The sequence below is a fragment of the Vitis vinifera genome, chromosome 18 (assembly GCF_030704535.1).
Source record: "Vitis vinifera cultivar Pinot Noir 40024 chromosome 18, ASM3070453v1".
NCBI classification, from domain to species: Eukaryota; Viridiplantae; Streptophyta; class Magnoliopsida; order Vitales; family Vitaceae; genus Vitis; species Vitis vinifera.
In genome coordinates this window covers 34,615,452-34,687,540 of record NC_081822.1, presented here as the reverse complement: position 1 = coordinate 34,687,540, position 72,089 = coordinate 34,615,452, and the positions used below count along the sequence as shown (strand labels likewise).

At 32.6% G+C, this 72,089-nt stretch overlaps 4 protein-coding genes, 1 non-coding gene and 1 pseudogene across 5 annotated transcripts; 4 read left to right on the top strand and 2 right to left on the bottom strand.

Moving 5' to 3' along the window:
* Window positions 1-14,268: 14,268 nt before the first annotated feature.
* Window positions 14,269-16,560, top strand: GERA (valencene synthase-like). The gene is given in 7 exon segments (NM_001281099.1): window positions 14,269-14,391; window positions 14,464-14,737; window positions 14,817-15,189; window positions 15,270-15,488; window positions 15,572-15,710; window positions 15,813-16,061; window positions 16,270-16,560. Coding segments are annotated over 7 exon segments (1,668 nt in total).
* A 2,404-nt stretch (window positions 16,561-18,964) lies between these two features.
* LOC100255120 (uncharacterized) lies at window positions 18,965-21,155 on the top strand. Its single transcript, XR_009465045.1, has 2 exons — window positions 18,965-19,482; window positions 20,657-21,155. It is a non-coding gene; the product is annotated as an uncharacterized LOC100255120 (transcript).
* A 5,245-nt stretch (window positions 21,156-26,400) lies between these two features.
* On the bottom strand, window positions 26,401-27,732 carry LOC100854508 (valencene synthase-like). The gene is made up of 5 exons (XM_059734601.1): window positions 27,651-27,732; window positions 27,032-27,347; window positions 26,833-26,946; window positions 26,503-26,638; window positions 26,401-26,424 (listed from the first exon to the last, which is right to left on the bottom strand). The coding sequence occupies exons 1-5, from the start codon at window positions 27,730-27,732 to the stop codon at window positions 26,401-26,403; spliced, it is 672 nt and encodes a 223-aa protein (XP_059590584.1).
* A 10,247-nt stretch (window positions 27,733-37,979) lies between these two features.
* On the top strand, window positions 37,980-40,510 carry LOC100249970 (valencene synthase). The gene is made up of 7 exons (XM_019217887.2): window positions 37,980-38,159; window positions 38,232-38,505; window positions 38,586-38,958; window positions 39,038-39,256; window positions 39,312-39,450; window positions 39,534-39,829; window positions 40,217-40,510. Exons 1-6 carry the CDS (start codon window positions 38,037-38,039, stop codon window positions 39,825-39,827), a joined length of 1,422 nt encoding a protein of 473 aa, XP_019073432.1. The 5' UTR covers window positions 37,980-38,036; the 3' UTR covers window positions 39,828-39,829; window positions 40,217-40,510.
* A 4,636-nt stretch (window positions 40,511-45,146) lies between these two features.
* Window positions 45,147-47,832, top strand: LOC100244837 (valencene synthase-like; annotated as a pseudogene).
* A 14,009-nt stretch (window positions 47,833-61,841) lies between these two features.
* Window positions 61,842-64,153, bottom strand: LOC100241480 (valencene synthase). The gene is made up of 7 exons (XM_019217876.2): window positions 64,005-64,153; window positions 63,648-63,921; window positions 63,183-63,555; window positions 62,893-63,111; window positions 62,675-62,810; window positions 62,315-62,563; window positions 61,842-62,181 (listed from the first exon to the last, which is right to left on the bottom strand). Exons 1-7 carry the CDS (start codon window positions 64,140-64,142, stop codon window positions 61,885-61,887), a joined length of 1,686 nt encoding a protein of 561 aa, XP_019073421.1. The 5' UTR covers window positions 64,143-64,153; the 3' UTR covers window positions 61,842-61,884.
* Between the last annotated feature and the right edge of the window lie 7,936 nt (window positions 64,154-72,089).

Sequence of the window (72,089 nt, the reverse complement as noted above, 5' to 3'; positions counted from 1 at the left end):
TGTTTTGCAATTAGAAACATGATATAAATTTGAATGGATTTCTACATATGTCCATAGGTATAATTGATGAAATTGGATATTATTTTTTATTTCTTTGCAAACATGATATAAATGAATCGTTTTAAGGTTTCATGTTTACTGGCTGAGCATTGTAAGGGAAGACAATATACGAAGGGGAATTCACCCTTGGTGATTGAAAAAATAGTCTTTAAGTGTCCTAAGTGGCTGGTTATTAGACTGATAGTCATCTCATCGCACTCCCTTGAATGCTCCTTTATTCTTAAGATAGAGGAACATCTTAATTGTTGCCCTCCATATCAAGTTTAGTGGTTATAAACTAAGATATGTTCTGTGTGATGTCTCAAATCAGAAATAAACACTTTATTTGCATGAAATCATTTTAACCTTGTAAACAAATTTTAAAGTTATGAGAGCCTTTGCGATCCAGAATGGATAATATTTACACGTTAGAGAGTGAGTTGTTGCCTTTTGTCTCTAATGCAGCCTCTTTAATCCCTAACCCAATCTTCGAGTACCATAGAAAGCTTAAAGATTATTAGTTATTTTATAAAGGATATTGATGACAAAAAAGAAAATTATTAACCTGTTCGTAAGGGATATTTAGAAAATAAAATCACTAATTATGTTATTTAGAGAATATTCGATCTATTGAATCAAATAATATCTTTCATAACAATAGCTTAACCCTTTTCATTCTTGTAAATTCACATATTCTCACATTTTCTTAATAACATTTTTTTTTCAATGTAAAGAAATTGCAAAAAGTTTTTTCACTTGGAACTACTAGACATATTGCATTCTCATGGTAACAATTTAGGGTTATTTAAACGTCATTTTCATTTATTAATTAAACAGAATAAAGAGTTTCTTTAGAATAATCTACAAAATTAATTGGTATTGATAGATGGGGTTTTAACTTTTAAGAATTAGACAAAATTTTGTAGAAAAGTTTTCCAAATTTTAAAAGATTTGTATGTGGAAGAACGACTTGATATGTCTCTTCCTACACGTGAATAGCATTGGCAAGGAAGCCGAGAAGTTTAATCACGCCAGCGTTTTTTCTCTGTTAAATAACCAAGGATTGATATTGATGACTTCCATTATCATTTCAAAGCCCATTTTCTCATCTTGGCACTTTTTTTTTTCTTTTCTATTTTTCTATTTCTTAGTATCAATTCAATACTAAAAAAATTCAAAACAAATTCATTAAATTGATTTCTCTTTTGTCAATATGACGTGCATAGTGGAAAATGAAGCCTTCTAGCTAGATATTGATTAATGACGACGTGAAAAACTTCTCTGCAGGCCAAACTGATAGTCACCATGTGCCCCAAACTGATCCAAATTGCTTTTCAACAATACACAACCACTGAATGACTTTTTGCATGGTAAAATAATTTTTTAAAATTTGTTCTATCAAGAATAATTCTACCATAAATTAGGATTTCATGTCCAACTTTTTCTTTTTTTTGAAAAAATAAGAATTTTAAATGAATTCATTTTGAGAAGACGATTACAAAAAATAAATTTGTTTTATTAAAAAATAAGTTTAATATAAAAAATAAATTGGTCTTTGGAATAGACGATTTAATTTAAAAATAAGATAACAGACATAAATATGGTATTATTATATTTATTTTGCAAATAACTATTTTTTAATAATATTTTTTGAAAATAATAAAGAAAAATCCTCCAATGACACTGAAAGTTCCGCCCTATAAATACTATGGAGCTTGCCAAGCTATTTCGCTCGTACTTGCCAATTCATCATTCAGGGTGCTCTTTCATTGTCCTAAGGAAGTAGCTACTCAAGTCTCAGCATGTCCTCTCGTCCAAATTCCTAAACCCGAAAATCGCCCTAGGGCAAAGTTTCACCCTAGCATTTGGGGTGACCAATTCATTACCTACACTCCCGAAGATGAGGTAATTCAATGAAAATATGTGTCAAGGTTAATGGTTTATCAATGTGTTAATTGGTAAAATTTGTTGGCACAGGTTACACGTGCTTGCAAAGAGAAGCAACTTGAAGATCTGAAAGAGGAAGTCAGAAGGGACTTAATGGCTGCTGCTGGTAACCCTTCGCAAGTCTTGAACTTCATTGATGCAGTGCAACGGCTTGGGGTGGCATACCACTTTGAAAGAGAGAGAAGAATCATTACAACATATTTATGATAGATTTCATGATGCCGATGATACAGATGATGATCTCTATAATATTGCTCTTCGATTTCGACTACTGAGACAACAATATTTCATGTGGTAAGAGACCAAGGAATCAATTATCATTGCATAAGGAATCAATATTTTGTTCTAATGTCTTATAGAACAAAAGTTTATTGGATAACTTAGAATATTATCAATCTATTTTTCATATTTTTAAATATTTCTTAAAAAACTTTTATTTGTAGTGTTTTATTTTCAATTATTTTTCATATTCATATAATTATTTTTAAAAACTTTGGACAAAAAAGAAGAAGTGAAAACAACTTAAATAAGTAAAATATATTTGGAAAAATTGAAGATTCAGCGTGGGTCAAGTTTATTCAAACCCATGCCCAAGCCACGTCAGGGGCAAGTCCAAACCTGAGGCAAGCCAATGGATTAAATTTTAGGCATCAACAAGTCAAGGTCTAAGTCCATACCCTAGCCTCGAGTAAGCCAAAATGTCATAGCTAAAGACAAACCAAGATCCAAGCCCAACCCAAGACAGGGCAAGGTCCTAGCTCAACTCAAGATATGTCGAGGTCTAAACTTGACCCAAGACAACACTAGGATCCAAGCCCGACCTGAAACGTGCTAATGTCCAAGTTTAGGTGATCAAGATATGCCAAGGTCCAAAAGGTCCAAACCTAGTTTAAGAAACGCAGAGGTTCCAGTTCCAGTTTAAGACACATCAAGGTCCAAACCAGGTTTAAGGCCTAAGAAAAGTTAAAGAATCAAAGAAGACACTACACTCACAAGCTTACCAGTTCATAAAAGTCAATTTGTTTCATAATTTTTCAAAGAAGTTACACTAATCTCATTTAAAACAAAGAGTCTTCCCCAAGTGGATGCAGAAAGACCTATTTTATAGCTGCAAAGAAGACCTTTTATTGTTTTCCAAATGTTTCCCTAAACTTCAAGATACATAAAAGCATCACGAAAGGCATCCAAGGAATACCCATTAGTAGAAGAGAATAAGACAAAAAACATGAGCCCAAGAGCTTTTCCACATTGCTGGGCATCATGGTGGTAGGGGAAAAATGGTTCAAAGAAGATAAAAATCATGCTTGAAAACATCTTTGGAATGCCTTTTTTCTGTTGTCATTTTTTTAATCAAACTACTATAATCTTGTTTAATACACATATAGGCATACATGTACTACAGGGATATGAAATTTGTGTCACTGTACAAAAGTATTTATTAACTGTATAAGGGAAATATACTAAGTGTACAAGCAGTGTATAAGATTACCATTTATAAAATATTTCGATATATTTTGAACCACTCCTTTATTTTCCTTGTCACCCACAAATTGCATACTCATGTCATGCACTTTATTTAACTCTCACATGGAAATTCCGATACTTTCCCATGTTTGGGGAAAAAAAATTAACCCTAATTCATCCATCATTTTCTCAGTTAAACCATTAGAAATATGATCAACACACCTACGTGGACACATTATTTAGGAAAGATATATTGCACTATTGTACAATGGTATTACACTAATTGTACAAGGGAAATGTACTAAGTGTACAAGGCTAACTTCCACATGGAAATTCCGATATTTTCCTTAGTAATAATGTTTGGGGAAAAAAAATTTAATCCTAATTCATCCACTATTTTGTCAGCCAAATCATTATAAATAAGATTAATATACCTATGTGGACATACAACTTAAGAGGGATATATTGCACCATTGTACAATGATGTTACACTAATTGTACAAGGGAAATGTACTAAGTGTACAAGGGTGTACAAGGCTACCATTTGTGAAAGATTTTAGTCGATTTTGAATCATTTCTTTATTTTCTTTATCACCTACAAATTGTATATGAAATTTGCACTATTGTATGAAGATGTTACACTAACTATAAAAGGGTATCACACTCATAGTACAAGGCAAATGTATTAACTGTATGAGGCAAATGAACTAATTATACAATTGTGTATAAGGCTACCCTTTATGCAAGATTTCAATCAATTCTGAACTTTTTTTTTTCTTGTCACCTAAGGATTGAACACTTTTCCCCCACACATTCCTTCACCTAAAAATTGTTTTAATTTTAAATTTTAAATTTCATCATCCAAAATTTGTAATTGCATATTTCATTTAAGTAGTTTTAACAATATTTTTTATTACTACATTTACATCCTATATAAAGGAAAATTAACCATAATATTTAGGTATTACATTTTTTTGTGAAATCAAATTAATATAAATGGATAACACATTAGTATCATTGTTTCAAATGACTTAAGACAATATAAATAACATATAATAATTGTTGAGGAAAAATTATGAATATTTTTTACCAAACTATGTCATTTAGATCTTCCCTACCAAAATTAAAACATAGGAAATAAAATTAAAATTAATTACATTTAAAGTGTTTATTACAAGTAAACCGAATGAAATATATATTTTTACTATTTTACCTTTATAAACATAATGCCAACAGAGATTAAAAAAATCATATTTAAATAGAATTAAAAAGGATAAAAAATTATCTTTGTAACATTTGTAATTTTTTTATAAAAATCATTAATTTAAATTATCAAGTTAATTTAAAATATATATTTTTGTTGTAATTATAGTTTTGAAGATTCTACGATTTTTATATTATTACTTTTAATTTATTTTCTTTGATTTTTTATTTTAAATTTCATCTAAGCTTGTTTTTTCTTGCATTTACATGTTTTCTATTATATCCCTATTTAAGGTGATTTTTATCTAATTTGTGTTCTATTATATTCTCTTTTCGATTTTAATGTGTTGTTATACCTCTTTACATAACAAAAGATTTTGTTGTTTTTCATCTACAAAACTTTATACAAAAGATATCATGTACGAGGAAAAAAAAAGAGAAAATTATGATATAATTACATACACATCTCTTAATATGATACATTTGCTTGACTTAATGACATCGTGCTTTAATAATTTAAACCATGTCAAGTCCACATCTATTTTAGATTTAAAAGGGTATTTGAATATTTTTCAAATTATTAAGTTATAATACATTATTCAATTAAAAATTAATTATTACCATTAGTTAAAAGATGATCATGTTAGAAAATAATATATTAAGACAATATCAATGTATTGTCCATAAAATAGAGAAAATATTCAAATAATTGTCTATAGCCTTAAAGATATTTATATATATATTGGATAAAAAAGAACAATAATATTTTTTAAGGTGTTTAAAAAATATTTATTATATATTTTGTAAGTTTTTTTTTTAAAATATTTTATGAGATGTTTAAAAAATATTTACTTTAAAAATGTAGTAACAATCATTTTTAACCATTGATTTCCAATATTCAATTTATTAGACATGGTTTTTGGGAGAAAAATAATTGATGGAAATAGTAACACCTCCCTAGTAAGGAATTAATTTACATGTCCTACAATTAATATGTGAGAGAGAAACATAAGGTGAATGATGAGAGAGAGGGAAAAAGAGAATGAGAGAGAGTGGGAAGTTAGTTGTTTTCTTTTTCTTTTTGATAGCCACGGGCATTTCAAAAAATTTTGAAAAGTAATGTCCTTCAACTCAATTTTCACTCATTCACTAGGTTTTGGGCTTAAATACAAGGGATATGAGGATCTTTGACCAATTTTCAAGCCCAAGTGGGTGTAAAACTCAATTCTCCCTTCTTATTTCATGCCCCGAATCCAACCTTCCAAAACCGGTGTGGTCCCTTTCCATGAGTGTCTTCTGCACCTTCCCGTTGACTCCACCTGCATGGGAAAAACCACTCACTAGCCCGGAGACAGCCAGCAAGCATCCGCGTGGTGCTAAGTCACCTTCCCAAGAATATTCTCCATCCTTAAGGACGTCTTCCAACTCCACTTTCCCTAGGTTTTCTCATGCCAAATAAAAAATAAAAATCAAAAAATCAAAAAAGAAAGTAAAAATCCATTAAGTCGAAACCATTCCCGTCATTCAAAGTCAACATTCCTTTCACTAAAATTTCAAGAAGTCATTAAATCCCAAATAAGAAAATATCAATACATAGATGAAAGGTATAATACATAAATAAATAAATAAATATTAGACATATTTAATATAAAAAAAAAAATAAACTAATGCAACATATAATAATAATTGAAGTGTCAAACTCAAACCACCTAAAAAAAAAAATTCATTTCATGCAATCATAAAATAAAATAAATAAACAAAATACAAATAATAATAATAATGAAATAATATAAAATAAATTAAAACTCACTTAATCATAAAATCAATCAATAAAATAAATAAATAAAGAAAAACAAGAAAACAAATTTAAGTGTATCTAAATGGGCCTAAGGTGCCTATGCGGGCCTAAGGTGCCTATGCGAGCCTATGGTCCCTAAGTGGGTCTAAGTCTAAATTAGGGCTGCTAAGAGTCGCAATTAATGGGATCACATGAATTCCTCAACCAAAGTCTTCAAGGTGGGTTAGAAAAAATAAGCTATATGAACAGTAATGGGCCACTAGGGAATTGTTGTAAAGTACCAAGCGAACACGTAATAGGACAAAATGGAGGGTCTACAATTTTATTGAGTTTAAACTATTTTTTATTTTCTTTTCTTATATTTTTCCTCTCTATTTTCTTTCCCTCACATTTTCTCTCAAATTTCCCGAGAAGCAAACATAGCCTAAAGGTTCCGACAATTTATAAAATTCAAGTAAATCCTAGTCATTAAATGATAGTATTTAAATAATATTATGAGTGATTGTGTAATATATCCTTCATATAGAGATGTGTTTGTTAAAATGAGATGGTAGTTAAATAGTGGAGTTAGAATGTAAATGAAAAAGAAATCATTTATTTTATGAAAAATATGAGTAGAAAAGGGGAAAAGGTGTAGTGAAGAAAGCTTTATACATCCTTAAGTTTCCTCTTCTTTTTTTTTTTTTTCCAACTTGATTTGCAACTACCCATGGCTAACTATTTTTAGGCTTTATGACTGGCATTTAACCATGGGTGATTTAAAACTACCTAGAACAAAACTAAATAGAACCCCAAAGCCTAGTTGGATACGTTTATTAAATTTGTTCTTAAAAAACAATTTTTAAAAATAGTTTTCTAATGTTTTATTGAATAAAAGTCTATTAATTTGAGAACTTAAAATGTTATTAACTTATTTTGTATATTTAAAAAAAAATTATTTGTAGTGTTTTATTTTCAATTGTTTTTCATATTTATACAATTATTTCTTAAAACAACTTTGGGAAAAAAAAAAGTGAAAACGACATAAACAATTAAAATATGTTTGGAAACTTGAAGATTCAAGGGTCAAGTTTATCCAAGCCCATGCCCAAGACAAGTCAAGATCCAAAGTTCAAACTCAAACCATGCCAATTGATCAAATTTTAGGCATCAACGAGTCAAGACCTAAGTCCACACCCCGGCTTCAACCAAGCCAAAATCTAAGTCTATGTAATAGCTAAGACACACCAAGATCCAAGCCCAACCCAAGATATGGCAAGATCCAAGCTCAACTCAAGATATGTCAAGATCCAAGCCCAACCCAAAACATGTTAATCTCCAAGTTCAGGTGATCAAGGAATGACAAGGTCCAAGCCTAGCTTAAGAAATGCAGAGGTTTAAGCTCTACCTTAAGACACATCAAGGTCCAAACCGAGGTAATGGCTTATGGAAAGTTAAAAAATTAGAGAAGAGACTACACTCACAAGCTTAGAAGTTCATAAAAGTCAATTTCTTCCATAATTTTTTTGTTTTTTCTGTTTCTTTAAAAGTTACACTAATCTTACTTAAAACATGAAGAAAATGCAGAGAAGGCCTTCTATTGTTTTCCAAATGTTTCCAAACTTCAAGATGCATGAATGCATCACGGAAGGCATCCTAGGATCCAACAGTAGAAAAGAATAAGACAAAAACATGAGCCCAAGAGCTTTTCCACATTGCTGGGTGTGAGTGTTTAGCTAGGTTGGCAATTCCAGACAAAATTCCTAAGTGTCCCTAAACTTGGTTTACCAATCCCTCTTCAGGCTACATGATTTTGAAGACTAAGACTTTGCTAAGAGGCCGAGGTATGTAGTTGAGTGTGTGATGATTAAATGTGAATCAACCCTGTTTTTAATCTTTAAATGTGTTAGAAAGCTAGGAGAAATGATTTTTGGTGCCAAGGCTTTCATTCCCCTGTTTCTAGATCGATCCAGGTGTAGGGGCAAATCGATCCAACTAACTTGGTTTTTAGATCAAATCTCAACCATTAGATTAAGGGCTTCTTTTTACACTTTAAAAAACAATCTTCTCTCATTTTCTAGGTAGAGACGGCAGAAAACGTGGAGAGAATTGTAGCCACTCTATGTGTTCTTCATTTTCTCATATATTTTCCTAATTTGGGGGTTTTTATTGCAAAGAAAATCAACTTCTCTTAATGTTTTCCAAACTAGTTTTTAATGGATTTTCTTGAGCAATAAATGGGTTGATTCATTCCTTCATTCATATCTCAATCTCTCATTCTATTTGGGTTTGTGCAAAAACCCATTTTCTTATTGTGTGGATTCAAGAAGAGGCCAAGATTGAGCTTGGTGCGGACTCTAAGTGTGCTCCGAAAGATGAAGGTGAGAAACTGAAAGTGAAGGTACTAGTTAAGTGGTCCAGGAAGGATTGGTTGGCTTGAGCTAAGTAAAACCTTGTACTCAGTTTTTATTCTTCATAGTGGAGTTTTTCAATCAATAGTAGGCCTATGGTTTTTGATCACTTTGAAGGTTTCCCACGTTAAAATCTAGTGTTAATTGTCTCTTTCTCTCACTCTACACTTCAATTTAATTTCTGTTTTTGATATCGTTGATTACTTGGGCATACATGTTGAATGGAAGAAATATGAGGTGATATAAGTGTGATGATCCATGGAATATCCTTAGTAATTTTTCTGCTCATTTTGGTTAATCATATCATGAAGTAAATTGATATGAGTTGAGGAGATAATTATTTTTTTGATTTATTTTTGGGGATTGTTGAAGAATTTGCATGTGTATTGCTTTATAAATTATTGAGAGAGTGTTGGTGCATACATTCTTGCGTGTGGATGTTGTGCTTTGTTGAAAAGTTGTTGAAAGAAAAGTTTCTTGACATGGAGAAAGTCTAAGGTTAGGTAATCTTTGTTGGGAGAATTTTTAAATTGTTCTACAACACCTATTCACCCTCCTCTAGGTGTAGTCCATTATTGAGATTCACATTTTCACTGGGCATCATGGTGGTAGGGGAAAAATGGTTCAAAGAAGATTGAAATCATGCTTGAAAACATCTTTGGAATACCTTTTTTCTGTTTTCATTTTTGGGAAACCATGTTAAGAAAATAGAAAAAGTGAAAAATACCCAATGAGTATCTTCAATTGTTTCATGATTTTTCAAAGAAGTTACACTAGTCTTATTTAAAACATGAAGAAAATGAATGCAAAGAGTCTTCCCCAAGTGGATGGAGAAGACCTATTTTATAGCTGCAAAGAAGACCTTTTATTGTTTTCCAAATGTTTCCCTAAACTTCAAGATACATGCAAAGAGTATCTTCAATTGTTTTTTTAAATTTTGAAAATATATAATATTGGAACAAAAATCACATGAAAGGCTTAGTGCAACCCGTAATCTAATGGGAAGATGAATATCACAAATATAAAAATATGAATATAAAAAAATATAATATCAAATCTATGTGAAATAAAATATTATCTTAAAATAAATTTATAAATATTTTTTATTTATTAAACTAGGAATTATCATGAATGGATATATTTTTGTATAAAACTTAAGAGTTTGTTTTGTAGTGTGATTTTAAAAAATGTTTTTACTTTTCAAAATAGAAAAAACCATTTTTAAAAATTATATACCATTATTCGGTTGTTCTTTATTTTCAATTTTTAAAAATAAAGTGAAATAAATAACTATTTTATAAAAAAATAAGTAGAAAGTGCTTTCACCATTTTTTAAGAAGAAAAGGAAAACATGGATAAATTAAAAAAAAACACAATATCTATTTTCTTCTCTTTCCACAATCTACTATTGATATTAATAAAAAAAAAATCTTTAAATATGATCGTTTTTGAATTACACATGTTTTTTTCTAAATTTCCCTTATCATCCCAAAAAACAATTTAATTATCATTAGAAAGTCATGAAACCAAATAAAGTTATGAAGTCATAGACCAAAATTCATTTTAAGTGACTTGACTAGTTATTTTCTTTGCATATAATCATATTTTTGCAATTTTATCAATAGGCAAATAAATCGTAAATCAAACAAGACTTAATGTATTTGCAATTTTGTCAATAGACAAATAAATCATAAATCAAACAAGATTTAATGCATTGAATTTATTAATGAATCTAGTAATTTTTAAAAATGACTTGAAACTTAAATAGTGATATCCCAAAAATTTATAAACCAAAATTGGTTTAAAATGATTGTATTGATTCTCTTCTATATAGAACCATATATATATATATATATATATATATATATATATATATATAATTTTTTTTTCACTACACAAATAAATTGTAAACTAAGTAAGACTTAATGCTTTGGATTCAATTATAAGTTTAGTAATTTTTAAAAATAATTTGAAATTTAATTATGATCCAATTAATACCAGAAATTTATAGATAAAATTTTAGTCCACAATAAATTTATTATTTCTTTTCATTAATTATATAAATTTTCTCACTAGAGAAATAAACTTCAAATCATGTCACATTTTGTATTAAATTAATTAATGAGTTTAATATGTTTTAGAAATAATTTCGAACTTACAAAATTGATCTAATATATTATATATTAAATCAAAGTATTTCATAATTGAGTACTAAATATATGAATGTAATGAAAAACTTGACTCATTTACTTGTTAAAAAAAGTTAAATCTTATTTATTTTTAAATAAAACATATAATAATTATAAATTATAAATTATTATTATTCATTTTTAACAAACTCTAAGGATATGTTAAATTTCACTCAAAGAATTACTATGATCATAGTTTTCCTGATTATATGTCCTTAGGATCTCTTGAGAAACTACTAGCCAAATTGAAGCAATAAGGCCATGTTTGGTATGAAGCCAAAGCAATTAGGCAATGTTTGGCATGAAGCCAAATCACGGCCAACTTAAAGCAATTAGGCTGCACAAGTTTAAATATTACTTCACATAGCATTTAATGGCTGAGGCAACATGCCCTCTCTTTTCTTCAGCATTCCTAGCATAGCTTTCTTTCCTTCCCAAGGCCGCACATGTTTTTTTTTTTTTTTTTTTTCTCACTTAAACTTGGAGAACCTTCCTTTCTTCTCACATACGTAGTGCACTTTATTTATTTTTTTCTTTAATTGGTGCACTTCTATTTAATTCTCAAGGTGGCTTACCTTTCTTTACTTAATGATATACTTACTAAAACTTGACTGCTTCCTATCTTCTTTTCTTCTTGTTAAACTTGGTGCACCCTTGGATTGTGGGACCATGATAAAATAAAGACTTCGTGATTTTTTTTATGACATTGTTGTGTCAGGATAGAGAAAGTTGTGATAAAATAAAATCTCATTTTATTTATTTATTTATTATTATTATTATTGTTATTATCTTTGTTATTAATTCAATATTGTATAAAAAACCTAAAAATAAATTCATAAAGTTTATTAATTTTAGTTAAAATGATGGCCATTGTGCAAAAATGAATCCCACTAGCTAGACAATGATCCCATCACAAACTCACCATCTAGGTAAACACCTCAAAATTCAAAAAATAATAAATAAATAATAAAATCAAGCACTTCATATATTATTCGTTAAAAAGTAACTACTGAGTGTAGGAAAGGGTGTTTTGCAATTAGAAACATGATATAAATTTGAATGGATTTTTACATATGTCAATAGGTATAATTGATGAAATTGGATATTGTTTTTGTTTTTTCTTTTTTTGCAAATATAGATTGATATTATTATGATTTTTTTTTTTCAAAACTGAGAAATTATTACTTTATATTTATAATTTATATACTAAAATTGTTAGGAGTTGAATTTTCAACTACTAGGAGAATGATTTGATTCAAGGCATGCATACCTAATAATAATGACTTGTTTGGATTTTTTGAGGGAATTTAACCAAAGAGACTATCCAAGACCAGTATTTTTCTAGTCATCAATCTCTTCTAACCACAACTGTTTCATACGATGGGACCCACATTAAACCAAGGTTCACATGCTTAATTTTCAACAACATACAACCACTGACCCACTGAATGACAGTGCCGCCCATGAATGACATCACCATGTATGTCCCACGACCTTCAATTCTTAGCGACCATTTCCACAAACTCAAATGCTTTCTCAGATTCTTGGTCCATAAAGATTGCCCTGAAATGTACTTAAATTGTAAGCAGCCTCATAATCAGTCTCTATGTTTCAAAGCTATGATGGGGACACTTAACCAATAAGTCCTTAAAACTGTCCCACCATGTCTTTCTCCTTATGGGAGAAATTAGATACTCGTCTTTTCATGAAAGTAATTTCTCGCAAGAGTTAATGCTGCTTGTCCTCAAGCTATATACCCATTCTCCAAGTTAACATTAGGCTCTCGGAAAGTGGAGAAAACCTCCTCAAGTTCAATCAAATGGTCATAAACCAAATAAATTATGACAACAAAATGAATCGTTTTAAGACCTCATGTTTACTGGCTGGGCATTGTAAGGGAAGACAATATACGAAGGGGAATTCACCCTTGGTGATTGAAAAAATAGTCTCTAAGTGTCATCTCATCGCACTCCCTTGAATGCTCCTCTATTTTTAAGATAGAGGAACATCTTAATTGTTGCCCTCCATATCAAGTTTTGTGGTTATAAGCTAAGACATGTTTTGTGTGATGTCTCAAATAAAAAAGAAACACTATATTTACGTGAAATCATTTTAACTTTGTAAATAAATTTTAAAGTTATGAAAATCTTTGAGATCTAGAATGGATAATATTTACCACTTAAAGATTATTAGTTATTTTAAAAAATAAAATCACTAATCATGTTATTTAGAGAATATTCGATCTATGGAATCAAATAATATATTTGATTCAATTTTCATTCTTGTAAGTTCACATATTCTCACATTTTCTTAATAACATTTTTTTTCAATGTAAAGAAATTGCAGAAAGTTTTTTCGCTTGGAACTACTACACATATTGCTCTCATGGTAACAATTTAGGGTTATTTAAACGTCATTTTCATTTATTAAACAGAATCAAGAGTTTCTTTAGAATAATCTACAAAATTAATTGGAATTGATAAATGGGGTTTTAACTTTTAAGAATTAGACAAAATTTTGTAGAAAAGTTATCCAAATTTTAAAAGATTTGTATGTGGAAAAGTTTGACTTGATATGTCTCTTCCTACACGTGAATTACATTGGCAAGGAAGATGAGAAGTTCAATCACGCCAGTGTTTTCTCTGTTAAATACCCATTTTCTCATATCGGCACTTTTTTCTTTTGTCAATATGACGTTCATAGTGCTAGATATTGATTAATGACCATGACTGTTACTCACCATGTGGCCCAAACTGATCCAAATTGCTTTTCAACAATATACAACCACCGCATGACTTTTTGCATGGTAGAGAAACTTTTTAAAATTTGTTTTATCAAGGATAATTCTACCATAAATTAGGATTTCATGTCCAACTCATTTACTTTCTTTCTTTTTTTTTTTTTTTTTGAAAAGATAAAAATTTTCAATGAATTCATTTTGAGAAGACAATTACAAAAAATAAATTTGTTTTATTAAAAAATAAGTTTAATATAAAAACTAAATTGGTCTTTCGAATAGACGATTTAATTTAAAAATAATATAATAGACATAAATATGGTATTATTATATTTATTTTTCAAATAACTATTTTTTAATAATATTTTTTGAAAATAATAAAGAAAATTCCTCTAATGACACTGAAAGTTCCGCCCAATAAATACTATGGAGCTTGCCAAGCTATTCCGCTCATACTTGCCAATTCATCATTTAGGGTGTTCTATCATTGTTCCAAGTAGCATGTCTATTCAAGTCTCAACGTGTCCTCTCGTCCAAATTCCTAAACCCGAACACCGCCCAATGGCAGAGTTTCACCCTAGCATTTGGGGTGACCAATTCATTGCCTACACTCCCGAAGATGAGGTAATTCAATGAAAATATGTGTCAAGATTAATGGTTTATCAATGTGTTAATTGGTAAAATTTGTTGGTACAGGATACACGTGCTTGCAAAGAGAAGCAAGTTGAAGATCTGAAAGCGGAAGTCAGAAGGGAGTTAATGGCTGCTGCCGGTAACCCTGCCCAATTGTTGAACTTCATTGATGCAGTGCAACGGCTTGGGGTGGCATACCACTTTGAAAGAGAGATAGAAGAATCATTACAACATATTTATGATAGGTTTCATGATGCCGATGATACAGAAGATGATCTCTATAATATTGCTCTTCAATTTCGACTACTGAGACAACAAGGGTACAATATTTCATGTGGTAAGAGACCCAGGAATAAATTATCATTGCATAAGTGAAAAATGCAACCATCTTATCGTACAAAGGGTGGTATTCACAGGTATATTCAACAAGTTCAAGGATGAAAAAGGTAGCTTCAAGGAGGATTTGATCAGCAACGTACAAGGCATGCTGGGCTTGTATGAAGCTGCACATCTCAGGGTTCATGGAGAGGACACACTTGAAGAAGCACTTGCTTTCACCACCACTCACCTCAAGGCCACGGTAGAAAGTTTAGGATATCCTCTTGCAGAACAAGTTGCTCATGCCCTGAAGCATCCCATTAGGAAAGGTTTGGAGAGGCTAGAGGCAAGATGGTATATATCTCTCTATCAAGATGAAGCTTCCCATGATAAAACTTTACTAAAGCTGGCAAAGTTAGATTTCAATCTAGTGCAGTCCCTGCACAAAGAAGAGCTAAGCAATCTTGCACGGTTGGTTTTTAAATCACCCTTCATGCACTTGGTCATTCTTACAGTTGAGTGTGCTAATTATATATATTGATGTATTTTAGGTGGTGGAAAGAATTAGACTTTGCTACAAAGCTACCTTTCGCACGGGATAGATTTGTGGAAGGCTATTTTTGGACACTTGGGGTGTACTTTGAGCCCCAATATTCATGCGCTAGAAGAATTTTAACCAAATTATTTGCCATGGCTTCCATTATAGATGATATCTATGATGCATATGGCACACTTGAAGAACTCCAGCCCTTTACAGAAGCCATTGAGAGGTTTGATACACGGAGATTACCCAACTTGATTGAGTATTATATGTAAATATACTTCTAATCGGGGCTAGGTATTTTATGTTCAGGTGGGATATTAAAAGCATAGATCACCTTCCAGAATACATGAAACTCTTCTATGTGACACTCTTAGATCTGTACAAAGAAATCGACCAAGAGTTGGAGAAATATGGAAACCAATATCGGGTTTACTATGCAAAAGAAGTAGTAAGACACCTTTACTCAAGATCCCCACATTTTGCATTATGATATTTTAATGAGTCTCATACACATATAGATATAACTAAAACTTGGATGAATGTTCTTCAGTTGAAGAGTCAAGTTCGAGCTTACTTTGCTGAGGCGAAATGGTCCCATGAAGGATACATACCTACAATAGAAGAGTATATGCTTGTTGCACTCGTGACCTCAGGTTCCTGCATACTTGCAACCTGGTCTTTCATTGGAATGGGAGAAATCATGACAAAGGAGGCCTTTGATTGGGTGATCAGTGATCCTAAGATTATCACAGCTTCAACTGTAATTTTCAGACTCATGGATGACATCACAACGCATAAGGTATGGTGAATGTACATGAATTGCTTCCAAAGACAGGAAATGAGTTAGTAGGGCTGTTGGATCAAGTTGTCAGCTTGATATGTTAACTTAGTGAACTTCAATCCAATCACCTAATAACAAAATTTTTAGGTCAAATTTTTATCTTTAGAGTGAGAAAATAATATACTCATGATTTTCCTAAACTTTTTTGTTAATATTATGCATGCAGTTTGAGCAAAAAAGAGGGCATGTGGCCTCGGGCATTGAATGTTACATGAAGCAATATGGTGTCTCTGAGGAACAAGTGTACAGTGAGTTCCACAAGCAAGTTGAGAATGCATGGCTGGGTATTAACCAGGAATGCCTCAAACCTACTGCCGTTCCAATGCCTCTCCTCACTCGTGTTGTCAATCTTTCACGAGTCATGGATGTCATTTACAAGGAGGGAGACGGGTACACACATGTTGGGAAAGTGATGAAGGATAATATTGGATCTGTGCTCATTGACCCCATAGTATGACCAAATGGAGTTATTTATAATAAATCATTATAATAAGGTGTGTTAGAGAAATCCGTAGAATAAAAGAACTTTCTGAAGAATGGTTTGTTACTGCAACTCTACCAGGATTATTACAAATGGTCTCTTAAATACAGTTTTAGTGGTCAAGATCTAGTACTGAGTTTTTTCTTGTTCTGTTTTCAACAACTTAATAACAATCTGTAACAGCAAGCTAGTACTGAGATCCTCAACTCTGAGTTTGTGTCTTAAGGCTGGAAAATTGGAAGTAGAGATGGCCTTTATGAGAACATCAGCTATTTGATCTTGAGATTGCACATGATGAACTTCTAGCTCCTTTTGCATCACTTTCTCTCTAGCAAAGTAGAGATCCAATTCAATATGCTTTATTCTGGCATGTAGTACTCGAGTGTAAGCTAACATGATAGTACTCAGGTTATCATTAGGAACCTGTAATTCAAACAACAATGATTGTAACCAAGATAATTTTGTTGTTAAGTTGGCCAAACTGCTACACCCATCTTGGCTTTGGACAAAAGATCTGCTATATACTTAGTTTGGGAAAGATGCAAACCTTCTGAAGTTTGCTTGACTTGTATTCCCAAAACATAATCAACTAAGCCAAGATCTTTTAGAGTAAAATGATCATGGAGCTTATCATTCAACTTTTGTACTTTTATGTCATTGCTTCCTGTTACAGACTAAGATAAAAGTGGAATGTTGTGGAGTGATGCTTACAAAGAGAGACTGATCTGACTTTGCTGACTTGAATCCAAGCATGTGTAGAGCTTTATACAATTTTTCAAATCAAGCTCTTGGAGCTTGTTTAAGACCATAAAGGGATTTGTACAAACAGCAAACCATTATGAGTTGATAGGGATCTTGAGAACCATATGGCTACAGCATATATACTTCTTCTTGCAAATCTCCATTGAAAAATGGTTCAACCACCCAATTTCTTGCTACGGCAATTAATAGAATTACTCTGATAGTAGTTGGTTTCACCATAGGACTAAACATTTCATTAAAGTCAAAGCTTGCAACTTGATAAAAGCCAATTTTCGTTTTGTAGAGCTTCATCAACAAATTCAAGTTGTACAGCAGAATATAGACTTTAGGCTTGTAAATGACAACCTTGGATCTTGTAATCATGTCGTGTGAATTGGTGATATGCAACCTGTCCTTGTTAGGTAAGACCGAATCAAACAAGTCAGTAGCATCAACACAAATGGCTGAATTAGGAACATCAGTACGTATAGTAGAGTCTGGAGATTCAACTAAATTTGGTTGAAAACTAGAAGATGAAGAAGTAGAGTTGGATGGTTTTATGGAAGAAGATGTAAAAATTAGAAGTTGGGCTACTGTGCAATGTTGAGTGAAAGTAGAGGCAGCACAGGGTTCTATTATAAAACAACATTTTCTCGACTTTCATATTAATTTCTTTTCAGAAATCATAAACTCTTTGAACAAAATTAAACAATGATATATAGAAACTCTAATGAAACCTAAAAAATAGCTTTTGACTTCTCCAAAATTAATTCAAATAGGACCTACAAGTATATTTAATAATAACTTTTGGAAAGTTTAAAGTTGTAACTTATTATTTGAATATTTTCCTTTAAAAAAAAAGGGAAAAAACAAAAAAGAAAAACAAAGAAGAGGTTGTTTTTGAAGAAGTTTAAAAATCAGAGACTTACTTGGAGTGACTTTTTAAAATGCCACCAAAATATTATTTTGATTTATATCTAAATACTAACTCACAATCCACAAAAAGCATCCCTAATAGAAGATATTATCAATAAAAGGGTTGATGATAAACACTCATATTTATCATTTGGATTTGCATATCTATAGGATAAACACTCATATTTTTCTTCTCTATTTTATTTTTATAATTATTTATTTTCTTTCTTTCCTTTCTCTTTATCTTCTTATAGTTTTTATTTATTTTAAAAAGCTATTATTTTTGTAAATTTATAAAAATTTTAAAATAATATTATTGTAATAATTACCTTTAAAAAAATATTAATTATTATATTTCTTAATTAACTTCTTTAAAAAAAATAACAAATAAGAATGAAAGATACGTGATTGTTAAAAATATTTTTCGAGGATTATATTTGATCCCAAGTTTTTATTAAATAAATAAATAAAATATGAAAACATATCATAATTATTTTTAAAAAATCTCTAAAAGATTATTTTAAGAAAAATTTTATGAAACTTTATATTTTCAAGAAAAATAATTTATTTTTAAGAATAACTTAAAGATTGTTGTAAAATAAGGACAAATATAATGCAAATCAAAGTAGTAGAGATAAAATATATCTTATTTTGATATATAATATGGAAGAAGGAATCAAATAAGAGAATTGAGAAAGTGAAAGAAAGAGAGAGAGAGAGAGAATGAGAGGAAGAGCTTTCTTTCTTTTCTCGGGATGCTTTTACAGAGGGGGTAAGAAGCGCTTCATAATATGAACTCCCATTACTCATCTTAAAGATGAGTAAATGGAGTTCATAATGGCCATCAATGTGGTCATTCATTACTTTTCATTTACAACAAATATATTATTATTATTATAATATTAAAAAAAAGTATTGCAGGTATCGGGGAAAGTTCTTACTTCTTAGATGCCTATAAATATTCTTAATTTTAAAAATTATATTTTTAGGGCAGGGGGGAAAATTACGTGTCTGAATGAATTTCTGTGATTTTCGTTTTACCCAAACAGGTTAGTGTTACCATTTACCATTTAGGGATTTTCTTTCTTATCAAACAGGACAGGGAAAAGGACTGTTAATTTCCGAAGCCGTGGTTTGTGGCTTAGAAAAGCACTGTAGGGATTCGGCAACCACATCACCGCCAATCATCGCCGCCGCTCACCGCCGCCAGAGTCATTCACCAAGGCAACGCACCATGTCGAGGTAATTTGTGTGTCTTCTCCTTTCTTCTTCTTCTTTCTATAAATGGATTGAGTGGGGATGTCTGGGAGAGCCAGAGAAAAGGGATTTGGATCTGGACCCATGGCCATTTTGGAGGTCCAAGGGCCAAACCGACTTTCCCACCATGTTTGGTTTGATCGCAGTTTTACCGTTTGATTTAATAACGGCGGCCTTCTGATCTGATGAATTTGAAGCTCAGTAAAGTTATGCGTGATTTTTCAGAAATTTAGTGGTTTAGCAATGAAATAATTACACCCCTTTTCGTTATAGTGAAAATCATTTGGTTGATATGTGATTTCTTTACTCTGAAAACAGTGGTTTATGTGATTGGGTTTTTAAAGATTTAATGAAAAATCGAAACTCCAATAAATGGTGAGTGATTTTGAAGAAATGTGGTCGTTTAACATGTGATTTGATGATAACCCTTTTGATTATATTATAAACCATGGATGGGTTTTGTTGATAAAGGATATGATTGCAATGAAAACAGGGATTTAATGTGAGTTGAGTGTGAGCTTTGATTTAATGGTAATCCTCTTGATTATAGTGAGAACCATGGATGGTTTCGGATGACTTAGGATGTGATCACAATGAAAACAGTGACCTTTTGTGATGAGCTGCAGCCCTTTACTTTGATAAATGTAGTAGTTAATAAGTATGTTTAATTTGCAGTCCGATCAATACACTTGTGCTTGAGATAATGTTTGGTGAATTACATGATTAGGATCATCGAAATGTGTTCCAAGCATGGCTTTTGGGGTTAATGGTACATTGTAAATGGCCTGTTTTCTTTCATCTCTTCTCTTTTTGCTTCCTTTCTTTCTTATGCTACTTGGAAATTGTTATGCTTTCATGTTTTGTACTTAAATAAATTTTGATTTAGGCGACCTAGATTCTTGAAGGTCCTAGCTGGAGCCCATGTAGCAATGGTCTATTGATGAATGAAATCTATCTTTTTTTTCAGTTAGGAAATAAAGAGGGAAAGAGAAAATATGTTGAAAAGGAAAAATGAAAGCCAGGGAAATTTGTTGCTTGTTTGATTATTATTTTTTTTCTTTTTCTTTTTATTTTTTAAGCTTCTCTCTCATTTTCTTAATTTATTAAATGTCTTTTTCTAAAAATTAACTTTTTTATTTTTTATGTTATTCTTAAGCAGAAGGTAAAATTGTCTGGGGTTTCTTGCTTGCATTTAAAAACTCTTTTTCGAGAGCATATTGGTGCAAAACTTGACGGGAATCAGATGCAATGGGAGCATCCAGTGGGCCAAGGTTTTCTGGAATGCAGAAGCAAGTTCTGGGGCTATACAGAGGATTCTTACGGGCAGCACGTTCTAAATCTCCTGAAGATCGGCGACGAATTGAATCATTTGTTTCAGCTGAATTCCGCCGCAATTCTAAGCTTGTTGATCGGAAGAATTTTCTTTACATTGAATATTTGCTTCGCCGAGGTAAAAAACAGCTTGAACAACTTAACAGCCCAGCCACTCTTGGATTGTCATCCTTGAATTTGAGTTTCTCTGAGAACCAAAAACCTTAAGCCCTGTCTAAAATTCATATTTTTAATTTTTAATCCATCCATGGATTTATGAGTGTTACAATACATGAATAATAGGTATGTTGGTCGTTTTCAAGAATATAAGATTTTGTGATTCATTACTTTTTCATGCCCTTTTGCTTTGTTGTATTCTTAAAATTAATTAGCCTTCTTCCTCTCACCCAAAAAATAATAAGCAGAAAAAAAAAAAAAATGAAAGAAAGAAGGAAAAAGAGATAAAAAGATTGAGAAGCCTTGAATTTTGTGATTTTGGAGTTCTGCTCATGGTTTATTTTTTAGAAACTATAGATGGCTTATTTCCTTTAAGCTACATGCGGATGTCCTGAATGGCATTTGTTTCTGATTAGCAAAAGAAAATGGGGTAGTTCACAATACAGAGCGCTTGATTTCAAGAGGGAACAACAGTAGAAGTTGATCCTGACACTTATTAGAACTCTGTTTGGTTTGTGTGATCTAATCTATAAGCATTGAAAAGTGACTGAGAGTGATATTAAAGACTAAAATATTGATTTGTTATTGAGACACCAGAAATGAAATATTAATGTAAAAAGTAAAATTTGACTCTGAAAGATAGTTTGACATGTTTAACAGGTACAGATGTAGATATTATGTTTGATAATTTATAGATAAACCTAGATATTGAAAGTGTTGACATATGAACAAATATTAAGTGGCATGCTTTGTAGCTTCTCAATGACCTGCTCTGTGGTGTTGTGATCTGGGTAATTCTTTAGGAACATATTTGAATTGCACAGCTAATTTATAAATTGTTCTGGTATCCCCTGTTTATGAGTATTGCATTGTTGGAAAGCTTCAATTACTTTGATAGTCGTTAAACCATTAACCTCTTCCCATGTCATAATACTCCTGTTTTTTAGTAATAGCTACGTTTTTCGATATTCCATAAATACACTGATTCAATCAGAGTCAGGGTGCACTCGATTCCACACTGAATGCCACTTTAATTTGCTCAAAAAACTAAAAATACCCTCATCTAGGAATTTTAAAAGTATGATGCTTGTCTCCCTGTGGAACAAATATCATGCCTGTTTTAAACTTTCAAGTAACTTTAGGTGACAACTTGGGTAACTCATGGAGAGTCACCTGAAGAACACCATTATTGCAGTGGAAAGAAGGAGATTGAAGTAAGGATCTAGCATTCCTTTGGAATCAATGGGTGCTTCAAGCATCTATGAAAGAGGGTGTAGTTCATTGTTGAATTGATTCAAAAAGTACCTCTGAAACTTTAGGAAAGGCAGGGGAGGAGAATAACAGAAAGTTGAGAAAAATCTAATGGAACCAGCAATGGCAGCCTAACTTACCTCACATGTTAGTTTGTTGTGGACAGAAAATACCATGAAAAAGCTATATATATCTAGGTACGTATGCTTCTATATTCTTTTTTTTAATCCACTAGGTTTATTCTCTAGAGGTGATCTGATGATCATTATCCTGGACTTGCCGACAGACATACTGGTTCAATGGGCTGGACAGGTTTAGCAAAGTCCTCTATTATAAAATGTATTTTCCATTGAATTGATATAGAATTGATGTAAGAAGTCTCCCATGGGACTCACCCAAATGGGATAAGTCCTTGAGAGAATGTTGTTGCATGAATTATAGGCATGTCTTGTGGCCTATATGTGGTCTGGCATTCCTTCTTGAGTGAGAATCTCATCTACGTGGCCCAGTAAAGAAGTGTTATGCCTCCACAAAAAAAGTTAAGGTTGATCATATAAGAAACCCAGTACAGAGAGGGCAAAGAATTGAGATGAAGAACTAGAACACAAACATGGACATTGTTCCAGTGGAGAGCTTGAGTAGCAAGATAATTTCCCTCCTTGAGAAAGAAGCCTCCCTGTTAGTGGGAGTTTGGAATGAGCTTGCTGAAATCCAGCAAGAGTTGGTGAGCATGAAAGCCTTTCTAGTGGACATTGACAGAAAAGGTGTCAGATCAGAAGGTGAGAAAGCTTGGGTGGCAATTGTGAGGGACATAGTCTATGATGTAGAAGGCATCATTGATGAGTACATCTATTCCATGAACAGACCAAAAAGAGATGGAAACTTTGCAAGGTGTCTTGATCAAAGTTTATCTTCCAATGAACCTGTGGACAAGGCATCTATGGAAGTAAGCATGGATATGCATCTTTGGAATAAAATAAAAGTATCACTTCCTGATGGTAGGCATGGAAGCAGAGTCTAGCTTACAACTGAAAAGAAGACATTGCAGCTTCTTTTGGAGATGGATGCCATGTTCACCATGTTAATCCACTGGGAAAGAATGAGTCATGGACCTCTTCTGTATGAATGCTTTTTTTGCATTCCCAATAGTTGCCCCCCCCAAGCTCAAAACCGTAGCTAAAGACATTGTGACAAGTGTGAAGGCCCATCTCTTGCTATTGTAACCTTGAGTGGTCTTCTGGCTTCCAAGAAATGGGAATGTGAGTGGTGGAAAGTTCATGATAGCTTGAAGTGGGAGCCAAGCAACAACCCAGCTCTTGAACCAGTTTGGTTGATCAAAAGCTTTCAAGATGCATGATCTTTTGCAGGAACATGTTCTTCTATCTCAGAAAGAGAGAATTTTTGCACTGCCTATGACGAGCTACAAGCAATAGTAGACAGTAGAGCATGGTGTTTGTCAATTCAAAAAAGTGATAGAGAAGTAAAATTATTGATAGTTGCTCTTTATTTTTGTTTGTCATTTACTTGAAGACTCCATCTTCCCTGAACACATTCCTATCTGAATTCAACTTCAGAATACTGAGAGTCTTAGATCTGGAAGGTATCCCAGTTGATATACATATATTTTTTTTTGATGGGTGTATCCCAGTTCATATATTACCCTATAAAATACTCCATCTGTTCAATCTAAGGTATTTGAACTTGAAAAAGACAAAGGTGAAGGAGCTCCCAGAATCAATAGGGAAACTCTGCAATCTTCAGCCCTAGAACATTTGGGAGACAAGGCTAGGGCGTCTAGAGACACTTCCAAGTGGGATAGCAAAGTTGCAGAACTCACAGCAGTATCTGGCAATGTCCCACATGTGTGGTGGGATTCATGATTTGAACTTATATGTGGGATACTGGCACCCTTAGACAATTGCAATTTAAAGAACTTGCATGTTCTGGATCGTGTTGAAGAAGTGGGCAATATACTGAAACAAGTAAAAAGCATGACACAGCTCACTAGATTTGGCATTTCAAAGGTGAGGAGAAGGGGATGGGATGGACTCATGCGGCTCAATTCAAGATGGTGAAAGATCAGGAGGAAGTCCCCCAAATAGACGCAGTATCAACACCTCCTCCGCCTCTTCAGAAACTTGTTCTGGTTGGATAGATGCAGAGAGTTCCAGATTGGTTTCACTCACTTGAGAGCCTTACATCTTTGAATCCAAACTGGCCGAGATTGAGAGAAGACCCGTTTCCTTACTCCCAAGCTTTACCAAATCTGGGATGGCTTATGCTTGTCAAGGCATATGCTGGGAGGCAGTTGTGCACAGTTCCAAGTTGCATAAGCTTACAGCTTTATATTTACATGATTATCCTGGTTTGGATGAGATAATTATAGAGAAGGGGGCCCTTGTCAAAAACTCCAGAAACTATTCGTTGGCAGGTGTGCTGATCTGAAGAAGCTGCCTCAAGGTAATGAATACCTTGCCATCCTCTAAGAAATGCATTTGGATGTTGTTGTTGCAGAGGAACTTGCAGAGAGCATACAAGGTGAAGGAAGTGTTCGATCACCCAAAGGTATGGCACATTCCCATCATAAACCATTACTAAAAGCTTGTCTCAGCAAGGTGACTGTATCAGGTTCATTTGTTTTTGCCTTTCCATCTCTTAACTGGACCAGCACTGGTGGAACCTTCAATAGGTTCTTTTCTTTGTGTCAGTCACTTCTGACTCTGAGAATAGTCTTTGTCACTATTGCAATATTCCTTTGCTTTCTTTCTATCGTATGCATGTAAACACATTTGGCACGTAAACACCCTTTGTTAATTTTTGATTGAAAACAGTTTTTTGAAAATTTGTTTTCAAAACAGGCTGATTTTTGGAAAAGTTTGAGGTGTTCTTTTTGAAGTGCTTTGAGAAACAATTGGAATTTGAAAACAAGTTAAGAACTTTTACATTACAAGGAAGTGTGCAGTGCCTTCACGAATATATGAGTTTTTGAACACTTTATTCTTAAAAATGAACTAATACTTGTTTTTAGGAATTGTTTTTAAATTTTGATTTTTGAGAATTGTTTTTAAAATCATCAGATAACCAGAAATGCCTTGAGTGCAGTTTTCTTTGGGCTGCAGGTGTCATTCCTATCTCTACAAATGGATTGGGGAATATTTTGAAAATGTAAGAAGATTAGTACAACTTTGAAATGCCATGGAGCATACTAAATGTGAGGGGGTGTGAAGTTTGAGGAAAGTGCAAGGGAAAGGAATCAAGAGTGATAAGAGGAAGAAAAGAAAGTGGGAAGGAAAGTGAAATTAAACTAAGGGAATATGGAACGGGGATTGGAAAAATTTCCATTTCTTATATTTTAATTCATTTATGCAACCATTAGAAAGGTGAATCAATAAAATCTAAATCCATTCCTTGAGGATTTGTTTCTTTTTTTTCATGTTCTAATTTATCTCTTCCTATTATTTAATATTATTATACTAATATTTAATTTATTTATATTAAACTAAATTTATTATTTTAAATGTTTGAGGAAAAGATTTTAGTCATATTTGTATCATAAAAAATCAATTTATCTTTCTTTGTTTTACCATATACTTTTGCTATTATGTATGTTAAAGATGACGGATTGTGAATTTTTAAGTTACTTCAACGATTTAACATCCATGCACACAATAACATGATTTAATAAACTTATAAACCCAATCAAAGGCCTCTTTTATTATCATTTCTCCTCTTCCAAATGAAAGAGAGGGTTGTGGCTAAGCTTACTCGTACAACTTGCATATATTCCTCTATGGTACATGTCCTTCATGGAACCATTATGCTTCGTCAAAGTAAGAGTCAACCTGAATTTTCATCTCACAAACAAATACTTAATTTTTTGCTTGATTCACCTACATAACTCAAACTTAACACATTTTTTCACGAGATCAGATTGAATATAAGTGTATTTAAGTTAAATTTATATTAACCTACGTAATCTATTGACTAAATAAGTTGTTTTATACTAACCTGTATAACACAAATTTAATCCGAATTGACATTTTAATAATTATGTTGATTAATCTAATTATAAGTTCAATCTATTTAATCTGATTATTTAAAATTTGATTTTGATAAATAAATCAAATGAGTTAAACATGTCGAATAATTAGGTTATGCTTGGGTTTATGTTTTGAACCCAATTATTATCTGTATTACATTTAAGTTGATCTGTTTAGTCGAATGTCTGGCCACTACGGAACACCATCAAGTAAAAATGGCACTTACCGCTTCTTTTGCATAGTGGAAGCAATTTGCTTTTCCTTCTTTGTCCATCTCTTCCTCAATTTCTTTGTAGACATCTAAGAGTACCTGATAGATCACTTCCATGTATTCTGGCGGTTGACTGTTGCTTTCATCCCACCTGAGGATAAATGAACATCCAGGTCTTGATTAGGTTTAAATCAACGCAAGTACATATTTCAAAATTGTGGACAAAATCAAGGTGGATTATTTGCAGAGAAGAAACCTCTCAATCACTTCTGCAAAAAGCTTATGTTTTTCGAGTGTACCATATGCATCATACATGTCATCTATAGTGGATATTATGGAAAGTACTTCGGTCTTGAATGTTGGGGCTCAGAAAACATAGCAAGTACAAAGAAGTAGCTTTCCACCAGTCTATCTCGAGCAAATGGTATCTTCATGCCAAGGTCTAGTTCTTTATGCCACCTAAAATAAATTAACATGGTTAGCAATAAGAGAAAGATTGCTCAGCTCTTCCTAGTGCAGTGACTGCACCAGGTTGAAGTCTAACTTCGCCAGCTTCAGCAAAGCTTTATCATGCGGAGCTTCATGTTGGTAGATGGATATAAACAACCTCGCCTCTAGTCTGTTCAAACCTTTCCTAACGGGCTGCTTCAGGGAATGAGTAACTTGTTCTGCAAGAGGATATTCTAAATGTTCTACGACCGACTCAAGGTGAGTGGTGGTAAAGACGAGTGCTTCATCAAGTATTCCTTCTTCATGCACTCGGAGATGTGTGGCTTCATACAACCCTAGTATGCCTCTCACATCATTGATCAAAGATTCCTGGAAGCCCCCTTTTTCATCCTTGAACTTGTTGAATATATCTACATTTATTCACAGAAATATGATATAAAAGCGTTCCAGAATAAGATTGTGATGATGTTATTAAGATTTCATTTTACCTAATAGATGATAGTTCATGCCTTACCACATGACATATTGAATCCTTGTTGTCTTAGCAGTCAAAATTAAAGAGAAACATTGAATCAATCATCATCTTTATGATCAACATTATAATAGATATCATAGATATGTTGCAATGCTTCTTCTATCTCTCTTTCAAAGTGGTATGCCACCCCAAGCGGTTGAATTCGATTAAAATAGTTCAAATGTTGTGTGCGGGTTACCAGCAGCAGCCATTAGCCCTCTTCTCACTTCCTCTTTCAGATCTTCAGCCTGCTGCTCTTTATGGCCACGGGCTATCTGCATGTACAGCGAAATTGCATACACAAACTATTGTTTAGAAAAACATTGGATGGTTAAGATGTGTTATATGTGTATATATATATATGTCAGAAATTACCTCATCAGCTAGAGTGTAGCTAACGAACCTCTCACCCCATATGCTAGGGCCAAAATCTGCCTTTGAAACCCGTAACCCCAATTTCTAGAGTGGGAGTTCTCCTAGGTTTCTTACCTATTATAGTTGGATAAGGCTTACATTATAATAGTGATGCAATTCTTCCATTTGATTTAAGATAATAGTTCCAAAGTCTGTAGTCAATTTCAAGTAAATTGGTAACTATACAATTATTGTATCCACATATGCCTATAATAATGTGTTTCTAACATTTGATATATAAAAAATAGTAACAACAACGATATATATAAAGAAGTTTGAGGAATACATTATATATGCAAGAGAATGAAATAGTAGAAGGCTTTGAGGAATTATCATTGTTGTAGCTAGGAAATATACATACAAGGGTGAGAAGGAAATAAATTGCTTTAGCTCAATTTTAATTAGAGTGAGTTTGATAGTTATTTTAGAAAGTGTTTTTAATATTACTAACACTTAAAATTTTTTATATTTCAAATATTAGAAAGGTTATAAATGCTATCTAAAATTACTGTCAAACACACTCTTAATCAATTGAATTGTGCTGATATAAATGAAGAGAAATAAACGGTGTTTCTATTTTATAGACCAAACAGTGGCTAAATGGTTATGTGGTTATGTGAACATATACTAATAGTTAATATTGGTCCCTTGAATGTATAATTTGGTGGAAGGAAGACCAATTGCAATAGCTAGCCTTGCATTGTCATATTGGTCTCAAATGGCGAGCGGGTGATTTAGTTGGTTATGGAAATAGTTGTGTATGTGATATTTTATATCGGATAGAGGAAAAAGTTCTCAATACTATATAAGTATCAACTTCTCTTAACCCTATAGATGCGTTTTAAAGTTATGAAAGTTTCTTTAGACTTAAAGTGGATAATAACTACATTGTTGGGTGTGAATGATTACAAATGGTATTAAAATTGATCTTCTACTCTAGTGTGAGGGTTTGTTTGATTCAATTGGAGGTGTTTGTCTAGTTGACCCTATAATTTTATGGGACATTGTGTCCCAAAGTGGACAATATTTATACGACTGGGTGTTGGTCTATCAGTGCTCCTCAAGATGGTGAAGATCATGCAATGCATTGCTAGCTTGAAGTAAAATTCCGTGAGAACCTTTATTTCTTGGTGAGGGCTTGGTAAGAATATCCTATACATTTGATACTTGATTCAACGAACATATCATTTTCCATGTTGTAGTTGATTATACATTTTGATAATTGGTTCAATGAACTTCATCATTTTCCATGTTTTTGTCTATATATTATACATTTCATTATTGATTCAATGTTGTACAACTTTGATAATATAAGAAGACTAGTACCACTTTGCAGTGCCTCGTAGCATGCTACATGTGAGCGGATGTGAAGTTTGGGCAAAGTCCAAGGGAAAGGATCAAAAGTCAAAACGGGAAGAAAAGTAAGCGAAAAGAAAGTGGGAAGGAAAATGAAATTAAATTCAGGGAATATGGAATTAGGATTGGAAAATTTTCCATTTTAATTAAAATCAAAATCCATTCTTTGAGGATTTGATTCTTTTCTTTCATGTTGTGATTTATGTATTCCAATTTTCATTTCGTTTTATACCATCAGTAGCTGCTCAATAATTTTATTTGTTTTTTCTATCGGGGTTCTTTCATTTTTCAAAAGAATGAAAAAAGGTGTAAATATGATGTGTTTTTCTTTTATTTTCTCTCCACTACTTAAAACCGATACAAGAAAAAAAAACATCTTTAAATATATATTTTTTAAATTGTATGTATTTTTATGAATTTTTTGAACTTTTTAAAAGTTTTTAATTAAGCAAATAGATTTCAAATAAAATAATGCTTAATATAAAATTTTATTAATTTTTAAAAATAATTTCAAACAAAAAAAAAAATCAATTCAATTAGTATTAAAATATCATATAACTCAAAACCGATAAAATTAACACTAGAAAATTACAACCCTAAGTTCATTCTAAATCCCTTTGCCAATTATTTTATATAATCATAATTTTGTGATTTTTTTCACTAGTTAAAAAATTTCAAATTAAACAAAATGTAAGACAATAAATTCACTAACCAGTTTAATAATTTTTAAAAATAATTTAAAATTCAAATAATGATTCAATAAATACCATAAATATATTAACAAAAATTGATATAAAATAACTTTATTTTTTTGTTTTACATAAAACTAAATTTTTGTGACTTTGTACACTTAAAAAATAAACTTCAAATCAAGCAAATCTCTATATTAAATTTAATGATAAGTTTAATGATTATATATAAAAATACCATTAAATGTTTCACTACAAAAGATTCATTACATGTATGAATACAATTTTACTATTTTTCTTGTACACAAAACAATATTTAAAGTAAGATATAATTAATGTTTTAAATTCTTTACTGAGTTTTTTTGATTTTTAAAAATAATTTGGAATTCAAAAAACTGGTTATAAAGATTAAAATAAATAAATTATAGAATACTTAATTGAGTATTAAATATGTGCATATAATAATAAAAAAAACTTAGTTCATGTATAGGTTCAAAAATTAAACTCTATTTTAAAAAAAAATTTATTTAAGATAAAATAATATTAATAAATATGAATTAAATTATTATTATTAAATATTATTTATTTGTACTTACAAAATATTTTTTTTTAATAAGATTTGAATTAAATTCAATTTACATTACATAAGTTGACTTGATATGTTTTTTATAAAATAAAAAAAAAACATTTTAAAAAATAATTTACCCAAATGAGTATTTTATTTTTTAGAAAGTGTATATAAAATCAACTTACAAAAGGAATCAAAATACTTCTTATAAAAGATTAATTGAAATCTCATCACTTGATAGTGATATTTCATTTCTATAGGAATAATTTTTTATTTGAGTGAAAACATCAGGGTGAAGGAGAAAAGGAATATGATGTTGATTTGTGTAAGCCAAACATTGCCTAATTGTAATCAACCATTTCCCATCTTATTCATTGCATAATTGTACGCCAAACATTACCGAAGATTGCAAGCTATCTTATTCATATATTGAGTGCTTGTGTACTGAGTTACAGTTCTCGTTACCAGCAACATGTCTACTGATTACTCAGCCTGTTCTCCAGCCCCAGATGCTAATCCAGAGACTAATCGCCGGACTGCAAATTTTAACCCTAGCACGTGGGGCAATAGTTTCATCATGACCAACTCTCCTGATGATGAGGTAATTTTGTGATATATGAAGTTTGCACAACCATCTAAAGATTTTCTTAATTTTTGTTCTTGAAATTTATTGATGCAGATAACTCTTGCCCATAAAGAGCAGCAGTTGGAAGATCTGAAGGAGGAAGTGAGAAGAGAGCTAAAGGCTGCAGCTGGTGACCCTTCAAAACAGCTGAAGTTTATCGATGCAGTTCAACGGCTTGGGGTGGCATACCACTTTGAAAAAGAGATTGAAGAAGCATTACAAAATACCTATGATAACTATCATTGCATTGATGACATAAAATGATGATCTCTATGATGTTGCACATCGATTTCGACTACTAAGACAACAAGGCTTCAATATTTCATGTGGTAAGCCTCATGAATATCATGTATTATAAGGTGCTTGAATATCATCTAGCAAAGCTCACATATAACATTCTATGTTTTGGTGATGATTACAGATATATTCAACAGGTACACGGATGAAAAGGGAAGGTTTAAGGAGTCTTTGATCAATGATGCATGTGGCCTACTAGGCTTGTATGAAGCTGCACATCTCAGGGTGTGGGAAGAAGATATACTAGATGAAGCACTTGCTTTCGCCACCACTCACCTCGAGTCTATAATGGAACATTTAGAACACCCTCTTGCAACACAAGTAACTCATGCTTTATACCGCCCATTAGGAAAGGCTTAGAGAGGCTTGAGGCAAGGCCTTACTAAAGGGAATTAAGCTGAATTCCCAACTTGTGAGAAACAAGAAAATAGAAAAAAAACACACGCCAAAGAAAAACAATCACACGCACAAAACAATATTTACGTGGTTCGGCAATTTGCTTACATCTACGGAGTTGTAGGGATATCACCATTATCAGGGAAGAATACAAAATACAACACTAGTGGCTACGGACCTGCCTAAGCTCTCATAGGAAGCGACCCTACCTTCACTCTCATATAGGTGAATCTATCAAGTATGTTCTGCATTTAAATATACCATCCATAAGGAATATGATATTCATTAAGAGTAAATACTCAACCTTAATCAATGCAAAATACGTTCTATCTACACTATAGGAATAGACTCTCATATAATTAGAGTTAATAGAGTTATGAAATTCCCACTCCATACATATAACGTGGCAAAAATTTCAAATTATTGACTTTTGACCAATTTTTCTAAAATTTCTCTTAATTAAATACTAACATGTGGATCTTCACCACTCTTTTTGACCTACAAATTTATGAAAGATTTTATGCTTTGAGAATTTGACGTGTCCTAAAAAACCCGATTATTTCAAAACTCCTGCACCTATTCATTCTTCCCTACCACCTCTATCTCCTAGTTCCAATTCCCTACCACCTGCCACTACATCATCTATCCAGTTTCTACCTCCTCTAATTCAGGATCCCTCTACTGCCTCCCCCTCCTCTGCTCCACCCTTACCTTCCTTCCACAATATTGATCCCATGGTAACCCGTTCAAAGGTAGGCATCACAAAACCCAAGGCTCTTATTGCATCTACTCCCACTGAACCCTACACTTTTCGACGACAGGATATTAAGGATCCTCAATGGCAACTGGCAATGGATGTTGAATATCAAGCTTTACTCCGTAATAACACTTGGTCTCTTGTTCATCTCCCTTCTCATGGGAATATTATTGGATGCAAATGGGTATTTCAATATTGATCGTCACAAGGCTTATCTTATGGCCAAGGGTTTCACCCAAACTCAGGGAATTGACTATTTTTATACCTTCAGCCCTATAGTGAAGCCGACCACCATTCTTATTGTTCTCACTCTTGCACTTTCATCCCAATGGCCCATTTGACAACTGAACATTCAAAATGCATTTCTAAATGGTGACCTTCACAACCAGGTCTTCATGCAACAACCCCTTGGCTTTGCTCATCGTCAACACCCATCTTACGTCTGCCATCTTCATAAAGCCCTTTGCGGGCTTAAACAAGCTCCAACAGCTTGGTTCCACAAACTCAGTGCTTCTCTTACCACTTGGGGATTTGAATCTTCTTGCGCAGACACCTCTTTATTCTTCAAACATGCAACATCTAATGTTCTCCTCATTCTTGTCTACGTTGATGACATCCTCGTCACTAGTAGTTGTGCCTCTCAGGTTACCTTTTTTATCTCTCAGCTCAGCTCCACCTTTTCTCTTCGTGACCTTGGTTCCCTTTACTATTTCTTTGGCATTGGGGTTACTCACAGTACTGATTCTCTTCATCTCTGCCAACAAAAATATGTGCATGACCTACTCACTCGTACTGCCATAACTGATGCTAAACTTGTTCTTACACTGGGTTCCTTGGCCAAGCCCCTCTCTCTCACTGATGGTGATCTACTTCATATCGCAACATTGTTGGCGCATTGCAGTATGTTACTGTTACACGTCCAAATCTTTCTTTTGCCGTTAACAAGGTATGCCAGTTTATGGCTTCCCCAACGACCACCCACTAGCTGGCTGTCAAGAGAATCGTCCGCTATCTTAAGGGCGCGTCCTCTCATGGTCTCTTACTTCATGCTTCTCCCACCTTTGAATTCCAAGGCTTCACAGATGCTGACTGGGCTTCTTGTCTGGATGACCATCGCAGTACCAACGACTATGGTCTCTTCCTTGGCTCCAATCTGATTTCATGGTCATCATCAAAGTAGAAAGTTGTGTCCCGTAGTAGTGCTGAATTGGAGTACCATGCCCTTGCTACTTTGATAGCTGAAATTACCTGGGTTCAAGCTCTCTTGAAGGAACTTTGCATCTCACCATTTGATAATCCCTTAATATGGTGTGACAGCAAAAGTGTTGGCGCTCTTGCTGCTAACTATGTCTTCCATGCCCACTCCAAGCATATCAAACTTGATTTACATTTCATTCATGACAAAATTCTTCTGCATGATCTTGCCATTCAGTACATTCCATCCTCTGAGCAACTAGCAGATATCTTCACCAAGCATCTTCCAAGTGCTCGGTGCACTTGCGGGGGGTGATAACAGTCATATAATATCTCAGCAGACCCCACGTCCAACTGAATCCAAACAACTCTCAACCTCCTAACTCCATCTATTATGTAGTTAGACTTATTGTTACATCAGTTAGAGAACCACTAGTATATTAGCTCCAAAGTGTAACAATGAAAATGATTAATGAGAAAATATTCAACCTCTTATAGGAAGCATGTCTTCTACCCATGAAGCACTTTAGAAGGAATCCAACTTTTGTTCAACCTTGGATTCATCTTACTTAATAGTGGGTTTCCCTGTCCTTGCCCCAAGTGGGCACTAAGTATTTCAACTATTTTGACATGTTCAAAATAAATTACTAAGAATTTAAAGGGAATTTGTTTGACAAGTACTTTTTTTTTTAAACATGTTTATTTATACATTGTTTAGTTTAGGTTGCATTATTTTATGTAAATAATTTATTGGGTATGGGAATTATTTTTATAAATGGCTGAGTAGATTCAATTTTAAATATTAATTTATTGAGCATGAAAATTATTTATTAAAACATGGTTTAACAACTATGTGATGGAATTACCTTGTTAAACAAAATAAACTAATACTATATTATTTTAGCTTAAATTATTTCTTGATGGTTGCAATGTTGAAAAAACAAATATCAATAAAGACTAACCTTAACGAGAAAAATAGTAATTAACATAATTTTATATTGACTTGTAAAATTGGGTCAACATATAAATATATTGATGGTAACAAGAAGACCTACATTGATAATGAAAAGAAAGTTCAGTTAAAGATACTATAAATTATAATTTTATTTAAATCTATTTTCAAATTTAATTTTAATTTTATCTAAAAATAGTTAATAGAGTTTTGGTTGAATTTTAAGACTATAAGATAAGCAAATAAATGAAAAGAAAGTTAAGTTAAAGATACTATAAATTATGATTAGAAGAATAAAAATCAATAAAAAATAAATAAAAATAGTGGTTTTATCTTAAATTAGAAATATTAAAAAAAAAAAAAAGATAAATGAATAATATATTGAAAAATATAACTTTGTGGTAGAAGAGCAATGACTATGCTCTTTGGAATACCCTAGTTTATGTTCATTTTTTAAAATTTAAAAAGAATAAACATCTTTTAGATATTAATAAAAATAAATTTAAATAGATTCTTAAGATAAAACCTAAAAAACATTTGTTGTTGGCCAAATAATCCAACTATGAGCCCTTTTATGACAAGTGAAACTTCCAAATTTTCTGAAGAATTTTTTATCTTAGCATTAAAATCTAAATGTAGAATATATATAGTACGAGTTACCTTTTTAACAACTTATTATTTATTTTATTTAATTTAATAATATACATTAATATAAATTATAGTTGACTTGAGTTTTTTTTTTTTTTTTTTTTTGATTTGGCATATGCTTGTATTACTTTGTTAGCTTGGAGGACGAAAAACCTATACAAATAATTAGTTGAATGAAATAATAAGCGAGTGAATTGTATGTATCAATGAAATTGTAATTTTTAGATTGCAAAAATAAGTACATACATTAATATATATGAAAATATATAGTGATTATGACATTTGAGAACCTATTTATTTTGAAAGATGGGAATTAAACTTCGTAAAAATTAAGATGGATTGGAAGTAATTTTTTTTGTTACTTGAAATGTGTACAACTTCTTCCTTGTAGTGATGTTATGTGTAATAGAACTTCCATGCACAATCGTTTTCATGATTAGGAATTGAATTAGAGAAATTAGATTTTGTAGAAGATTTTTTCAAATTTGAAAAAATTGCATGTGGAAGAGTTGCATTGGCAAGGAAATCTACACACTCATTGAACAGTCTAGGCCCACTTTTCCAATCAGCCTAGCACGTTTTTTTGAATTGTAACTAACCTTGTAATCAGTCTCTATGTTTCAAAACTATGATGGGGACACTTAACCAATAAGTCCTTAAAACTGTCCCACCACGTCTTTCTCCATATGGGAGAAATTAGATACTTGTCTTTTCATGAAAAGTAATTTCTCTCAAGAGTTAATGCTGCTTGTCCTCAAGCTATACCCATTCTTTACCCATTCCTTTTAAAGAAAAAGAATAACCTCTCCTTTAAATTCTCCGAGTTAACATTAGGCTCTCGGAAAGTGGAGAAAACCTCCTCAAGTTCAATCAAATGGTCATAAACCCAATAAATTATGACAACAAAATGAATCGTTTTAAGGCCTCATGTTTACTGGCTGAGCATTGTAAGGGAAGACAATATACGAAGGGGAATTTACCCTTGGTGATTGAAAAAATAGTTTCTAAGTGTCCTAAGTGGCTGGTTATTAGACTGATAGTCATCTCATCGCACTCCCTTGAATGCACCTCTATTATTTAGATAGAGAAACATCTTAATTGTTGCCCTCCATATCAAGTTCAGTGGTTATAAGCTAAAATATGTTGTGTGATGCCTCAAATCATAAAGAAACATTATATTTGTCTGAAATCATTTTAACCTTGTAAACATATTTTAAAGTTATGAGGACTTTTTAGATCCAGAATGGACAATATTTACATGTTAGAGAGTGAGTCGTTGCCTTTTGTCTCTAATCCACCCTCTTAAATCCCTAACCCAATCTTGGAGTACCATAGAAAGTTTAAAGATTATTAGTGATTTTATAAAGGATATTGACAAAAAAGAAGATCATTAACCTATTCATTTGGGATATTGAGAAAAGAAAATCACTAATCATGTTATTTAGAAAATATTTGACTCAAAGGATTTTGAAATATTCACAAAGATTATTTAGAAAATATAACAATAGCTTAACCCTTTTAACTCTTGTACAAAACTTTGACTCAAATGATTTTGAAATTAAACGTAACATGCTATTAAGTGAATATGGTCACTCAACTCATAAAATTTCACAAAAAGATTATTTTAATTCACATTTTCTCACATTTTCTTAATAACATTTTTTTTCTTTTCGATGTAAAGAAATTGCAGAAAGTTTTTTTACTTGGAACTACTAGACATATTGCATTCTCATGGTAATAATTTGGGGTTATTTAAACATCATCTTCATTTATTAAACAGAATCAAGAGTTTCTTTAGAATAATCTACAAAATTAATTGGTATTGATAGATGGGGTTTTAACTTTTAAGAATTAGACAAAATTTTGTAGAAAAGTTTCCCAAATCTTAAAAGATTTGTATGTGGAAGTACGACTTGATATGTCTCTTCCTACACGTGAATTGCATTGGCAAGGAAGCTGAGAAGTTTAATCACGCCAGCGTTTTTTCTCTGTTAAATAACCCAGGATTGATATTGATGACATCCATTACCATTTCAAAGCCCATTTTCTCATATCGACACGTTTTTCTTTTTTTGCTATTTCTCAGTATCAATTCAATACTAAACAAATTCACTACACGTGCATAGTGGAAGATGAAGCCTTCTAGCTAGATATTGATTAATGACCACATAAAAAACTTATCGGCAGGCCAAACTGATACTCACCATGTGCCCCAAACTGATCCAAATTGGTTTTCAACAATATACAACCACTGCATGACTTTTTGCATGGTAGAGAAACTTTTTAAAATGTTCTATCAAGAATAATTCTACCATAAATTAGGATTTCATGCCCAACTTTTTTATTTATTTATTAAAAAGATAAAAATTTTAAATGAATTCATTTTTGAGAAGACGATTACAAATAATAAATTTGTTTTATTAAAAAATAAGTTTAATATAAAAAATAAATTGGCCTTTTAAATGGACGATTTAATTTAAAAATAAGATAATAGACATAAATATGGTATTATTATATTTATTTTTCAAATAACTATTTTTTAATAATATTTTTTGAAAATAATAAAGAAAATTCCTCAAATGACTCTGAAAGTTCCGCCCTATAAATACTATGGAGCTTGCCAAGCCATTTCGCTCATACTTGCCAATTCATCATTCAGGGTGTTCTTTCATTGTTCTAAGGAAGTAGCATGTCTACTCAAGTCTCAGAATGTCCTCTCGTCCAAATTCCTAAACCCGAAAATCGCCCTAGGGCGAAGTTTCACCCTAATATTTGGGGTGACTTATTCATTACCTACACTCCGGAAGATGAGGTAATTCAATGAAAATATGTGTCAAGGTTAATGGCTTCTCAATGTGTTAATTGGTAAAATTTGTTGGTACAGGTTTCACGTGCCTGCAAAGAGAAGCAGGTTGAAGATCTGAAAGAGGAGGTGAGAAGGGAGTTAATGGCTGCTGCTGGTAACCCTTCCCAATTGTTGAACTTCATTGATGCGGTGCAACGGCTTGGGGTGGCATACCACTTTGAAAGAGAGATAGAAGAATCATTACAACATATTTATGATAGATTTCATGATGCCGATGATACAAATGATGATCTCTATAATATTGCTCTTCGATTTCGACTACTGAGACAACAAGGGTACAATATTTCATGTGGTAAGAGACCAGAGAATCAATTATCATTGCATAAGTAAAAAATGCAACCGTCTTATCGTACAAAGGGTGTTATTATGCAGGTATATTCAACAAGTTCAAGGACGAAAAAGGTAGCTTCAAGGAGGATTTGATCAGCAACATACAAGGCATGCTGGGCTTGTATGAAGCTGCACATCTCAGGATTCATGGAGAGAACATACTTGAAGAAGCACTTGCTTTCTCCACCACTCACCTCAAGGCCATGGTAGAAAGTTTAGGATACCCTCTTGCAGAACAAGTTGCTCATGCCCTGAAGCGGCCCATTAGGAAAGGTTTGGAGAGGCTAGAGGCAAGATGGTATATATCTATCTACCAAGATGAAGCTTTCCATGATAAAACTTTGCTAAAGCTGGCAAAATTAGATTTCAATCTAGTGCAGTCACTGCACAAAGAAGAGTTAAGCAATCTTGCAAGGTTGGTTTTTAAATCACCCCACATGCACTTGTTCATTCTTATCTGTTTGTTGTATGCTGATCACATTAATGTATTTTAGGTGGTGGAAAAAATTAGACTTCGCTACAAAGCTACCTTTTGCTCGAGATAGATTGGTGGAAGGCTACTTTTGGATAGTTGGGGTGTATTTTGAGCCTCAATATTTATGGGCTATACGAATTTTAACCAAAATAATTGTCATGACTACGGTTATAGACGATATCTATGATGCATATGGCACACTTGAAGAAATAAAGCACTTCACAGAAGCCATTGAGAGGTTTCATATATGTATTTATACATACTTTAATCAGGGTTACGTATTTTATTTTCAGGTGGGATATTAACAGCATAGATCACCTTCCAGAATATATGAAACTCTTCTTTGTGGCACTCTTAGATGTGTACAAAGAAATTGAGGAAGAGATGGAGAAAGAAAGATACCAATATCGGGTTCACTATGCGATAGAAGCAGTAGGACATCTCTAACTCAGCATTTTATTTCATTCATTTAGTCTCATATATGCATGGATATAACTTGGATGAATGGTCTTCAGATGAAGAATCAAGTTCGGGCTTACTTTGCTGAGGCAAAATGGTTCCACGAACAACACATTCCAACAATGGAAGAGTATATGAGTGTTGCACTATCATGCTCAGGTTACTCCTTGCTTGCAACCTCGTCTTTCATCGGAATGGGAGAAATCGCATCAAAGGAGGCCTTTGATTGGGTGATTAGGGATCCTAAGATTATTAGAGCTTCAACTGTAATTGCAAGGTTCATGGATGACATGAAATCACATACGGTATGGTCAATGTACATGTGTTTGCCTCCAAAGACAGGAAATTGAAGGTTATTTTTTATTTTGGTAAAGTATTAAGAAAAAGAAATTAAAAGTAATGATTTTCTTACATTGGATTATCTTATAAAAAAATATGAAAGAAAATAAAATATAATTAAAAGTAATAAAAAACTTATACATTTTAAAATTATTTAATCCTCGTATCAATGAGTTAAAATAAATAAAATGAGTTCAAGGTAATAAATAAAAATAATTTATTAACTTTAAATCTATTTTTTATATTCCTTTAATTTTTTTTTTCATTCCATTTTTTCTTTCTATTTTATTTCTCTTACATTTTCCTTTAAATTTTTCTAGAACCAAACATAGTTGAAGTGGTGGGCTTAGCCCAATCAGTTAGTTATAGGTTATTAACTTTTGTATTAATATACATTCAGTTTGAGCAAGAGAGAGTTTCACAACCAAATTGTGAATGTATGGATGGACATTAACCAGGAATGCCTCAAACCTACTGCTGTTCCAATGCCTCTCCTTACTCGTGTTCTCAATCTTTCACGAGTCATGGATGTCATTTACAAGGAGGGAGATGGCTACACACATGTTGGGAAAGTGATGGAGGATAATATTGGATCTGTGCTCATTGACCCCATAATATGATCAAATGGACGTTATTTATAATAAATCATTGTAATAAGGTGTGTGAGAGAGACATTACATCTTCTGTTTGCTTCTATTCCGTTCTTATTTAGAGTCTTACTAATTAATTTTGTGAAAATTTCTGTACATTTGCATGAAAAACAATTGAATGAACTTATTATTTTATAAGTTTATGGTTTCTACAATTTTAGGTGTGAAAATACAGATATTTCAGGTTCAATATATTTATAGGTTGAAATTTTGGTCCATAAACATTTTCTAGATCAACTGTGGCCTATGACATAGGAAATGGAACATATATACAACAACAATTGACATGGTTATGAAAAGGAATTTACAATTTATTAACACAAATTGTTGGGCATGTGGAAGCTCTAATACCATTTTATCGGAGTAATGGGTTAACTGAGAAACATACAAAATTACAAAGAAGATAAAAATTGAGGACAATTTAAAACTTTTATTCTATTCCATCACTTTTTCTTATTCAAATATTACATAATTACTTCTTCCAACTTGCTTTATAACTACCCATGGCTAACTATTTTTAGGCTTTATAACCGACATTAACTATGGTTGATTTAAAACTACCTAGAAAAAAAAAACTAAATGGAACTCCAAATCTTGTTTGGAATTTTTTTTAAAAAAATTTGTTCTTAAAAACGAACATAATATCTATTTTCTTCTCTTTCCACAATACAATATTGATATTAATAAAAAAACAATGCAATATTGCTTATCATGACAAAACCATCATGATAACTAAAACAAGTTATCTCTCTAATTAGGAAGTTATGTACCACAGTCTTTGATGGATTGCCCAAATTCATAAATCAATTATGAATCACTTATCACATTCCAGAGAATAAATAACTTATATCTTCTATGTAACTTCTAACGCACCAAGCTCATGTACAATACAAGTGATATATAGGTTTGGATGCTTTGATAAAGAATTAATGCAATAAATAAATAAATAATAATAAATGGAACTATAATGATAAATAAACAAGTTAATTAATTAATCTAAAATTAGTCACAAAATGTTTTGCTTTTTAGGGCTTTATCTCAACAAATATTGGCTCCCACTAAATTAAATTCTGAAAAGAACTCAACATTCACTTTAATACCCTATGATATTAGAAGATAATATAAACTTGGGTGCATGACCTACTATCCACTATATGAAAACTCTTCATGAATTAATGTTTGTAATCTAACAAAGTATATGCTATCAACTTCTCAAAATTACATTTTTAATCCTTGAAATTTAGATCCTCTTATTATGTGATCAATTAACATACTCTAATTTTGTGAAAACATATATCGAATTCAGGTCAAAGAATACGATGTCTATAGTTTTCCTAATTATATGTTCTTAGGATCACCCATAAGATATCATGGGGTCTATATTAAGAATACCTGTTGTCACATTCCTTAATGAAGAGCGACTCAATCCTTAAGGAATATATAACCATCTCAATGTCTCATTCATAGGTTCAAGTCATTGAAGACTTCAATACTAACTTAATATTTTTTTCAAAGTTGAGAGTTCATGTTTGGTGAATCATGACTATCTTATAGTCAATATTATAATTCATTGAAGTTCTTATTCAATGTGTAACTATATATATCAATGCATTACCCATGAGAAAATCATTCTGATAACCAAGACAAATCATCCATCTCATTAGAAGATAGTTCATTACAATCTCTAATAGATTACCCAAATTTTTTAACTAACTAGAAAGTACTTAATTATCATTTTGTAAAGAACCTATAACTTGAATATTTTATGTAACTCTTAATGTATCTAAGTCATATATAATGTAAGTGATAGAGGCTTGAATGCTCAAACAATAATTAATGCAAATAAGGATAGAAAAGGGAACTGGAATTATAATAAATAAATTTATTAATAAAATTTTATTCTATGCATAGAAGTACAAATTTTTTTCGTAAGAAAATCATTCTTCATTGCATAAGCCCATAACAACTCATTTTCAAAGGCTTCTTTTGGAAGAGTACAAGAAAAGCCTATGAAATCCATTGTACTAAGACTCATAAGATCATCTAAGGATTAAAAATTGGGACTCAAAACTAGTCATGATCGTGTAACTCAAGCAATCACTCACGAAAAGAAAGTATTTTTGCTTGTCGGATTCATAGAAGAAAGAATAACCTTTTTTCAATGGTTCTAACATAACTTACATAAGATTACAAAATACAAAGGAATAGTATTTAATTAACTACTTGAGCACAATCTTAAAGTTTGGCTTGACATTCATGGAAATTTTTGCAATCATACATTCATTCAACTTTTGTAATTGTCTTATCTTTTCAATCACATTAGCATGTTTTTCTTAAGCATTAAATACCTTTCTTGTTGATGGGATGCATTACCATTTGAAAGTATGGATGACAATTGGGCGAGTTTTTTCAGATAGTCGTCCCTAATGGGATGGATTTCAATTTTAGTTAGATGATTTAGAACAAATTTAAGGTTTTTTTTTAAAACCTAGGATGGATTCAGGTATTACCTTGTCCCACCCCGTTTCGCCTCGATTATATATAAAATTAATTTTTAAAATTAAATTAAATTAATTTTTATTTTACTATTTTTAATATATAGATAATAATAAAATATTTTTTAATAAAATAAGTTATAAAAAAATAATAATTTAATTATTTATAAAATATATTTATTTTAATATAATTAAAATTTTTAAAAGTAATTTAAAAAAAAAAGTTAAACGAGGCGGGGCGGGACGAGTATGGGAATTTCTCATACCCGTCCCGCCCCGCTCTGTTCGGTTTAATTTTTAAAATAGGATAAGGATAAGAATTATTTTGAATAAACAGGACGAGGTTGAGATGGGGGCGGCGATCCATCCTCCATCTTGTTGTCATCCCTATTTAAAAGCTCATTTTCTCGTATGGACACTTGCTATGTTTTTATTTATTTATTTATTAGTATTATTATTTTTATCTTTTGTTATTAATTCAATGTTGTATAAAAAAACTCAAAATAAATTCATTAAATTTATTTATTTATAATTAAAATGATGAGCATTGTGCAAAAACGAGTCCTACTAGCTAGACAATGGCCACACCACAAACTCACCACCTAGGTAATCACCTCAAAATTCAAAAAATAATAAATAAATAATAAAATCAAGCACTTCTAATATCATTCGTTAAAAAATAGCTACTGAGTCTAGAAAAGGATGTTTTGCAATTAGAAACATGATATAAATTTGAATGGATTTCTACATATTTCGATAGGTATAATTGATGAAATTGGATATTATTTTTTGCTTTCTTTGCAAATATAGATCAATATCATTATGATTTTTTTCAAAACTGAGAAATTATTACTTTATATTTATAATTTATATACTAAAATTGTTAGGAGTTGAATTTTCGACTGCTAGGACAATAATTTGATTCGAGGCATACCTAATAATAATGACTTGTTCGGATTTTTTGAGGGAACTTAGCCAGAGACTATTGAAGACCAGTATTTTTCTTGTCTTCAGTCTCTTCTAACCACAAATGTTTCTTATCATGGGCCCCAAATTAAACCAAGTTTCACATGCTTAATTTTCAACAACATACAACCACTGACCCACTGAATGACAGTGCCGCCCATGAATGACAGCACCATAGCACTCAACTATGGTGCTGGTATGTCCCACGACCTTCAATTCTTAATAACAAAAAATTACTAGTTATTTTCTAAAGGATATTAACAAAAAAGAAAATCATGAACCTATTTAGAGAATATTCGATCTATTGAATCAAATCACTCTTGTAAATAATTTTCAAATTAAACATAAAATTTCACAAAAAGATTATTTAAATTCACATATTCTCACATTTTCTTAATAACCTTTTTTTTTTTTCAATGTAAAGAAATTGCAGGAAGTTTTTTCACTTGGAACTACTACACATTTTGCTCTCATGGTAACAATTTAGGGTTATTTAAACGTCATTTTCATTTATTAAATAGAACCAAGAGTCTCTTTAGAATAATCTACAAAATTAATTGGTATTGATAGATGGGGTTTTAACTTTTAAGAATTAGTCAACATTTTGTAGAAAAGTTTTCCAAATTTTAAAAGATTTGTATGTCGAAAAGTTTGATTTGATATGTCAATCCTACACGTGAATTGCATTGGCAAGGAAGATGAGAAGTTCAATCACGCCAGCGTTTTCTCTGTTAAACAAATTCACTACATAAAAAATATACAACCACTGCATAAAAACTTTTCTGCAGCCCAAACTGATACTCACCATGTGCCCCAAACTGATCCAAATAGCTTTTCAACAATATACAACCACTGCATTACTTTTTGCATGGTAGAGAAACTTTTTAAAATTTGTTCTATCAAAAATAATTCTACCATAAATTAGGATTTCATGCCCAACTTATTTTTTATTTTTTATTTTATTGAAAAGATAAGAATTTTAAATGAATTCATTTTTGAGAATATGATTACAAATAATAAATTTGTTTTATTAAAAATTAAGTTTAATATAAAAAAAAATTGGTGTTTCGAATAGCCGATTTAATTTAAAAATAAAATAATAGACATAAATATGGTATTATTATATTTATTTTTCAAATAACTATTTTTTAATAATATTTTTTGAAAATAATAAAGAAAATTCCTCCAATGACACTGAAAGTTCCGCCCTATAAATACTATGGAGCTTGCCAAGCTATTCCGCTCATACTTGCCAATTCATCATTTAGGGTGTTCTATCATTGTTCCAAGTAGCATGTCTATTCAAGTCTCAACGTGTCCTCTCGTCCAAATTCCTAAACCCGAGCACCGCCCAATGGCAGAGTTTCACCCTAGCATTTGGGGTGATCAATTCATTGCCTACACTCCCGAAGATGAGGTAATTCAATGAAAATATGTGTCAAGTTTAATGGTTTATCAATGTGTTAATTGGTAAAATTTGTTGGTACAGGATACACGTGCTTGCAAAGAGAAGCAAGTTGAAGATCTGAAAGAGGAAGTCAGAAGGGAGTTAATGGCTGCTGCCGGTAACCCTTCCCAATTGCTGAACTTCATTGATGCAGTGCAACGGCTTGGGGTGGCATACCACTTTGAAAGAGAGATAGAAGAATCATTACAACATATTTATGATAGGTTTCATGATGCCGATGATACAGATGATGATCTCTATAATATTGCTCTTCAATTTCGACTACTGAGACAACAAGGGTACAATATTTCATGTGGTAAGAGACCCAGGAATAAATTATCATTGCATAGGTGAAAAATGCAACCATCTTATCGTACAAAGGGTGGTATTCATGCAAGTATATTCCACAAGTTCAAGGATGAAAAAGGTAGCTTCAAGGAGGATTTGATCAGCAACATACAAGGCATGCTGGGCTTGTATGAAGCTGCACATCTCAGGGTTCATGGAGAGGACATACTTGAAGAAGCACTTGCTTTCACCACCACTCACCTCAAGGCCACGGTAGAAAGATTAGGATATCCTCTTGCAGAACAAGTTGCTCATGCCCTGAAGCATCCCATTAGGAAAGGTTTGGAGAGGCTAGAGGCAAGATGGTATATATCTCTCTATCAAGATGAAGCTTCCCATGATAAAACTTTACTAAAGCTGGCAAAGTTAGATTTCAATCTAGTGCAGTCCCTGCACAAAGAAGAGCTAAGCAATCTTGCAAGGTTGGTTTTTAAATCACCCTTCATGCACTTGGTCATTCTTACAGTTGAGTGTGCTAATTATATATATTGATGTATTTTAGGTGGTGAAAAGAATTAGACTTTGCTACAAAGCTACCTTTTGCACGGGATAGATTTGTGGAAGGCTATTTTTGGATACTTGGGGTGTACTTTGAGCCCCAATATTCATGCGCTAGAAGAATTTTAACCAAATTATTTGCCATGGCTTCCATTATAGATGATATCTATGATGCATATGGCACACTTGAAGAACTCCAGCCCTTTACAGAAGCCATTGAGAGGTTTGATACACGGAGATTACCCAACTTGATTGAGTATTATATGTAAATATACTTCTAATCAGGGTTGGGTATTTTATGTTCAGGTGGGATATTAACAGCATCGATCACCTTCCGGAGTACATGAAACTCTTTTATGTGACACTCTTAGATCTGTACAAAGAAATCGACCAAGAGTTGGAGAAAGATGGAAACCAATATCGGGTTTACTATGCAAAAGAAGTAGTAAGACACCTTTAACTCTAAATCTCCACATTTTGCATTATGATATTTTAATGAGTCTCATACACATATAGATATAGCTAAAACTTGGATGAATGTTCTTCAGTTGAAGAGTCAAGTTCGAGCTTACTTTGCTGAGGCGAAATGGTCCCATGAAGGATACATACCTACAATAGAAGAGTATATGCTTGTTGCACTCGTGACCGCAGGTTCCTGCATACTTGCAACCTGGTCTTTCATTGGAATGGGAGAGATCATGACAAAGGAGGCCTTTGATTGGGTGATCAGTGATCCTAAGATTATCACAGCTTCAACTGTAATTTTCAGACTCATGGATGACATCACAACACATAAGGTATGGTGAATGTACATGAATTGCTTCCAAAGACAGGAAATGAGTTAGTAGGGCTGTTGGATCAAGTTGTCAGCTTGATATGTTAACTTAGTGAACTTCAACCCAATCACCTAATAACAAAATTTTTAGGTCAAATTTTTATCTTTAGAGTGAGAAAATAATATACTCATGATTTTCCTAAACTTTTTTGTTAATATTATGCATGCAGTTTGAGCAAAAAAGAGGGCATGTGGCCTCAGGCATTGAATGTTACATGAAGCAATATGGTGTCTCTGAGGAACAAGTGTACAGTGAGTTCCACAAGCAAGTTGAGAATGCATGGCTGGATATTAACCAGGAATGCCTCAAACCTACTGCCGTTCCAATGCCTCTCCTCACTCGTGTTGTCAATCTTTCACGAGTCATGGATGTCATTTACAAGGAGGGAGACGGGTACACACATGTTGGGAAAGTGATGAAGGATAATATTGGATCTGTGCTCATTGACCCCATAGTATGACCAAATGGAGTTATTTATTATAAATCATTATAATAAGGTGTGTTAGAGAAATCCGTAGAATAAAAGAACTTTCTGAAGAATGGTTTGTTACTGCAACTCTACCAGGATTATTACAAATGGTCTCTTAAATACAGTTTTAGTGGTCAAGATCTAGTACTGAGTTTTTTCTTGTTCTGTTTTCAACAACTTAATAACAACCTGTAACAGCAAGCTAGTACTGAGATCCTCAACTCTGAGTTTGTGTCTTAAGGCTGGAAAATTGGAAGTAGAGATGGCCTTTATGAGAACATCAGCTATTTGATCTTGAGATTGCACATGATGAACTTCTAGCTCCTTTTGCATCACTTTCTCTCTAGCAAAGTAGAGATCCAATTCAATATGCTTTATTCTGGCATGTAGTACTCGAGTGTAAGCTAACATGATAGTACTCAGGTTGTCATTAGGAACCTGTAATTCAAACAACAATGATTGTAACCAAGATAATTTTGTTGTTAAGTTGGCCAAACTGCTACACCCATCTTGGCTTTGGACAAAAGATCTGCTATATACTTAGTTTGGGAAAGATGCAAAGCTTCTGAAGTTTGCTTGACTTGTATTCCCAAAACATAATCAACTAAGCCAAGATCTTTTAGAGTAAAATGATCATGGAGCTTATCATTCAACTTTTGTACTTTTATGTCATTGCTTCCTGTTACAGACTAAGATAAAAGTGCATGGAATGTTGTGGAGTGATGCTTACAAAGAGAGACTGATCTGAATTTGCTGACTTGAATCCAAGCATGAGTAGAGCTTTATACAATTTTTCAAATCAAGCTCTTGGAGCTTGTTTAAGACCATAAAGGGATTTGCACAAACAACAAACCATTATAATTTGATAGGGATCTTGAGAACCATATGGCTACAGCATATATACTTCTTCTTGCAAATCTCCGTTGAAAAATGCATTATTAACATCTAATTGTTTAACCACCCAATTTCTTGCTACTGCAATTAATAGAATTACTCTTATAGTAGTTGGTTTCACCATAGGACTAAACATTTCATTAAAGTCAAAGCTTGCAACTTGATAAAAGCCAATTTTCGTTTTGTATTGCTTCATCAACAAATTCAAGTTGTACAGCAGAATATAGACTTTAGGCTTGTAAATGACAACCTTGGATCTTGTAATCATGTTGTGTGAATTGGTGATATGCAACCTGTCCTTGTTAGGTAAGACCGAATCAAACAAGTCAGTAGCATCAACACAAATGGCTGAATTAGGAATACCAGTACATATAGTAGAGTCTGGAGATTCAACTCGATGACCAAGAGTTTCTTGAAATTGGTTGAAAACTAGAAGATGAAGAAGTAGAGTTGGATGGTTTTATAGAAGTCAAAATTAGAAGTTTGGCTAGTGTGCAATGTGAGTGAAAGTAGAGGCAGCACAGGGTTCTATTATAAACAACATTTTCTCGACTTTCATATTAATTTTTTTTTAAATATCGTAAACTCTTTGAACAATATTAAACAATGAAATATAGAAACTCTAATGAAACTGTGGACCCCGCATTTCGTACGATGCATTCCCACTCGATGTCGAGCTCAATTTTTTTATTTGAAAATGATTTTATTTACTAAAATAATGACTTGGAGTCGCCACTTATTTTTGTTTTATTTTTAAAAGGGCAAACAAAATAAGAAAGAAAACCTTAAGTGTGACTCCTTATTTTGGAAAATGTGATCTGTGAAAAATCGGATCAGGCTCGAGGGTCAAGTTACTTATCGGGAAGGTACGATAAAGGCCGTAGCACCCCTCTAAGTCCCTAAAGTCGGGTCTCTACTAATAAAATGAAGTTGGCGTGACAATCAATAGGAAAATCAATGGATACTCAGGGTGATCATGCACATGGGAGAATCAAAACACTCAATAAAGGACGACCGAAGTGAGAACGGGGCATACCTTGGCATCAATCGATCAATGCGCTATCAAGAAAGAGGGTTAGTATACAATTAAAAGAATAATCTCATGCATGTCATAGAGCAAAATGAATCAATCATGTGTGATAATCAAATCAATCAATCATAAAATCACTTATGTAGGGCCCCCACCAAAGCCCGTTTATTTTGCATGAATTAATGTCATAGATTCCATTATTCTGGAATTATGAAAAATTCATTCATGCTTATTAAAATCAAGAGGAGCAGAAGATTGTTTGAAAACCAAAGTGGAATTAAAACTATTTGAGAGAAAATTGGATTTTTGAAATTTATTCGAAAAATTTGAGTCTCGAAGATTACTTGAAAATTGGAGTTTTAGAGTTTATTTGAAGATCGGACTTTTGGAAATTAAATGTGAGAATGAGAATTTTAGAAATTACATTTTGAAAGAGATTGGAATTTTGAAAATGATTTGAGAGTTCGGGATTTAAAAAAAAAAAAATTAAATTACGAAAATTGGGACCTTGGAAATTAAATTTTGAAAGAAATCATAATTGAAAGTTATTTGAGAAGCGGAAATTATGGAAATTTAATTATAAAAATTGGAAATCTTGGAAATCGCTCGAAGGCAAAATTTTTAGAAATGAATGAAAATAATAATAATAATAATAATAATAATAATAATAATAATAATAATAATAATAAGTAACGAAATAAATGCGAGAATTGGAACGTTGGAAACTGGAAATTAAGTTTAGAGATGGGAAAATTGGAATTTCAGATAACTAAATTTAGAAATCGGATTATCTAACCCCGCATGTCTTATGGAAGCGCATTATAAGTTATCTATGCTATCCAGGTATGCCCCCATAACTCCCACCTTCTAAATTTAGTGAATATGTTTATCATTGTGAACTATGCTTATGATCGATAGTGCTTGGGTGTATTGGTATTTGTTTCATTGTTCAATTATTTATGATAAAGTGCATGTTGGATGATATATTATTTGAACTAACTTTGGTATCTTGTGATAGCGCATAAGAAGCAGTCTAGGTACGCAGTCTAAATTTCCTTTCTGATTTGTAATTGGTTTTCTTGTTTAGCATGTTATTTTTTGGAAATCACCTTAGTCTACCTAGATACCCTCAATCAACTTATTAATTGTGACATTCCCCTCAACTTAGTTAGTAGAGACCTTTATAGGGCTTAGAGGGATGCTACCTCCTAGACGTACCTTCCCAATAGGTAACCTGATCCCCGAACCTATACTCTGGTTTTTTAAAAGACACGTTTTTCCAAAAAACTAGGGTGTAATTTTTTTAAGGTTTAATTTCTTGTTTTATTTTCCCTTTAAAATAAAATAAAATAAGTAGGGACTCCGACTTTTTCCAAAAAAAAAAAAAATTCACCAAATTAAAAGCGAATCTCACTGATTGAGTGAGGACACACGTGAAAAATGCGGGTGCACAAATTGGCGACTCCACTGGGGATTTTGAGGATCAAGCTTGAACACTAGTTGAGGAAAATGTGGCTTTTAATTGGTTGACTGGAGGGTACCTCAATTTTTGTTAGGCAAGGTGATTTGGCTTGCTTGCTTGATTTGTTTGCTATTTTAACATGTTTGATATCCTTGCATGATCACTTGATTGCTTGCTCACTTTAGCATGATTCACTCTCACATATGCTAAATAGGACTTTGTTTGTATGATACTTGTCTGCTTGGTATGACTGCTAGTTGCATGACAACCCTTTCTCTTGCATGATTGTATGATTGCTTGTCTTTGTTCACTATCTCACTTTAGATCTTAGGTTTTTTCAAATGCACCCACATCCTTCACTGTACACTTTAGATTATCCCTGAGTGTTGAGAGATGAGAGAGTCTTTGCCATTAAGAAACCCCCTAGAAACCCGAGGAAGTGCATGTGTGGAGGTGATGACCACCTTGCATGGAAGCACCTCATCTCCTTGGAGGCATGCAGAGGGTTACGTACCACCGGAGGGTATGATCGCTTCTGCTAGGGATCCTTTAACCCACTCATTTTATTTTTTAGAGCCACCTCAACCTTATAGGTTAGCCTAGACCCAATTAGGATTTCATTCCTACACGTGGGTGCATCTGTGAACCTTCAGAGCTGTCTAAGTTACAGTTGGGTTTGATTACCCTCTCCATAGTCTCATTTTGGTATGATCAGATACGAGTATCAGTTTGGGTATACATGGGTTGTATGCTTGATTACCTTTTAGTTGGTTCCCATAGAGCTACTCCTGTATAGTGTCTCACCCAGTGTTTCCATGTTCATAGGAGTATTTTCGTACCTAATCTGGATTCGCCTTCGTAGACTAGAGTTAGAGGCAAGTTGACCAGAGCATCAGATCAGCGAAACCAAAGAGTAGATTAGAGAAATATAGACTCACAGGTAGTCACTGTTGACCAGTTTGTCGCAGCCATGACTTTTGATTCAAGAGGCCATAACCGGTATAGGCCAAAGGATGGATGGATAGCAGAACCAGCAGATCCCGCCTCAGGATAACGTGCAGTATAACCCTGTAGTATCACCACCACCTCCACTTAGTCAATTGGTTCCACATTCTGCACCGTATGTTTTGCATAGCCAGACTGATGTTACTCCACCTCCTACTGTAGCACCCATTCCGGCCTCAGAGGATACACATGCTCGTATGGATAAACTCGAGCAGAGGATGAAACAGATGAGGGTTTCGGATGGAGCTATCGGTTGGGATGATTTTGATGGAGCACTGGTAGCCAGTTTACCGACCTAGTTCAGGATGCTAGAGATTGAGAAGTATACGAGCATAGGTTGCCCCAAGATTCATTTAAGGTTATATAGTAGTGTGATGAGAGCCCATGGGTTGGATGAGGCCCACTTGATTATGCTTTTCCCCATGTCCTTGAGTGGTGCAGCATGACGTTGGTTTGCTTCCTTTGATGCTTCACGCCGTAGAACTTGGGATGATTTAGCCCAAGAGTTTTTGAGACAGTTTGCATTTAATACTATCATTGACATCTCGAGGAGAGAGCTAAAGGCCTTGAGATAGGGACCAGAGAAGTCAGTGACTTCGTTTATCTCCCAATGGAGGGAGAAGATCGCCTAGATTGTTGATCGTCCTTCAGAGAATGATCAGATTGGTATGATTTTGAGGAGCTTACAACCCAGATTTTCCAAACATTTGATGGGATTTCCTTATAATGATTTTGGATCCTTGGTACAGGCTCTATATGGTATAGAAGAGGGCATTGCTAGAGAATTGTGGCCCAAGTCTTCTCCTTCTGATTAAAAGGGAAAGAAACCCTCAAGAAGACAAAGACTAGGAGATGTGGGTACTATCAGTTCAATAGGATCGAGATCTCCCTGGTGCTATCAGACATTTAGGCAGACTTTAGGAGCCTATTACCCACAGCGTTATGTTCAATATAGACCACCTAGGCCCATGACTCCTACATACCTACACCCGACCCTAGAGTCTGTTTTTGTTGCATAGGTCTCAAAGAGGCCTCCTACCTTATTCCCTCAGCCCCGAACCCCACAGACTACTATTCCTCTCGTACAGAGGTCGACACAACAGTTTTCCTAACTAGGCATGCCTTTGAGTCAAGCTTTCCAGAAGCTCATGGAGGGTGGTTTGTTGACTCAGTTGGCTCCTAGGCCTATACCCTAACCCGTGCCACCGTGCTTTAAGATGGATCTGCATTGTTCCTACCATCAGGGTCTAGGGCATGACACAAATCATTGCGCCGCCTTGAGACATGCTATACAGGACTTGATATATCAGGGTTTGGTTAACTTAGGGCAGCCAAGTGTAACCACAAACCCTCTACTGGCTCACTCTACACATGCAGTGTAACCACCCCCGAGCGGTATCCATCACATAGATTTTGTAGAGAATGACAATATACACATGATGAGTTGGGATGATGGATTACTAGAGTCGATTGCTTAGGATGATGGTTATGAGGTTGGCACAATGGGTTCTCAGACTTCTACTCCGTTTAGTTTGATTTCAAATTGGGTACCATTTGAGTTGACCCCTATTGCACCTTTGGCTATGACACGTCAGGGCCCATCAATCCCATTTATCCTGGTACCAGATGATGATGATTCAGAGATGAGAGATGTACAGATTGTGACCCACAGTGAGAGAGTAGATCAGCCCCCACCTCTAGTAGCCAAGCCATTTGATGGTGCAGTTTCTCATGACGAGGTCAGGAGAGAGGATGATGGGCTACTGAGGCAGTTACAGAGTACACAGGCCCGCATATCTATCTGGAGTTTGATAGCACCTTCTAGTACTCATAGAGATGCATTGATTCGGGCTTTGAGTCAGATCCGCATGGAGACCACCACTACCCTAGAGGGGTTGATTTATATGATGACGGTCGACAGTGCCACATGTATTGTGTTTTCAAATGATGACTTGCCACCAAAGGGTTCAAACCATACACGCCCTCTATATTACAGTTGGTTGTTCAGGCCACAGAGTTCCATCCGTCCTATTGGATAATGGCTCGGCCTTGACTAGAACAAAATATACAATTCTTAGGTGAGGGAATTTGATTGGGGAAATTATGCAATTCTTGAGTGAAAAGAAAAAAGTAGGAGAGTTTTTAAGAATAACTTAAAATCCTTGACAAAAAATAGTATTGTACACCCTTGTACAGTTAGTAAATTTGTCTTGTACAATTAGTGTAATCAATAATTTAGAATCTATATATTTCCTTGTGAATATATGTTAATAGGTTAGTTAACCATGTTTGCATTGGTTTGGTTTAAAAGAACAGGAAAAATTGTTGTACAATTTTTTTCCACAATTATCATCAATGGGGTATATATTCAAATGACCATATATGAGTTAGATAAAGTGCATGAGATGGGTATATGATTAACCAATCTATATGAGGAATGTCATCCATCCCTGATTGAGGGAAATAAGCAAATGAGTTTTTTAGAATCATTTAAAATTTTTCATAAATGACAACCTTGTACACCCTTGTACAATTAGTATATTTGCCTTATATACTTAGTGTAAATACATTGTATAGTGAACCAAATTACATATACCTCTTACTCAATGTGTGTCCATAGATAGGTTACCTATGTTTCCACTAGTTTAGTTCACAAAATAGTGGAGGACGTAAAAACAAAATTTTTCCTCAAGCATCATTAGTGAAATAAGTATTTGAATTGTCATGTAAAAGTTAAATAAAATGCATGAGTTGGGTGTGTGATAGAGGAATGTGAGTCATGAGAGTGTGCAATCCTTAAATGGCAAGACAAAAAAAAAAAAAAGTTGCTTAAAGTCAACTGAAATCATTGACAAAAGGGTAACCTTTTATACCCCTTGTACAATTTGTAGTACCCCAAACCCAATTTAGGGGTAAAATCATAATTTAAAAAATAATTAATTAAATTAATTAATTAATCTAATAAGGGTATATAAGTCTTTTTGCTTTTAAAAGCCTTAGGTATAAATTAGATTTTCTATATTTTCTCTATTCACAAAAGCCTTTCACATGGATATAAAAAATATCAGAGAGCATAGGGTTGAAGATTTGGAGGTTTAGGGTTTGAAGATCAACTTTTCAGGTAAGATTTTAATAATCGGATTAGTATTTTATATTCATTAATTAGATTTGAATACTTTAGAAATCCCAATCTAAATTAGGGTTTGCTTATTTAATTTTTTTAGACCAAAATATTGGAAATTTATGAATGCAGATTAATTTATTGATGAAAGTAGGAAAATTTCAATTGAATAAAAAATAAATGAAAGAAAAATCAGTGGAAGAAAAGAAATCTTAGATTGAGAAAATAAATAAATAAATTGTTTGTGGAGGATTTAGATTGGAATAATAATAACAATAATAATAATAATTGTAGGGTTTTTGGATAGGGGCGACAATTAAAAAAAAAAAACGAATATGAGATTGTTGAGTGAAAAAAAAAAAATCAATCTAACTGTGAGAGCCAAAGGGTGAAAGAGTGGTAGTGAAATAAATAATAATAATAATAATAATAATAATAATAATAATAATAATAATAATAATAATGAGTGGAGTTGGTGGGGTTGTTGGAGTTGTTAAAGGTACATGGGTAGTTTGTTAAGTAAGAGAGGATATTGAGATTAATAATAATAATAATAATAACTTTTGTACAAACTTTAATTTAATTTAAGTATATAAAGAAATAAATAGTTAGGATAAATTTAGGGAGGAATATGAATTTTATAAAAATTTGAAAACTTATTAAATTAATTTGTTATTGTTTCGGAAGTTGAAAATAATTTTATCTGTAATAAGGTTAACATAGGAAATTAATTAGAATTGTTGAGAACTATATAAAATATTGTTAGGATTGTCAAATCTATATCTCTAGATAAATAATCAGTAATAAATGTTGTGTATGATATTATATTAGATGAAGAGTAAATTCTTCAAGCTAAATTCTTCAAGATTTTGAGTGTTTTTTCAAGGTAAGGGAAATTAATGTAGATTTTGTAAAAGAAAATAATTTTCTTTTTATATTATATTTTAAAATGTGTAAAAATATTATTTTTATCTTTATGCATGGATCAAATATATGTTTTGTATGAAAAATATATTTGAACATTTTATTTGTTTATGAAAAATGAAAATTGTGGAGATGATATTTTGTTTTGTAAGTTTGAATTAATGAAATGAAGTGTTTGATTATGGTTTCTATGACCCTAGTCAACGGGTTATAATTGTTGACATATTCGACTCTAATCAACGGGTTATAATAGTTGATATTATATGACCTTAATCAACGGATTATAATAGTTGACCTTATGACCCTAGTCAATGGGTTATAATTGTTGATTTTCGGTTTTGTTCACCTTAAATGAACAAATTTGAAATTAACCACTCATTTGTAAAGCCCTACTTAATTGAGCAACATTTGTTATATAATAACTAGAGTAAAAATATTTGAAATGTGTTTGATTTGGATTTGATATGAAATGATTTTGATATATATGAAAATGTTTGGTTAAACACTTTAAAATGCATTAGCATATTTGTACTCAAACGTTTTTATGAAAATGATTTTACACTAAATCTTCTATTTGTAACCATGATTGAAACTATTTGATCCATGAAACTGTATTAATGTTCCTTATTGGGCTTTGAGCTCATGCCCATTCGTTGATAATTTTTTAGGTACCCTTAGTCTGAGCGAGAAGTGATGGCTAGGCTGGAGAATTTTTTCTTTGTTAGGATTTTGGTTCAAACTTTATTATGGACATTGTTTAGATGTTAAAATTTAATTCATGTTTGGATGATTTGAGTTTAGAGTTATTTGGACAATAACACTTCGGTTGATGTGTTAATTTTTTTTAAAGTTGAGAACTGGGGATTATAGAATTTGTTTATTTTACTACTTTGAATATGAATTTGGTAATTGATAATTTCTAGTTACAAGATAAATGTTTGTATTGTTTTCACTTTGAGCATTCGGGCTTGAGGTGTGAAATGATTGTCATGTCCATGTAGTAAGTTTTGGGGTGTGACACAATTAGTACATTTTCATTGTACAGTTAGTATAACACTCTCGTACAATGATGCAAATTTCATCCACATGCATACATTATGTGTCCATATGGGATATGTGAACCATATTTCCAATGATATTTTTTAGAAAATGGTGTAAGACGTAAAAATAAATTTTTTCCCTAAACATCATTATTGGAGTAAGTATTCGAATTATTATATGTGAGTTAAATAAAATGCATGTGATGAAGGAATTTGAGGTAGGAGAGTGTGCAGTTCTTGGATGACAAGAAAAAAAAATAGTTGTTCAAAATTGACTAAAATCCTCCACAAATGGTAGCCTTGTACATTTAGTGTTTTTACCTTATACAATTAGTGTAATACCCTTTTATAATGGTTTTAATTTCATACATATATATAAAGTATGTTCACATGAGTGTATGAACTATATTTCTAATGGTTTAACATTTAAAATGACTGAAATAAATAAAATGTTATTTTATTTTATTTTCAATGCAAAATATAATTAAAAATAAGACAAAGAAATTATTTAAAAACTATTATTTAACTTAAATTTATTTATTTATTTATTTCCTTTTATTTTTGGAAATAAAGAAAAAAGAATAGAAAATTTATTTAACCATAAAAAATATAAATATAAACTATGTTAGAAAATATAAATAAGCTCAAATTTATTTATTTATTTAATTTTATTTTTGGAATTAAAGAAAAAAAGAATAAAAAGTTTATTTAACCATTAAAAATATTAATATAAGATAGGTTAGAAAATAAAAATAACTTCAAATTTATTTACTTATTTCATTTTATTTATTTAAATTAGAAAGTAATTTATTTTAGTAGATCAAAATTTGCACAATTAATCTATTATTTTGTTAATTATGGATATATTAAAATTTTCAATTATACAAAAAAACTAATAGAGAAAATAAAATTAAAAAGACCAATAAATATATATAATTTAGTTATTTAATTATTTTTTTATGTGAAAGATAGACAAAAAACACATAATTGACTAATTCATTTGTTTAATTGTAAATATACATTTTTTTATTATTAAAATAACTAAAGGAAAAAAATAAAAATGGATAATCAATAAATGAAATTTAATTTTTTTTTTTCATATAAAAAATAGTATCAAACAAAGTTTTCAATATTCATTTTTAAAAATAGTATTCATTTTTTTAATTAAACGTATTCCTAAATAATAAAAAAATAAAAATAAAAATCATGTTACCATATTTTTTTAAGTAATTTTCAAAATAGTTTTTAAATAATTAATGTAATTTTTCTTTATTTATAATTTAAAATGGAAAATAATACCAATTTTTAATTATTTAGGAAAAAGTTTTTAAAAAATAATGAAAAATCTGAACTGTTAAAATAAAATTGTGTTGGGTATGTGAATGACGGTGAAATAAAAATAAAATTGTGTTGGGTATGTTAATGACGGTGCAATAAAAATAAAAGAGTTTAATAAACGATGAGTATCATAAAAACTAGTATGAATATGGAATAAGTCAAGTGGATATTTTATTGCATCATTAATTTATATTCTTACTATTAATTATAGGTGATATAAGGAAATTGGGCCAATTTTCATGGCCACCAAATCTCGAAGCACAATTCTCCCTTATTTTTTTAGGCGATGAAAAGGACTTTAGACTTGCAATCAGTAAACCGATAAGAGTTCAGGAAATGTTTGAACAATGAACTAAGAATGTGGCTTGAAATGAGTCAACACATGACGGTGGATTACAAAATATTAAACAATGAGTAACACTATGACTTTCATGAGAAGTGATGAACACGCGAGGTTGAAGAAGACATGGTTTTTGAGTAGGTTGTACATTTTATGATATTCAACTACAAAAATATTAAACAATGAGTAAGACTATGACTTTTATGAGGAGTCAACACACGAGGTTCAAGAAGACATTGTGTTTTAGTAGGTTGTACATTTTATGATATTCAACTATTTTGTGGAGGACTTGTCAATGGAAGTGGTTATGGTTTATTATTTATTTTTAGAAATTTATGCAAGAATGGACTATGATTATACAACGAAAGAAATATAATAAATATTTTTAAATTAAGAAAAATAAATATCATTTCTTAAATTACAAGAATCAAATATTATTAATATTTGATTATTTTTTATTTATGAAAATATTTACTAAAGTGGATTCTTATCATTATGCATGTGATTTTATGTATCTCTTTTATTATTTTAATTCTGAATCATGTCATTTTGTTTCCTATCATCCTATATATTCTCTCTTTTTTTCTTTCACTTAATATCTAAGAATTCTTATATTTTATGTTAAAGTTATACGTATTTTTTGTTTTTTCACAAAAGAAATATATCCTGAATTTTTAACTAAATAATAGGTTGATTAATCGAGTGTTAGCTCTGACACCTTATACTGTAGCATCAAAAATTTCGCTTGAGAAACCCCACCCCCCCCCCCCCCCCCCCCCCCCCTCTTTTTTTTTTTTCAAAAAGCAAACATATAAACCTCCCCATGTGCATATTCACATGGAATCACTAGAAATAGATCGTTGAAGATATCGTATTGATGAACAAAAATGGAGAATACTCAACCATACGGTTACAACTGCAATAAAGGATTCCTAGGATCCCTCAATCATTGTTTTCTTTAGTTTCTATTTCATCTAGTTTCTTTATTTAAATTTAATTTCTATTTAGTTTAGTTTCCTTGCCTTGTCTATCCTCTATAAGATATATAGCTTATATAAAATAAGGAGAATGTAATAGAGAAAGACATGGAAAAGAATCTTCCTAAAAAAAACCTAGAATTTGTTCTCTCAAGTTAAATCTTCTCCTTCGATTATAAGATTTGGTATCAAAGCACAGTCTTGGCACTAATCTTGACAAAAGGGACTAGAGTGCAAGAACAATGTAGACATGAAGGGACTTGAGTGCAAGAATAATGTAGACTTGAAGACATATTGCATCTAACCAAAACTTGATATAATATTTATATAATAATTATAGTTTATATTATTATGGACTCATAGACATTTTTCATGTGTGTTCCTATTCGATGACGATACTCATTTATTGTGAAAAATGATTATTTAAAAACCCTTTTTAGGTTTTTTTTTTTAAAAATCATCACTTATTTTATTTATTTTTAATAAAGAAAAATAAAATAAGAAAGAAAATTTTAGATGATTCCTTTTTTTAAAAAAAATAAAAATAAAAAAGACAAGTTTGTGAATTAGGAATGAGTTTGGGAATCAGGTTACCAAGGCATAGGAATAAGTTGTACGTAACATCCCTCTAAACCTGTATATCTATGATCTCTACTAAGCAAGTGAAATGAATTATGATGATTAAATAATCTATTATAGATACACAAAAAAAGAACACAAATATAAAACAAGTCATGATGTTTGTCATGTTACAAGAATGTATAAAACAAATGATAAAAGAATTTGCATAAATTTATTTATGAAATTAATAAATAAAAAACTTGGGTTTAATTATTTCTAAATTCAAAGGATTAAAAAAAGTTTATTTACATAAAAAAAAAGAGAAGAAGTTATTCCAATTTGATGATTCCAATCTATTTTAAGTACAAAAGAAAGTTTGATTTTTTTTTTTTATTTACCAAAAATGCTCCAAAGTACTTTTCTTAAAAATAATAATAAAAAAAAGAATAATTTTCACAAAATCTATTTACCAACATTCCAATTTGATTTTCGTGTAGAGAGAAACTGTTTCTATAATTTTTATTAGAACATGATTTTTACAATTTTTTTTCAAAGTATCCAAATCTAATCTTATGTCCAAGAGAACTTTTACAAATTCTTTAAGAAAAGGATTTTTTTAATTTTGTTTAAAAATTTGATATTTACAAATTACTTTTAAAAAAGATTTTTTTTACAAATTTATTTAGAAAATAATAAATATTCGGATCCAATTTTAATTACAAAATTTTTTTTTTTAGTTTTCATTGAAAATAAGATTTTTACAATTTTATTTACATAAGTATGAAAATTCAAATCCGTTTTATTTACTAAAATGCATTTTTTTTTTACTATTTTTATTTAGACATGATTTTTACAATTTTTTTTTTTTTAAAAAAAAAGTTTATGATTTTATCAAAAAAGAAAAGGTTTTGCAATTTATTTTTTTTAACAAAGGTTTTAATGTTTTATTAAAACAAAATGCTTTCTAGATTTTATTTTATTTTTAAATGATTTTCACAAGTTAAAAAAAAAAAAAAAAAAAACAAAAACGAAAACTTTACATTTTTATTTATTTATTTTTAAATGATTTTCCAACTGTATTTACAATTTATTTAAAAACAGATTTCACAGTTTTATTTAAAAATACATTTTATGTTTTATTTCAATCTTACATTTTTTTTCTTATTTTTAGAAAAAAAAAAAAAGAGAAGTCCAAATTTATTTTTCCCCTCTCTCTCTCCCTCCACACGCTCATTAATTTTAATGTTAAGGTATCAGCCCAATTGACTTGATTTATATCAACTTAAACTTTTGGTCTACTAGGTACCTTGATACAACGGCAAAGCCTTGATTTATACAGGAGGTCTTGAAGGTAAACTGTGAACCTTACTTATGTGTACCCAAACCCTACCATTTATTTATAATATAGTCATCATAATATTTAAATATGGGACATTTTATGCATTCATCATGTGAAGATCAAAGAAAACAACAGAGATCGATACAACAAATCCACGTTACATAATAAAAAGCAATATCAAACCGAGGCAAACCAACCTTAATAGACCAAAGCCACCAAGCAGCAATTGAAAAAACCACAAAGGGTTTATCCCCATACATAGTATACTTTGAAAAATGAAACAGAAGCTAGAATATACCATCTTTATTTGTGTAATATATCTCCACTCTCATATTGGCACAGGGTCTATGAGCAGCATTGAAATATTATTTTTCATCACTTCTCCAAGATGTGTGAATTCATCTTTCTGCCCCTTGTACATCACATCTGCTGCTCGAGCAAAATTGAGAAGACGACTAAGGAGAAGCATTGGAACTGCAGTAGGTTTGAGGCACTCTTCATTTATATCCTTCCATGCATTCTCGAGTTGCTTGTGAAATTCCCCGTATGCCTGTTGCTCGGAGACACCATGTTGCTTCATGTAACATTCGATACTTGATGCAATATGCCCTCTCTCTTGCTCAAACTGCATACATAGTAATATAAGATGTTAAAAAGAAATTGGCATATATATATAATAGATTTTCTTTAAGATCCCTTTGTTTTTATGTGATTGATATCCAAGTATCTTGTGCGTAGGAAGTGTTGTTTCATTGTACCTTGTGCGTAGCCATGTCATCCATGAGCCTAATGACTTTGGAGGAAGCTCTAACAATCTTAGGGTTTTGTTGCAGCCAATCAAAGACTTCCTTGGTTGCAATCTCTCCCATGCCAATAAAAGAGATGAATGTTAACACGGGGGCACCAATACTTACCAATGCAACACGCATGTACTCTTCTATTGTTGGTATGTATTTTCCATGGAACCATTTGGCTTCAACCAAGTAAGCTTGGACCAAGTTTTTCATCTAGGATAAAAATTCAGCCAAGTAAATATATCATGCAAGTGTTATATATGGCATTTTATTTACAATACTATATAGGATATCATAAACACAATGGAGTTCAGAGAATCCTACTGCATCTTTTGCTTTGTGCACAGAGTGTGATCTTTCTGTGTTTTCCATCTCCTCAATTTCTTTGTAGGCATCGAAGACTGCCTGATAGCATGGCTTCATGTATTCAGGAAGCTGATGTGTGCTGTCAATATCCCACCTGAAACCAAGTTCCCTTTTAAAGTTCAAGTATGAAATCAATTAATTGGTTGTGGGTAATTTTAATCTTGCATATATCAAACCTCCCAATTGCCTCTGTAAAGAGCTCCAGTTCTTCGAGTGTTCCATATGCATCAAATATGTCATCCGTAGTTGTGATCAGAGCATGTAATTTGGTTTGTATTCTTCTAGCATATGAATACTGGGGCTCAAAACAAGCTGTTGCTATCCAAAAGTACCCTTCCACCAATCTATCTCTTACAAAAGGTAGCTTTGAAGAAAAATCTAGGTCTTTCCACCACCTGAGAAAATACATTAATTCACATACCGTAAACAGCTTTAACATAAGTTCATACATGATTTGAAAACTAACCCCAAGATATTGCTTAGCTCTTTTTTATACAGTGACTGCAGTTGGTTGAAGTCTAACTTTGCAAGCTTCAGTAAAGCTTTACTATGTGACGCTTCATCCTCGTAGATAGACATGAAAGGCCTTGCCTCTAGCCTCTCCAAGCCTTTCCTCAAGGGCCTGTATAGGGCATGAGTTACTTGTGCTGCAAGAGGGTATTCTAAATGTTCTACCATAGACTTGAGGTGAGTGGTGGTGAAAGCAAGTGCTTCATCTAGTATGTCTTCTTCCCCCACCCTGAGATGTGCAGCTTCATACAAGCCTAGTAGGCCACATGCATCATTGATCAAAGACTCCTTGAACCTTCCCTTTTCATCTGTGTACCTGTTGAATATATCTGTAGTCATCACCAAAACATAGAATGTTATATGTGAGCTTTGCTAGATGATATTCAAGCACCTTATAATACATGATATTCATGAGGCTTACCACATGAAATATTGAAGCCTTGCTGTCTTAGTAGTCGAAATCGAAGCGCAACATCATAGAGATCATCATTTATGTCATCAATACAATGATAGTTATCATAGGTATTTTGTAATGCTTCTTCTATCTCCTTTTCAAAGTGGTATGCCACCCCAAGCCGTTGAACTGCATCGATAAACTTCAGCTGTTTTGAAGGGTTACTAGCTGCAGCCATCAGCTCTCTTCTAACTTCCTCCTTTAGATCTTCCAACTGCTGCTCTTTATGGGCCAGAGTTATCTGTATCAATAAATTGCAAGAACAAAACGTGAGAAAATCTTTAGGTCTTGTTATGCAAACTACATACATGATCAGAAAATCACCTCATCCTCAGGAGTGTGGCTCACGATGAAGGTATTGCCCCAAATGCTAGGCTGATAATTTGCAGTTCGGCGATTAGTCTCTGGATTAGCAACTGGGGCTGGAGAAGACCCGTTGCTGGTAGCGAGAATTAAGGCCATGTGTAAACTCACTCGAGCACTCAACATCTGAATCAGATGACTTGCAATGCTCGGTATTTATAGGATGGGAAATGGTATGTGGGATTTGGTTTAGTTTTGGGGCCCACGGTGTGAAACAGTCGTGCTCAGAATAGACTATAAAATACTGGTGTGAAAATGGACTAAGTTTGTTCAACGAATGCGGTAGATTTCCTTGCTAAAAAGGTGTGTTAAGTTCGAATTTCTTCCACAATTCTTTTTAAATTTTGAACTTAATTTGAATTTCTTCCACAGTTCTTTTGAAAATTAGAAATTAAGTTGAATTTCTTCCACAAAGAGAAACCCCTTGCCTAAATTCACGCAAAAGCCCAAACCATTATGGGCGGCTAAGGTATGAATTTGACCTTTTTTCTTTTCTTTTTTCCCTTTTTTTTTAATGGACCCAATTTTGAGTCTCTTGTCCTTTTTTTATGTACTATTTACTAAAATTAGAAAGTTTCCCACAGGGTGATTTTTGGGTTTAGGAATTTGGGCTAGAGAAAGAATTGGTCAGTACCATCCAGCGGTTGTATTCAATTGAATGGTATGTGGGATTTGGTTTAGTTTTGGGGCCCACGGTGTGAAATTCACTCAGGATATCCAAACCAATATCAATCCGTAGGTATTTAATTCAAACAACGTGCTAAGTTGATTGGGAAAATGGACTAAGTTTGTTCAACGAATGCGGTAGATTTCCTTGCCAAAAAGGTGTGTTAAGTTCGAATTTCTTCCACAATTCTTTTTAAATTTTGAACTTAATTTGAATTTCTTCCACAGTTCTTTTGAAAATTAGAAATTAAGTTGCATTTCTTCCACAAAGAGATTAGCAACTGGGGCTGGAGAAGACCCGTTGCTGGTAGCGAGAATTAAGGCCATGTGTAACTCACTCGAGCACTCAATATATGAATCAGATGACTTGCAATGCTCGGTATTTATAGGATGGGAAATGGTTCATTACAATTAATTCAAGATCACCTATCATATTTAAACCACGTTTATTAAAAATTAAATATTTAAAATATGTTTTTTGTTCTCTTAGAAATACGAAAAGTGTATCTTATTCCCTTAATAATTCTCAACATTCAACCAGCCGCCAAACAGTGATTAAGACTTTTTCACGTGAAGATAAAACTTATGATTGATCTTATTTTTATAAAAACACTAAAAAACGATTTTTTTGATCTTTAACTTAAAAATGGTTTTTAAAAATAATTTTTAGAAAACATGATCAAGCAGACTCTTAGGGTTTCATTTGAGAAATAAATGAAGAAGATCACAAAAAAAAATTGAAAATAAATAAAGAAGATGATATTTTAATCTTTATTTAATATCTTATTTTTATTATCTAAAATTATTTAATTATTCTAATTAATGATATTTTGAGTTTAATTATGATTAAAATATATAATTAAATTAACTATATATAAAAGTTTTAAATTGAGATAAGTTGCTTAATGATTGATTGTGGATTGAAATTTTACTCCCAAAATATGCATGTGGCTTTCGCTTGAAAAGGCATATGTTGGGAAGCAGTTATGCTTGGTTATGAGTTCTATAAGCTTACGATTTTAGATTTGCATGATTATCTTAATTTGGATTAGACAGCTACGGAGAAGGGGCCTTTATTCAAACTGTTTGTCTTATTCTCAACAAAGGAAGCATTTTATTTAAGACAGAACACTCTAAAACTATGAAAAACTAACAGCCAAATTAAAACAATATTGAATAAAAAAATATTGAATAGAAACAGAAGAATTTTTTACAGGGCTATCTGCATGTATAGCGAAATTGCATACACAAACTATTGCTTAGAAAAACATTGGATGGTTAAGATGTGTTATGTGTGTATATATATGTCAAAAATTACCTCATCAGCTAACGAACCTCTCACCCCATATGCTAGGGGCAAAATCTGCCTTTGGACGATTAACCACTCGTTTAGCATTTTGATCAGAAGAACATGCTGATATTTTAATGGCCATGTTGGTTGAAACAAGAATGGGACAACAGGTGATGAACCGCTGACCCCAATTTCTAGAGTGGGAGTTCTCCTAGGTTTCTTACCTATTATAGTTGGATAGGCTTGTCTTTTGCTGAAAGGCAAAAGATATTTGAAAAAATAAGGCTTAGATTATAATAGTGATGCAATTCTTCAATTTGGTTTAAGATAATAGTTCCGAAGTCTGTAGTCAATTTCAAGTAAATAGGTAACTATACAATTATTGTATCCACATATGCCTATAATTATGTGTTATTAACATTTGATATATAAAGAAGTTTGAGGAATGTAAACAACCCTAAGTTCATTCTAAATGACTTTGCCAATTATTTTATATAATCATAATTTTGTGATTTTTTTTCACTAGGTAAAAAAATTCAAATTAAATTCAGGGAAAATTTTCCATTTCCTATTTTCTATTTCATTCAGGCTTGATATATGCAAAATTACCCACATCCAATGATTTATTTTATTTTTATTTTATTTTTATATATTTGAACTTTAGAAGGGAACTTGGTACTTGATTTCCAGGTGGGATATTAACAACATATATCAGCTTCCGGAATACATGAAGCCATGCTATCAAGCAGTCTTGGATGCCTACAAAGAAATTGAGCAGATGGAGAACAAAAGAAGATCCTGTTGTGTTCACTACGCAAAAGAGGCAGTAAGGGTCTCTGAGTTCTATCTGTGCCCCTATAACATGTAATGTACACTAGAATAATTATTTGTTGGCAATGGTATAACATATTTCAGATGAAAAGGTCTGTTCGAGCTTACTTCAATGAAGCCAAATGGCTACATGAAGAATATGCACCTACGATAGAAGAGTATTTGAGTGTTGCACAAGTCACCTCTGAGGTCACCTTGTTCACTGTCATCTGCTTTGTTGGAATGGGAAGGATGGCACCAAAGAGGTCTTTAAATGGGTGTGGAATGACCCAAAGATCGTCGGAGCTTCCTCCAAAATTATGAGGCTCATGGATGATATGGCTTCACACAAGGTACTATGTTATATTACATATCTCAAAGACAACGAGGTCTTCATAAGAATTTAATTACCCTTTTGGTAAACATTTCCTGTTGGCTTTTGTGTAGTTTGAGCAAGAGAGAGGACATAGTGCATCAAGTGTTGAATGTTACATGAAGCAACATGGTGTCTCAGAGCAACATGCATACCAAGAGCTTAACAAGCAAGTCGAGAATACATGGAAAGATGTAATCCAGGGCTGCCTTAAACCTCCTGCTATTCCAATCCCTCTCCTTAAACGGGTTCTTAATTTCGCACGCACCGGGGATTTCATGTACAAAGGCCGTGATTATAGGTTCACGAATGTTGGAGATGTGATGAAATATAGTATTGCATCACTATTCATGGACCCTATGCCAATATGAGCCTGGAGATTTGCAATGCTAATAAGCTTTCTGGCTTCTGTTTTATAATTAGCCCTTCTAGTTTGGGGTCTATGTTGGAGAGTATGATATATATATATATATATATACAAAATTCTCAACCATATTAAGGCAATGACAAAGTCACAGTGGGAAATGGTAAGAATCTGTTAATCACACATGTTGGATCCAAGACACTACATTCTCATCACCAAGCTTTTCATCTGAAAACCATCTATAACGTTCCTTAGCTTACCACAAACCTTATCAGTGTATGAAAGTTTTGTTCAGATAATCACATATTCATTGAATTCGATCCTACTTTCTTTTGTGTCAAGGACCAAGCCACCAAGAAGATTCTGATCCCAGGCACTATTGAACATGGGCTCTACAAATTTCCTAGCTCTTCTCTTCCACCATCATCTTCCTCAATGGCTCTTACTGCTCAGTCTACTGCTGACATCTCCCTATGGCACCAAAGGTGTGGTCACCCGACAGCTCCAACATTAAGACATATCCTAACCTCTTGTAATGTTCCTTATTCTACAAACAAGTTCAATCAAATTTGTTGTGCTTGTCAGCTTGCTAAAAGTCACAAGCTACCCTTCCCGCTTTTTTCTTCTCGTGCTTCCCAATCTCTTGCACTCATTCATGCAAACTTATGGGGACCAGCCCATACTCTTGCAACAAACGGTGCCAAATATTTTTTAGTGTTTGTTGATGATTTCTCTAGATTTTCATGGATCTATATGCTGCATTCCAAAGATCAAGTGTCCTCTTATTTTGTTCAATTTCAATCATTTGTTGAAAAACAATTTGAACTTCCTATCGAGTGCCTTTAGTCTGATACTGGAGGAGAGTTCAAGGCTCTCACTCAATTTCTGGTTAAACAGGGTATTCTTTATCAAACTTCTTGCCCCTATACACCTGAACAGCATGGGAGAGCTGAGCGTAAGATTTGACACATAACCGAAACTGGACTTGCTCTTCTCACTACTGCTTCTTTGCCTCTCACCTTCTGGTCCTACACCTTCCAAACTGCAGTGGCTCTCATCAACTGCGTGCCCACTCCTCTACATTCCTATGCTTCTCCCTATCAGGTTCTTTATAAAAAATCTCCAGCTCATCATCTATTTTGAGGTTTTGGATGTCTCTGCTACCTATATCTCAGACCTTATAACCCTCACAAGTTTGTCCCTCGTTCAACCCAATGTATATTTCTCGGCTATAATTCCACTAACAAAGGATATCTGTGTTTGCATCCTTCTTCGAGGCATGTTTATGGCACAAGACATGTTGCCTTTGATGAGATTACCTTCCCCTTTCACCAATTGTCCTCCGTCGCCTCTCACTCTTCTCCTGTTGTGGAAAAACTCCTGCCTTTCCTGCACCTCCTCATTCTTCCCTACCACCTCTATCTCCTAGTTCCAATTCCCTACCACCTGCCACTACATCATCTATCCAGTTTCTACCTCCTCTAATTCAGGATCCCTCTACTGCCTCCCCCACCTCTGCTCCACCCTTACCTTCCTTCCTCAATACTCATCCCATGGTAACCCGTTCAAGGCAGGCATCACAAAACCCAAGGCTCTTCTTGCATCTACTCCCACTAAACCCAACACTTTTCGACATGATATTAAGGATCCTCAATGAGAACTGGCAATGGTTGTTGAATATCAAGCTTTACTCCGTAATAACACTTGGTCCCTTGTTCATCTCCCTTCTCATGGGAATATTATTGGATGCAAATGGGTATTTCAATATTGATCATCACAAGGCATATCTTGTGGCCAAGGGTTTCACCGAAACTCAGGGAATTGACTATTTTGATACCTTCAACCCTATAGTGAAGCCGACCACCATTCTTATTGTTCTCACTCTTGCACTTTCATCCCAATGGCCCATTTGACAACTGAACATTCAAAATGCATTTCTAAATGGTGACCTTCACAACCAGGTCTTCATGCAACAACCCCTTGGCTTTGTTCATCCTCAACACCCATCTTACGTCTGCCATCTTCACAAAGCCCTTTGTGGGCTTAAACAAGCTCCAAGAGCTTGGTTCCACAAACTCAGTACCTCTCTTACCACTTGGGGATTTGAATCTTCTTGCGCACACACCTCTTTATTCTTCAAACATGCAACATCTGATGTTCTCCTCATTCTTGTCTACGTTGATGACATCCTCGTCACTAGTAGTTGTGCCTCTCAGGTTACCTTTTTTTATCTCTCAGCTCAGCTCCACCTTTGCTCTTCGTGACCTTGGTTCCCTTTACTATTTCTTTGGCATTGGGGTTACTCACAGTACTGATTCTCTTCATCTCTGCCAACAAAAATATGTGCATGACCTGCTCACTCGTACTGCCATAACTAATGCTAAACTTGTTCTTACACTGGGTTCCTTGGCCAAGCCTCTCTCTCTCACTGATGGTGATCTACTTCATATCGCAACATTGTTGGCGCATTACAGTATGTTACTGTTACACGTCCAAACCTTTCTTTCGCCGTTAACAAGGTATGCCAGTTTATGGCTTCCCAACGACCACCCGCTAGCTGGCTGTCAAGAATATAAAAAGTAGTTAAAAATAAAATGAAAGTATAGATTTAAAATAAAAAATAAATTAAAAATGAATAATTAAAAATTTTAAAAATGATAAATATTATTTTTTTTTAAAAAGTTTTCAAAAAAATCTCGGATATTTTCAGATAAATTGACGATGTATCCGATATATTCGTTGATATATCTGATACATCGTTGATATATCTCCAATATTTTGATAGACTTCCTCTATTGCTTCGCGTGTCGCTTCACACTCGATTTTTTCATCGATTTATTGATTTCAAATTAACCGAAATATCGACATATTTCGGGGATTTTTGTGATGTGTCCGATATATTTGTTGATATATCCGATATATTCGTCGATATATCTGATATATAGTCGATATATCTCCAATATTTTGATAGACTTCCTCTATTGCTTCGTGCGTCGCTTCACACTCGATTTTTTCATCGATTTATTGATTTCAAATTAACCGAAATATCGACATATTTCGGGGATTTTTCTGATATTCCTCCCATTCGATAATGTTGCTTAATATCCTTTCAGGGTCGTTCGATATCCGATATATCGGCGAAATATCACCGATAAAAACCGATTTTTCAATCCATGCTTAATAGTGGGTTTCCCTTTTGTTTGGCCTCTTGTAGACCCCCATTTTGGGGCCCGGTTTTTTTTTATCTCTATTTTCTTTGCAGGTGTCACCACCCCAAAGAGCCACGTGTTGCCTCTTTGGTGGTTGATAGGGAATCAACATTGCTTTTCGGGGACCTATGGTAGGTTGACACGTGGAAGAATATTCTGGAGAGCTGATTTCTGTTATGGGGGAGCGTATGAGAGTGTTATGGGGGAGCGTATGAGAGAGGATATTCTGTAGGCACTTTGATTCTCACATGTGCATGATCACCTTGAGTATTCATTGATTTCCGCATCAATTGTCACATCAGCTTCATTTTATTAGTAGAGACCCGACTTTAGGGACTTAGAGGGGTGTTACGGTCTTTACCGTACCTTCCCGATAAGTAACCTGACCCCCGAGCTCGATCCGGTTTTTCACGGACCACCTTTTCCAAATAAGGAGTCACACTTAGGGTTTTCTTTCTTATTTTGTTTACCCTTTAAAAATAAAACAAAATTAAGTGGCGACTCCAAGTCATTTTTTTTAATCAGTAAAATCATTTTCAAAATAAAAATCGAGTTCGCCATCGATTGGAAAACGCATGAGCTGAAATGCGGGGTCCACACCTCTGTTTTTTTTTTAAAAAAAAAAAAAAAAAATCCTTTCCGATTCTATGGCCTTGAGTGAGCATTATGTATTTCAACTATTTTGACATGTTCAAAATAAATTACTAAGAATTTAAAGGGAATTTGTTCGACAAGTACTTTTTTTTTCACATATTTATTTATACATTATTTAGTTTAGGTTGCATTATTCTATGTAAATAATTTATTGGGTATGGGAATTATTTTTATAAATGGCTGAGTAGATTCAATTTTAGATATTTATTTATTGAGCATGAAAATTATTTATTAAAACATGGTTTAACAACCATGCGATGGAATCAACCTGTTAAACAAAATAAACTAATACTATATTATTTTAACTTAAATTATTTCTTGATGGTAGCAATGTTGAAAAAACAAATATCAATAAAGACTAACCTTAACAAGAAAATAGTAATTAACATAATTTTATATTGACTTGTAAAATTGGGTCAACATATAAATATATTAATTGTAACAAGAAGACCTACATTGATAATGAAACGTCAATATTAGTCTATATTGCCAACTGTAAAATATTAATATATGTATATAGCGGATGTTGTCATTATGTCTTATTTATATATATATATATATATATATATATATATATATATATATATATATTGAGATCTCAATTAATGATGCTAACCCTCAAATCCTTCTTTCTTGGGGTGAATGTTAGTTCTCATGTATGAAGGTAGGTATGGTTGGT

Coding starts and splice junctions, on each gene's coding strand:
- LOC100249970 (XM_019217887.2), top strand. CDS start 38,037: ATGTCTACTCAAGTCTCAGAATGTCCTCTCGTCCAAATTCCTAAACCC. Junction 38,160..38,231: donor CCTACACTCCGGAAGATGAG/GTAATTCAATGA, acceptor TTGTTGGTACAG/GTTTCACGTGCCTGCAAAGA. Junction 38,959..39,037: donor GAGTTAAGCAATCTTGCAAG/GTTGGTTTTTAA, acceptor AATGTATTTTAG/GTGGTGGAAAAAATTAGACT.
- LOC100854508 (XM_059734601.1), bottom strand. CDS start 27,732: ATGCAGATAGCCCGTGGCCATAAAGAGCAGCAGGCTGAAGATCTGAAA. Junction 26,947..27,031: donor GCTTTGCTGAAGCTGGCGAA/GTTAGACTTCAA, acceptor AATTTATTTTAG/GTGGCATAAAGAACTAGACC. Junction 26,425..26,502: donor TCCACTATGCAAAAGAAGCG/GTAAGTGCCATT, acceptor AATGTAATACAG/ATAATAATTGGGTTCAAAAC.
- LOC100241480 (XM_019217876.2), bottom strand. CDS start 64,142: ATGGCCTTAATTCTCGCTACCAGCAACGGGTCTTCTCCAGCCCCAGTT. Junction 62,564..62,674: donor TGCACAAAGCAAAAGATGCA/GTAGGATTCTCT, acceptor TTTTTATCCTAG/ATGAAAAACTTGGTCCAAGC. Junction 62,182..62,314: donor ATGACATGGCTACGCACAAG/GTACAATGAAAC, acceptor CTATGTATGCAG/TTTGAGCAAGAGAGAGGGCA.